Genomic DNA, 72089 nt, shown 5'->3' with positions numbered 1-72089 from the left:
AGGTGGTGAAGTGGTCAAAGAAGGTGGTGGCAGGCCCTGGGGGCCGGTAGATGACAGCCAGTTGGAGGTTGGAGGGGGAGTAGATGCGCACAGAGTGCACCTCAAAGGGAGGGAGGGTAACAGAGGGTGGCAGTGGGATTGGGGTGAAGGAGCAGGTATCTGACAGGAGAAGACCAACTCCTCCGCAATGTTTGCTGGTGGGGCGGGGTGTGTGAGAAAGGTGGAAGCCACCATATGAAAGTGCAGCAGGAGAGGCTGTGTCAGAAGGGGTGAGCCAGGTATCGGTGATGGCGAGGAAGGAAAGTTTGGTAGTAACAAAAAGATCATGGATGTAGGAAAGCTTGTTGCAGACAGAGCGAGCGTTCCACAGAGCTCCTGTTAGTGGGACTGGGAAAGCGGGGGCTGGGTGAATGGGTATAAGGTTGGAGTGGTTACGGAAGGTAGTGATAGAGTGTGGATGGGAGGTAGAAATGACTGTGGGAATGTGGTGAGGAGGACCAGGATTTGGAGAGATATCACCAGCAGTGAGAAGGAGCAGAGAAAGTGTTAGCAGGTGGGAGCAGGAGAGGGCATGAGGGGGCTGTCTGTGTTTGGAGACAGAGGATTGTATGTTAAGGAACAGTTTTGAGGAGGAAGCGAGGTGGATGGGGAGGATGGAAGAAGAGATGAACAGTTCCTTACTAGGAGTAGGGATTAGGGGAATTAGCAGAAAGTGAAGGATTATTGGGGTGTAAGTGAAAACAAACAGAAACATTGTTTACAGTGACTGTGTAGAGTTACCTTCAGTTCCCTTCTGGTTCAATTCTGGTTTTAATTCTAAAATTTATCTTCACACTTCTAGGACACACTTATAGGAATCACTGCAGACTGACGTCTATGCAGACTTGAGCTATGCAATATATGTACAACTAAGTGCAGTCAGGTGTGAAGCAGAGAGGAGTGGTCTCTGCTCATCTTGGTCGCACCATTAAGAGTGGACCAGATGCATATGATCAAGCCAGAGTAAACAAGGTCATAAATAACTCTGGGGTAAGCTGGGGTTAGCTGAAAGGCATACCATGTGAATGCTAGGTGCAGAGGCAAGTCTATGTGCAAAGCTGGGTGATGGACTATGTGCTCTTCATAGACAGACAGCAGGAGAGCAGGAGAGCTGGGTGGATGAACATACCTGTCGGAAGAATAGAGATGCTTGTTAGAGTGCGGTGGTGGCAGGTAGCAGGGCACAGTCTGCAATGTTTTAAAAACATTTAAAATACACAACAAACCAATAGCCCAAAACTCCCCAAAAGGCCCATAAGCCTTAAATACAACCCATGTAATGGGTGAATGGCAGCCCCCCAGCATATGCAGAAAGAAAATACATGTGTCATACGGTGATAATGATAAATGAACCTATAACTACAAATATAGACAGAATGGGTGATGGTACATGCAGGATGCGACTAATCAACATCAATTGCCATTGCACAGGTATAAACAGTCAAAAAATAGAGACTCCCACATATACCAAAGCATGTATGCAAAGAAGTCACCCTAAAATAGTTGTGACAATACAGATGACGTCAAAAAATGGGCATAACTGACAGAATGCTATAATGAAATAAAAGTATGATCACCCAAAATGAGAAAGCCAGACACTGACATGGGGGCGGCAAGAAGTCCGGAGGGGGACAAGAAGGGAGAGTGGGAAGAGGCCCCACGCGTATCGCCGCTTCGTCAGTCAGTTATGACTAAATCCAGTAACTGTTGATAGATACATAAGAAAAGAAAGAAGCGCATCACAGAAGAATATAAAATAAAATTCAAGTCACCTTTATTCCATCCAGGTTAAAAATTAGAACGTTCGTGGTACAAGGTTATTTTACAACTAAGGTCTTCAGCCAGAAACGCGTCAGAATGAACATGTTTTTAATCTTGTACCATGGATGTTCTAATATTTAATCTGGAAGGAATAACTACTTGAATTCACATTCTGCTCTGCCCTCCAGTTCTTTAGAAGGAACATGAAGCAATTTGACAGCCTTTTAGGCAGATAGGTCCAAGTTGCCATCTCCTAGTCTGTGGTTAGGCTAGCTCTGCCCCGTAGGCACCACTAGGGACTGCGGTGCCAAGAGATCTATTCTGTACAAGAACCGTCAGGGTCAGTTGCAGCTATTTAGTGTATAACCTATTTCCCAAGTGAGTTACCACACAGGCATAACACCCCGATTTGCCTGAGCTACTTGTGAAGGAACGCCTCGTGTGCGCACATTTCCACAAGACAGCTACAGCTGCCGCTGATCTAGCAGTGCTTCAGCAGCTCTTGCAAGTGCCAGTTCACACACTGGTGTGCGACGTGACCATACTCTGGAACCCCACATTACATATGTTGGCAAGTGTTTGTGAGCAGCAGAGGGCAGTAGTTAAATACGAGCTACAACATGCCCATCAGTATTCCGAACAGTCTCCGCACATAACAACTGACAAGTTGGCATTACCAATTACTGTCAGCGCCGGGATTTTTTCTCTAATCACCAACCTCGGGTAAAGCTCATTTAGAGCTTCTCTTACCTAGGATCCTAGGAATGGAGACGTAAAAAAAAAAACACAGGAGGCTTGTCTTTCAAGTTAATCTCTCCCCTTTATTAAGATGGGTACTTCTTTTATAGGATCACAAAAGAGGAAATAGACAAATATAGACAATTTCCGTAATATTATGTAACAATTTCGAAATGGTGGATAGTTGGCAAAAACAATAGTTATATAACAGATATGACAAAATGATATATTATGTGTCTAATTGGGGATGACGGGAGTATGGCACTTCCTCGATATCAATTTAACAATTTGTGGAACTGCATCCGGTAATACTAACAGGCCAAAATACTTGGCCTTGACATTTTAGACATTATTCTAAGAAAAGAGAGAATTTTGGAACTGACCACTTGGCAGAATCTCCTAACCACGTAGACAGATGATAACAATTACAATAGTGTCATGGGTTACAAGTTGTTTTTCAGTTATTTTTCTGGCCTATAGAAACTAAGATTAACCATTTCTTTGACAACTCCCCTCTTTTTATCATTCTGTCTACCTACCTCTATCTATCCTTGCCTTTATCCGAGGCCTGCAAGATAACCCTACTTCACAAAATACACGGCTTGTCCTATGTATATCATGGGATACCAGTCCTGCTGCGTATCCATTCAGGTTATACCTGAAAATCAGACCTTCTTTCCCTACCTCTGTTCTACTTATTGCCCTATCTCAGAGGAGTACAGATTTTATTGAGGGAAGTTATGTCTATTTTGTGAGTAACGTGTTAACGAGACATAATAAATTCATAATTATGGTAATATATTGTAACATATATTTTGATATATTGATATGTATATATATTTTATATCTTTATTCATTAGTAATTGTTAATCATTTAATCATTTGAAGTCCATAATGCATGTAATCTTTGTAGTTCTTCCTGAAGTTCTTCTCTTTATCTTTGTTCAGACCAGTGGTTTTCCACAATGCAGACAATCAGCCAAGTCCACTGACGTTTGCTTGTTGCAGAATATACATTTACGCTGAACGGTGGTTATAAAGGTTGTCATCACTTGTGTCTGATTGATTCCTGAATTGGCCTCAATTTTGGCACTACCTTTACCTGGAAAACATTTACAATTAGAACCAAGAATTTTCCTTATGAGCAGAACAAATAGTCTTATCATCACTGCAATAACCAATATCACAAAAACTGCTTGAATTAAAAAATGAATTATTCCTGATATCCATCCGCCTATCCCCTTAAACAGATTTAAAGGATTTAACCATGCGAGCCATTCAGGAAAGGGCAAATCTTCTAAGGCATTAACCTTTCGTATTCCTTCCTTGATCAGCCTGGCTTGTTCTATATCATGAGTAACTCTCATCAATCCAGATGGATCGATATAGTGACAGCATGCGGGTCCCACTACCTGACAGAATCCCCCTTGAGATGCCGTAAGATAGTCAAGCACCATAGAATGTTGATTAGTTATAACAATGAGCTGTCTCATATAAGCAGATTCTACATTAATGGCATCAAATAGATACTCTGTCACATTATCAAAAATATCACCCAATTCTTCTATCATCTGAGCATTTCTTAAAGTTCCGAACATAACTCCCAAAGGACCAGTAAGAACCATCCCTGTCTTAAGGTACCATGGGGTGTGCATTAGATGCTTAGGTGGCTGGGGTGAGGGTGCACTGCGTTTCGCTGTCATGTGACCAGGAACATTTTTATAAGGAAAGTCATTCTCATTCCATACCCAGGTGGCTGGCTCTAATTTAGCTAGTGTACATGCACCTTCAGCTCCTTTAGGAATCCATCTATATGCATTACTTCCACAGACTACATAAACTCCTTTTGGTAATTCAAACTGAAATTCATTAAGGAAAGCTATCGCTATTGAAACCAACCGGGTAGTGTCAGTATAAAGGCACCAGGAATCATCTAAATCTGTAGTAACTGCCCTATAATATCGTAATGGTTGGCATTCCGGTTCTGTATTGAGGCTTATAGACATTTCAGCTGCTCCATCTCCATACTGACCTTCTCTGGTTTCTTCATCTACATGAACCGCCTCTCTTGCCGTGCACTGTGTTGTATTGCCATAAAGGAATGAATGATTCCTTGTCCAATTAGTATCATGTAGATATCGTTCCAAACACACCTGGTCACTGCAAATTTGTTTATCTCCCAGAGAAAAGGGAGTTTTTACTGCAAAGCTAAGTTTTAGCTCCTGATCTGTCACCTTTCCTATATAATTTTTATCAGTAGCCTTGTTTCCCCAGTTTCCATCATATTCCTTAAATTCGAATAGATTGATCGGTCGTTTATCTACAGGTTCCTGTCTCCTAGTGAGATTTATTTGAAACCACGGCTGCTTTGTCCAACCTGTAATAGGCAAGGCAGCAGAGGTCTGACTCTGTTGTTCAGCCAGATTAAGGGCCCACATTTCCCAACACCCTCCCCTGAACAGCTCCTCCTCTGTTAGTGGAGTTACGAAATATGGCATAGTTTTTGCAGCAATGGGGGCATGAGAACAAATCCAACAATTGGATAAATTTCGGACCTGGGCAATATAGCTATGGTACTGGACAAATTTATTAGCCCACTGTTTTGATACATCACTATCCCATGGTTCAAAAACATCATTATCTTTTTTACATTGCATAGACGACATCACAGTGAGAAGCAAGAATGGATAGTACTTCCCAAATTCCATCCTTCTTAGTTTCTGTGGAACTTCTTGCAGTGAGAAGCGTGAATCCAGGTGGTTTTTCCCTCCAGCTTAACAGATGTAGGCGTGGTCAGCTGGACCTGGTAGGGTCCTTCAAAGCGAGGATCCAGACTTTTCCTTAGATGCTTTCGCGTCACCACCCAATCTCCAGGCTTAAGATCATGTGAGCCTGATAAGGAGGACGGATCTGGAAGGGAACTGAAAACACGCGCATGAATTTGCTGTAACACCTGTTGTAACGCGCCTACATAGGCCGTCATATTTGAATGAGAGGCCTGCATCTGCTGGGGAAAGTACAATCCTGTCTTGGGAGGGCTCCCAAACAACACTTCATATGGACTTAAACTTGTCTTTCTGTTGGGAGTTACCCTAACAGTGTACAATGCAATGGGAAGACACTCAGTCCATGGTTTACCTGTCTCTGCCATTGCCTTTTGAATTTTCAATTTCAGTGTACCATTTAACCCTTCCACCCTGCCACTACTCTGAGGATGATAGGGAGTATGAAAAGATTGTTCTATCCCCAAGGCTCGAGTGATTCCTTGGCACACCTGTGAAGTAAAGTGACTACCTCAGTCACTTTCGATTACCTCTGGTACTCCAAATCTGCAAACAACTTCTGACATTAGCTTTTTAACCACAGTACGTGCATTTGCATGAGCACAAGGCCATGCTTCTGGCCAATTTGAGAAAAGATCCACACATACCAGCACATATTCATAGTTGCCTACCCTTGGAAGCTGAATGAAATCAATCTGCAGTCGCTGAAAAGGGTACAATGGCCTCGGGGTGCACTTTAGTGGCACCTTTACTGTTTTTCCCACATTGTGGCATGCGCAGATTACACATCCCTGTACGAATTTTGCAGCAGCATAATGGAACCCTGGTGCAACCCAACTTGCTTTTACCTGACTTACCATTCCATCCTTGGATTGATGGGTTATTCCGTGGGAGAGGGAGCACACCATAGGGTACAATGCCCTGGGCAAACAATACCTATCATCCGCTCTCCACAATCCATCTTCTTCCTTCGCACCTGAGTGCCTTTGCCATCCCTCCTTTTCTGGTGCAGAGGCCTGATCTTGCAGGTTCTGAAGTAATTGTAGATCCACCTCCCCCGACACCTGTACAGTGTATGTTCCTGCGGGAAGAGGGAATACAGCAGCAGCCTTGGCTGCAATATCAGCTCGGTTATTACCTTCAGCTTCCTTAGTGCGCTCCTTTGTGTGAGCTTGCACTTTTACTACAGCAACTTTCTTAGGCAGCTCCAATGCTGTAAGGAGCTGGGCTACCAATTCTGCATTTTTAATGGGTTTACCAGAGGAACCAACAAACTTTCTGCTCTTCCATATGGGACCATAATCATGGCATATGCCAAATACATAGCGGCTATCTGTGAAGATATTTGCTGTCAAATGTTCAGCGATTACACACGCCTGAGCGAGCGCTTTCAATTCAGCTTCCTGTGCAGACATTTCGGCTGGCAGTGCTTCACTCTTTACAACCTCAGGCTGATCTACAATTGCATACCCTGTATAAGGTACACCATTTTGATAATACCGTGATCCATCTACATACAACTCCAAGTCTGCATTAGAAATTGGTGTCTCCTGCACATTGGCAAGTGGTTGTGTTTCTGCCTCCATAAGCTCAAAGCAGTCATGCTGAGCTTCAATTAATTCTGAATCCTCAGTGTCTGGTAACACAGTAGCGGGGTTCAGAACTGTACACCTTTTTATAGTCACATTTGGGGGTGTAAGCAGAGCCACTTCGTACTTTGTTAACCTATTCATGGACAAATGTTTTGTCCTTGCCTGGAGCAGTAGCTCCTGCACAGAGTGTGGTACCAGAATTTCCAAGGGATTATCTAGCACCAAGTCTGCAACTTTTTCCTTCAGTATTGCACAAGCTGCGACTGCTCTGATGCATGTTGGTGCTCCTTGTGCCACTGTGTCAAGTTTGGCTGAATAATATCCTAGTGGGCGATGCTTCCCTCCATGTTGTTGTGTAAGCACCCCTTTAGCATGTCCCCCTGATTCATGACAGTACAAACGGAAAGGCAGGCCATAGTTTGGGATTCCTAGGGCCGGTGCAGAGACGATGGCTTCCTTCAGATTTTGGAACCCCTCTTTGGTTTCCGAGGTCAGCTGGTACGGCTGCCCTTTATTACATGCGGATAACACGTCAAAGAGAGGCTGCATCATTTGTGATGCAGCAGGAATCCATTCTCTGCAGTAACCAATCAATCCCAAAAATGTTCTCAGTGCAGTATTTGAGGTAGGCTCAATGGCTTGGCTTATGGCCTTTTTCCTCTGTAAAGTTATATGTTTTAATTGGAATGAAATGCAATGTCCCAAGAAAATGACCTTTTCCTTCGCTATCTGTAATTTGTCTTTTGACACCTTGCATCCTTCATGATACAAGAATATCAGTAATGAAGCAGTTTCCTTTAGACACACTTGCCTATCTGGGGTACAAAGAAGCAAATCATCCACGTACTGTATCAACTGCACATCTTCCCTTTCAGGGTGCCAAGAAAGAAGGATTCCTGCCATTGCCTCGGAAAATACAGAAGGGGAAGTAGCTCCCCCTTGAGGCAGTCGTGTCCAACAGTACTGATTGCCAGCATGTGTAAAAGCAAACAGCATTTGGCTTTCTTCGTCAATTGGCACCAAAAAAAAGGCATTGCTGAGGTCAATAACAGTAAAACATTTTGCATTACTTGGAATCTGATTCAACAAGGTATGAGGATTTGGCACAATAGGTATGTCCACTATCATTAGTTTGTTAATTTCCCTTGAATCATGTACCATCCGGTACACCGCAGGTTGCCCTGCCACAGTCTGCTTCTTCTTTATCAGAAAAAGAGGTGTATTAAAAATGGATTTTTTCTCCTTTAGTATACCTGCCTTCAGATAGGTGGATACAGAAATAGCCTCAGTTTGTTCTTTACTCAGCGGGTATTGTCGGATCCGTACTGGTACAGCTCCTGGTTTCAACTTAATAGAAAGAGGTGTTATTTTTAACAAACCCACATCTGTTTTATCTTTTACCCATAGTGCAGCTGGTGTCTGCTCAAGCATCTGCAGTATCTCCTCATCTTGCTCAACCTGTTGTTTTTCCTGTTCTTCTAACCACATCATGGACATCACCAGGGATAGTGCTTCTTCCGATAAAGGGCCTGAAACAGTAATTCCCTTTTTTCCAAATTTAATGATTGCATTGACAGCATTTAAAATATCAGCTCCTATCAAATTCAGGGGGCATTTTTCTGATACTAACAATTGGGCACATAAGTCAGTAGTCTGAGCTATTCGTACATTCATAGGTTCTGTCTCATACAAAGGATGAACCACTCCCTCTGCTCCTATTCCCTTCACCGTTTTCCCTGTCATGAATCGTTGTGGCATGTCTTGTTTTCTTATAATAGTACGGCTCGCCCCCGTATCAATTAAACATTTCAATTGCTTCCCATTGGGAAGTTGTAATTGGGTTGTGGCCCTTGGACCATCCCTAGGGGGAACCACTATTACAGAATCATATTGGGGGCTGCCAAGTTCCTAATCTGACAAATTTCCTGCCTCGTCAATTGCTACCGGTGAAACACGAGTCTGCTCTGGTTTGGTTGTTCTTCTCTTGGGACAATTCCTTTTGAGGTGCCCTCTCTGGCCACATCCATAGCAAAGCCCTTTCTGTCTGCACTCCTCGGGGTCTATTACCCCATCTCTGTCTCCTCCCGCAGCTCTGTTATGTATGCCTGATGCTTGTACCGCAGCTCTGACAGCATTATTAAAGGCATCAGGAGGTATATTTACCATGACAGGCACCGGCTTCTGCTGTTTTTTTACTTTACGATTATTATTTTGGGCTTCTATCCCCCAGAATACGGGAAGAGAATTTTCCAAGGTAGCAAATACACATTCAGGTCTTACTTTCATCTCTTCAGCTCTCAGGTCTTCTCTTAATCCTGTTATGAACATGTTTTTTAGAAACCTAGCTTCCCTAGGATTTTTCAGGTCATAGTCATGGTCTGTGAACACTGCTGCACACCTGGCATGGAACTTGTCAATAGGCTCATCTGATTCCTGAAATACTTCAGGTAACCCTGAAGTCAACTCTTCTGTTAGCTTCTTGGCTACTACGTGTAACCTTGCTATGAACTGTCTCCCTGATTCTATAGTTTTCTTATCCTCTGGTACTTCCTGAATTATGTTAGTATCTGCAGGGACTGCCCTTATTTTCTCAAGCAAAGGCACTCCAGCAGATATTCGGCACAATGTTTCCAAATCATTCCAAGCTGCGTCATAATTATCAGCGACCCCTTCCACTGCTCTATGGAATCCTAATGGATTCTTATAGGGATCAGGGAAGCTAATTGCCATGGCTAGCTGTTCAGATCTACTCCATGGCTTATACCAAGTAGTGGTATCGACTTTTGCCTCATTCTTCCCATCCTCCAGTGGTCTGCTCGTAGTTTGAGTTATCACAGGGAAGCTGCTGACTGTAGTATTTCTCTCAGCCCTACTGCAAAAATCACATTCCTTCTTTCCCTTCTCCTGCGGGTTATTGCATTTACTACAGATCCAAGTAACAGATCTCATAGCTCTGTTCGAATAACCCTGAGTATCCTCACTCTGCTGGTGATTTTCCTCACATCTCCACTCATTATTTCTCCTAGTTAACTTCAGCTTCGCTACCTGGGGGCTACTCTGGGAGGGGCTGGGTGTCATCTGTAAATTAAAATCATCCTCACTTCCCCCTGCAACCTCCAGTCCCCCCATGTTCAGAACTCCTTATTGGGGTAGAAAGACTATCTGGGGACCCCTTTGGAAGCGCAGGGTATTGACTTGTAGTCGAGTATGTAGGAGGAGAAGACTCATAGGTAAGGGGGTCAAACGCATCGGCATTGGAGATGCCTGAGAAATCATTCTCTCCCCCACATACTGAATGTATGGGGCTCCTGGTGTCTGATAAATCACCGGTACCTGGCCAGAACGGGGTCCTGACATGTGTAGGTCTGGTGGAGACAAAAATGATGGTGAAGAAAAATAAGGCACAGTACTAGCCATTGGAGTTGAAGCTACTACCTCAGTGGACATAGAATCTATCTCTTTCCCACTGGTGATTCTCTTTTATAGGACTGCAACTACTGGTAATATTTGGGTCGCTTAGAGCGATTTCCCCACTCTCACTCAAAGGGGCGGAGGGAGCAGCTAACACAGACTGTTGCTGTAAGGGAGGGGCCCCTCGTGCCTGCATTGTCTGCACTCTCCCTCTCCTACTTTGGGCTAACTGCCCCTCGTCATCATCATCTGTATTAAAATATGGATCATGCTGCTCAGCTGTTCTCATCCGTGCAGCCACCTGCTCCTCATAACCATTTTTCTCAATCCATTTCTCATGCTCTCTGCTAAATTGCTTCCATCTTTCAACATCCAAACACCCATTCTTCGGCATTCCTGCTCGCTCTAAAATTTTTGTAGCATTTTTCACGGCTTTTTGCCCATGCTCCAAGCGCACCAGATCCTTCATTTTATATCTTGGATCCATTTTCCGTCCTGGCCTGGTAAATTTAATACCCATAGCAAAAAGCTGTCAGAAGCTGTCAAGGTTAGCTACTCATATCTTCAGCTCTGGCTATCTGTATCAGAAGCTGTCAAGGTTAGCTACTCCTATCTTCAGCTCTGGCTATCTGTATCAGAAGCTGTCAAGGTTACCTACTCCTATCTTCAGCTCTATCTGTATCGGAAGCTGTCAAGGTTAGCTACTCCTATCTTCAGCTCCGATATCTATACTTAGCAGGATCCCACTGGACGATTATGATGCCCAGCAATCTCTGCTTCCAGAGTAACAAGCTGAACTTTTACTCTCTGTTCTGTCCTGATTCTACTACACACCTTGTAGAACAGGTAACTATATATCGCTACAAACAATACTATTCCAAAAGCAAGCCCTACATATTCCTCATACATCAGAATCTGAATTCTCGCTAGACTCCGAGCATGCCAAGTCTATTCCTGAGTCTGTTCCAGAGAAATCAAAATAATATTCATGCGAGACTATATCTTGCCACCTTGGCATATACCATCTAGTCTCTAAGATGTATGACCAACTTTTCAGTAATGCATGTGGGTGTGGTACCACGTAACAAGAGAACACTCTATACAATTTGTTTTCTCTTCTATACTGATGGGGAACAACTGGCGTCAAATGTATTCTTTCCAAAAACCAATCGGACCTTAATCTTCTCACTCTTTTTTCAACTATAGTAACCGAGCACAAGCAGTTTTCACACGGCATGTAATACGTATGTTTCACAGATTTATACTCATCTCAAAGTGTCTTAATGCTACTGGACAATAACCACCTCCTTCAATTCCAGCTCTTTGCAATACCTCTGTTAACTCACATCCAACCGCAAAAATATTTCGAGGTACTCTAAAATGAATGTTGATAGCCAGAAGATACACTTTCACAGGTCCACGCCACGTTATAGCTGCCCACCAACCAACACCTCCAGTGATTTTTTTCATCAGACTGCCAGTAACGTGGGGTCAAATCTGTCTGCAAACTTTTTATAACTATACTTTGAACACACTGAGCACAGGACATTTATCAAATCTCCCTGGGTAATACTTCTTCAATGTTATTTCTCGCAGATTCACACCAAACAACCAACCAACTCTTATCCCTTTTACAACCTAGCAACTAGCCCAACAACAAAAACATGTGCCAAAGAAAAAACAAAATAGCAATCAAAGTGAGAAAGGAGGAACATGTGTAACACAACATTACCTTCTATTTTCAGTTCTACATACTACATACAACATACCACTCTCATACAATCGTTTCAGTAACCAGACATACCAGGCACACAATTTCAGCAGTCAGTCCTTTAAGACTATCAAAGAAAAATTTTTAGCAGCACTTATAGTCTTTGCTTTGCAATAACAATTATAAGCAAACAAAAAAATTAGGATGTTAGGATGGTTAGTATTTTTAGACAGATAAACAAATACAAATATGCAACAATAAACAAAAACACAAAACAAAATAGATTTAAAGCAAAGAGATAAAATTTAGGTTTATTTCTATTTCCTGAGGGGATTCCCATTCAAAAATCCAGACAGACTGACCTACCTACCTTGTCTGAGGGAGACAAGAAAGGATGCGAGCAAAAATGCTCTCTTACCCGGGTGTCCTCTTTCTCATCTCCCTCCGACAGAAGCAAGGCAATCTTTTTCAGTCCAAATTGATAGTTAAAGGGGAATACAATCCCGCTGTGGGCCTCCAAGTTGTCAGCATCGGGATTTTTTCTCTAGTCACCAACCTCGGGTAGAGCTCAGGTTGAGCTTCTCTTTCCTAGGATCCTAGGGGTGGAGAAATAAAACGAGAGACACAGGTTGCTTGTCTGTCAAGTTAATCTCATCATTTATTAAGGTGGGGGCTTGATCTTTTATAGGAAAACAGAAGAGGAAATGAACAAATATGGATACTTCCATAACACTGTGTAACAATTGAAAAAATGGTGGATAGCTTACACAATAATTGGCAAGAATGATAGTTATATAACAAGATGTCAACTATATCATGTGTTACAAGATATATTTAATTGAGGGTGACGGGAGTATGTGGGGTTTTTGGCATTTCCCTTATGTCAATTTAACAATTCGTGGAAACCATATCCTGTTAGTACTTTTTGGCCAAATAGATATTTGGCCTTGACATTTTTAGACATTATTCAAGGGAATGAGAGGGAAATTTGGAACTGACCACTGGCAGAATTATCTAACCACGTAGACAGATGATAACAATTAAAATGGTGTCATGGGTTACAAGTTGTTTTTCAGTTATTTTCTAGATTTTAGAGAACTAAGATTAACCATTTCTTTGACACGTCCTGTTGTCCCAAAACATCTACAGGTTGAGTTCACAAAATACAATTATGAAAGTTTGGGTCATTTGGGCCAACAAAAATTATTAGGCATTCTCAGAGAGAAATTTTACTGGGAAAAGATGGAGGAGACAGTGCAAAGTATTGTTCAATCATGTCTCATTTGTGCCCAAATTAATCCAAGACCAAAAGGACAGAAACCGCCACTACTACTAATCGCACCTGCAGATGGTCCATGGTCTACGTTACAAATCGACTACATTGGACCGTTACCATCAGGTAAAAATGGTCTCAGGTATGCATTGGTTGTAGTAGATGTTTTTTCTAAGTGGGTTGAAATTTTACCTGTCAGGAAAGATGATGCTTTGCGAACAGCTAGAGCATTAGTGAATCATGTCTTTTGTACTTGGGGGATCCCAAGAATGATCACCTCAGATCGAGGAAGTCACTTTACTGGAAAAATCATGCAAGCCGTTTGTGCTATTCTAGGGGTACGGCAGCAGTTTCATGTACCCTACCATCCACAGTCTGCTGGTATTGTGGAAAGGATGAATAGAACAATAAAATCCAGAATTGCCAAGATGTTATTGGACAAAGGCAATACTTGGGTTGATGCAGTACCTTTTGTACTGTTGAGTGTAAGAGGAACAACTTCTGCCACAACTCAGTTTACTCCTTTTGAACTGATGACAGGAAGAAAAATGCCATTGATTTTTCCTTATGAACCATTTTTGTCTACACCACAAAAAGATGCTGTTGCAAGGTCCAAATGGTTGCAATTGTTGCAGGAAAATTTGAAAACAATTCTTCCACATGCTGCATCAAGAATGCAGAGAATGGAGCCACCATATGTATCCAAATTCAAGAAAGGGGCTCTAAATGTAGTGATGATTAAACTTTCAGGAAGAATGGACCTTGGGAAAGTAATTGGGAAGGTCCCTTTGAAATCATCGAAACCATGGGACAAGTGATGATACTTGTGCAACGAGCATCTAAGGTGGTTAAAAATACCCGCAGACAACAAAGATTGTGGGTACATGTTGATCAATGCAAATTGTATATTGCAAAATAATGATACTGCATTTCTTTTAGGAAGAAATGGATTCCAATAAGAACTGGAATACGAAACTCCACGTCCTTGATGGAAGGGATTCAACACCAATCCTTCAGGAGAAAAAAATTTCCCAGGAAAAGTTACTATCTGATGGGAATCACATTTCTGCTGTTTTGTACTATTTCAACTGTGATCTACGCTGAAGATATTTCACACCATGGAACAAATACTAGTGAAGTGAATGAACTTTTCAAAGGAACTTTACATCCAAGGAAACCAAGAGGAACTAATCTACAAAACTTAATAGATGAAGACATACCGGACGATTCAGTAGATATTACTGGAAACATTTGCATGGGTTTTGGTGCAAAATGCTGTATTGAGCTACACTTCATACATGACACTGACATAATATTACACGCAGCCACAGGACCTAAGACGAAGTTCACACAGTTACAAGGAGATTATATCCACAATAATAAGACAGGCACATGGGAATGTAGTCCTACAGATGTGTTATTCTGGAATATAGAGATAAGAGGTGAAGAGAAAGCTGTGTGGTCAGGAGATATTACAAATGATATGATCGCAAAAGGGAAAGTTGAAACATCCAAAACAGATGCTTGGTTAAGGACACAACTTTTTGGGAAAGTTTTAGATCCTGCATTTCTTTATATTACAGAAGGAGATGAGGATTGGGTAAAAACATGGAACTTTCAGATAACCAGAGAACCAGTACAAGTACAGGTATCTGTAGTTTTTACAGTTTCCAATACTATAGCTCCAGAAGTAAGGGCTACACCACAAGCAGTATATAGTCAAGAAAATATGTCTCCTTTATTATTAAAATGCAACACGAGGTTAGAGCTACCTTCAGAATCTCTGTTAACATGGACCAAAGAAAAATCACTTTTGGGAAGTTTTTTAAATGGTCCAACAAATGTTATCCACAGAGGTCAATCCAGTAACGTGAGGTGGTTGGATAAGGATTTTATTTTTTCTGTAGATAACCCATCTTCTAAAGATTCTGGACTTTACCAATGTTGCGTATTAACGAAAAATAACTACAAACAATGTAAAGATGTAAATGTAAGTATATGGTCAGCAGTAGATAATGTATGCACACAGACAAGATTTCAGCCATCTACTCCTTTCCAAATCAATCAATTCCAATCTAAACCTCTATTACGAGATGGAGTGTTTCTGACCATGGTATGGACTTTTAACATGTCTAACTGGAAAATCTCTTCTAGATATCCCCAGTGTCAGGCTAAGTTCACACGTACCGGAACTCTCGCGAAAATTACCACGAGAATTCTGGAATTCCATTCTGCGGGAAAATCGCATTTTAAATTCCCGCGATTTTCCCGTGGAAAAACTAGCCTTTTGCAAGCGTATTTAGCTTGCAAAATGCTAGCGTTTTCCAAGCGATCTGTAGCATCGCTTGGAGAACTGATTGACAGGTTGGTCACACTCGTCAAACATAGTGTTTGACAAGTGTTACCAACTTTTTACTACTGAGGCCGCCTATGCAGCATCAGTAGTAAAAGATAAAATGCAAAAAAAATAAAAAATGGTGTTCTTCTTACCTTCCGATGTCCCGCGCAGACGTTCCCAGTAATCCTTTGCGAAAATGCCCGCGATGACGTCTGTTCTCGCGGGATCGCGATGTCTCGCGGTAATTTGCGATGACGTCGCGCGAATGACCGCGAGACATCGCGATCCCGCGAGAACGGACGCAATCGCAGGCATTTTCGCAAAGGATTACTGGGAACAAGAGCGTGGAGAGAAGCGGGAAGGCTGTGCAGGACGTCGGAGGGTGAGAATAACAATATTTTTTATTTTAAATTCTATTTTTTACAGGGATATGGTGCCCAAAGCCCGGAGGACAGTCTCCTCTCCTCCGGACAGTGGGTACCATCCGCAAATGTTCTGCTTACTTTCCGCATGGTGTGCACAGCCACATGCGGGAAGTAAGCGGAACAATGCATTCCTATTGGTGCGGGATCGCCGCGATTCCGCAAAATTAATGAGCATGCTGCGGTTTTTACCGCGAAGCGATTCCGCCGCAGCATTAGCACAGCATTGCGGAATCCCATAGGAATGCATGGGATGCTTATTTTTCGCTGCAAAATCGCGCAGTTAAAACCGCCGCGGAAACGCGAAAAAAATGTCACGTGTGAACTCAGCCTCAGTCACATCTCACTAACATGGAGATGGGAATAGAACAATGGTTTGTGAAAAGAACTTCAACACAGGTTAGGAGTAAGAGGGGAGTGTTAGAAGGTATTCTGGGGGGATTAGGAACAGTAGGAAGTTTAATTAACACTATGGACATTCATACACTTAAATCAGATCTGGAAAATATTGGGTATATTGGAGGAAAAGGGGTAAAGATTCAGAAAAGCTTGAATCAAGTCCTTGAAAAGATGGTTTTGAACACTGCTGCTGTATTGGGATCTTCTGTATCACATCTACAAGATGCTACTTTAGCTTTAATGGAAAGTGAACAGGAATCTCAAGTGGCCAAAACATGTCTAGAAATTCAGATTGAATATTCCACCAATCTGAAAATGATTGCACAAGCCTTACAAAGTGGAATTACCCCTTTAGGACTAATGAGAAATTTGCCTATAGAATATAACTTTGCATTAAACCATACAGATTTGTGGGTAAATAAGTGGTTAGGATGTGAACAGAACATTTGTGTAGGAACATCATTGATTCCAGTGTCAGGAAGAGAAGAAACCCTGGTTCCTATAAGTGTTCTGGGAATTCCTGTCAGTCCTACACAATTGCTATATTATCAATTACACTACACAGAGTTTGCATTTGATGGTATAAACACTGAACAATTAGACATTTCGTCATGCTTAAATTTTGTTTCCAAGGTAATGTGTCTACCTGGACAGGATAAAGTCATTTATCATTCATGTTTCCATAGTCATACCTCATGTCATGCCAGAGTTGAGACTGTCCACACGATACATGACCCGGTGACACCAGTAAGCGCTAACAGGATTTGTCTCCAAGTCATGTCAGGAAGAGAAGCGGTTTCTGCATTCTTCTCATCTTGTGTATATGTCGAAAATCTGACAGTAGGTTTATATTGTATTGAGGGAAATGTTAAAGCTCTCACAAAGAAGGAAGGAAGTATTAATATTACGTCAATAGGCTCAAGACGTCTGAAAATCCTTCCGATCCAGTTCAATTTGTCACAAGTCAATAAATTTCCTTGGGATTTGTGGACAAATGAGATAAAGAAAGACAAGGGTTTATTAAATCTGCTGACAAAACAATTAAAAGAAGCTGAAATTGTATTTAGACATGAACAAGGTAATCTAAATGATATTGACCATGAATGGACGAGTATGTCAGGGTCATCTTGGTGGAGGAATTTAGGAAAATCCGTAACGAGTTGGTCACAGTCTTCAGCGAAAATGGCAGCAGGAAATGTATCATCTAATCCGATTGTTATCATATTTATTATAGTTTTGCTGTGTGTAATATATCAAATAGTTATTATGTGTAAAATTAGGAGAATTTATAAAAATAAAAAGATAGAAATGAAAAAGGAAGAGGATATTTTAAGAGAGATGTTAAAACGGAAAAATATAACTCTGATTTAATTTGTGTTTTTACAATAGGTTTGAGAATTCAGATGACATTCAGGGCAGATGGTGATACAAGGTTTTCAGAATAAAGAATGAATGTGATACGAATGGTGAGAGAATGAGTTAGGATTGATTATGATATTTCTCAAATCATAATCAGGGAGGACTGTAAAATATCAGCATTTCTATAAAAAAATTACTTAACATAGATGCAGAGTCTAGGAAGCAGAGATTCTGTTTAGTGCGTGAGAGAGCTATTCTGGGGACTTTGGCTCATACATCTGTTCCCTGTCAGAACTATAGAGCATTTGTCAGAACTGTCCATATGTGGCTATTTGGAGGTTGCAAATGGTTCCAAAGGTCGAAGGCCATAAGCTTAAGTTTTTCAAAGGTAATGCATAAAAACTAATATGCATATTCCATAAGATACAAGAGTTCTAATATGGAAGAAGCTACGAACATAGCGGCAGATAACCATATGTGGTTATGAGACAGGAAAAATAGACACTAATGCAAGTCTATGGGTCAAAATAGTATAAAAGCCGACCTAACTCCTGTACAGGGAGATCTCTCATCCCTTGAGAATCTTGGAACACAGACCACATCGTGCCTTAATACCACATGTAAGAACCAATAAATGCTTGTTTTCTCTTCTTTTAATTTATTTCTGTGTGCTATGAACTCACTTTTCTTCATTTTTTGTAATCACTTTTTGAATGAACATTAAACAAGATTTAATTTTATCCACACAATTCAATATTGTTTTTCCTTTTTATCCTCACCCTGCTCTTACTTAGAAAAAAGTAAGAAAGAGATATTTTTTTCTACAGTGCCTCAACTAGCTCTAGGTTCCAGGAGGCTGGCTATAAGATTTTGTCCAGATGGTACAGAGTGCCCTCGAGGTTGCACACCATATTTCCGGAAATTGACCCCAACTGCTGGAGGTGTGGAAGGGCAGAGGGCACGATTTTTCATATTTTCTGGCAATGTGATGTTTTGCAATCTTTTTGGACAGGGGTGTGGGAAATTATTTGTCGGGTTATGGGCTGTTCCGAAAAGTTGACTCCGGCTCTGATACTACTCCAACATAATGAAATCCCTCTCCGGATCTATAAATCCTCTTTGTTGAAATTTTTGATCATGGCTGCGAGGGCTTGCATCAAGGAGAGATGGAAGAGTCCCGCTCCTCCAACCATAACTCAGTGGATCACAAAAGTCAATGAAATTATGTATGTGGAGGACCTCACCTCATCCATACATGAATCATACCCAAAGTTTTGGGCTACTTGGCTTGGATGGATGGATTTTCGAAGCTCTAGTGAGTATTGTGATCTAAAGCTGGAGGCAAACCCCCTGGGGTTAACTGAAAACATCAGGCTGAGTGGTGGACTTGGTCGTGTGGGTACTCCTTCCCCCTCCCTTGTTTTTTCCTTCCCTCCCTCCCTCCCTCCCTTTTTTTGCCTCTCTTGGCTTCGCCTTATTGAACCACAACACCCAGTAGCAAACAGAACAATTCCAGCAATTTCCCCAAGATGGTGCACATTACAAGGTCTCAGCCCTCCGCTGACTCACCGGGATGCTAGTGGATGTTATGTCAGAGCTCCCAGGGTCGCTATTCCACCTGTGATAACACACAGAGGAGGTCACGACAAGCATATGGAGATAACCAAGAGCAGTCCTGTGTTCTTTCAGCCGGGTCTGACATACCCTCAGCTGGGATCCTGAACAGTTTCTTGTCCATTGGGTGTTTAGCAGAATGTCCAGCTAGTAGCTGTGCGTGATGAGATGAGACCCCATCTCTCTGTCTCAGGGTCTTTTTATACCTGAGGCAGGTAAGCTATTTTTAGAATTACCCAGTGTCCTTCAGTACACCCTCACAGCCTTCCCTATCTGCATTCAAAGTCAACAAACTGATTCCAAAATATAAACAAACATCAGATAAGCTCACACTATGTTACATGGTATATCATTGTGCAAGTCAGTCTTCTTGACCCACCAGAATCCACACTTAAATCCACAAGCCAAATATACAGACAAAAAGTCAATTCCTCCAGGCCTGCAAAACATAGCCGTCTGCGCAATTAAGATATACTCTGGTTTCTTCACACCCCATATTAGAGTTACTAAAACCAAATGTTAAGAAGGAAGATACCCAACATGTCCGATTCATCTCGCAGTATATCACCAATTGGAAAATGATGAGAGATGCAATGGGAAAATTCTGGCCTCTTCTCTCCTCAGATCCTGACCTCAAAGGATATATTACGCAGGCATCATCGATCACCTATAGAAGATCTAGGAATCTCAAGGATAACCTGGTAAGAAGCCATTATGAGAATGACAAGACACCTAACTGGCACGAAGGGTTCTAAATGGGGATTTTTTTCCTTGTCGTAAATGTATAGCTTGCCCAAATATGGAGGGGAGATTGACATTTAGCTTGAGTAATGGAAGTGTCAATTACGACATTATCCATCACAGAACATGTGACACAGAGTTTGTCATCTACTTTGCCACTTGTTCTTGCAAGCTAATATATAGGACTCACGTCAAGGAAACTTAGAGTCAGAGTAAGTGACCATGTCCTGGACATCAACAATTCTAAAAAGATTGAAGGCCTGACTTAACTAAAACCCTTGCCGTGACATTTCAAGACGGAACATAGTTGTGATTCCAGCTTACTCTGTGTGTCTGGCATCGATAGGGTCCTGGTTACCAATAGGGGGCGACTGGAAAAAGATCTGGTCACAATTAGAGACTAAATGGATCCGGCAATTAAATCCCTTACATCCCAATGGTGTAGATGAAGTTCTCCGCTTCTCCCCTTTCCTATAGGGGGTTTGGTGGAATTCGTTCTCTACACTCTTTATTACATAAAACAGTTTTCTCTGATCTCAATGTGTCTTATTTGTTTCTTATTTCCCCATAATACAACGGTCACAAGATCGCCGATCTGCACTTTACTCTCCGATGGTGACGATCCTCTAGACATCCGGACAGTCAGGAGCATTGGACACCATCTGTGTCTCCCCACTATTCTAACAATGGACGCTCTCTCCGCGATCATTTCCTCCTCTATACGGTTATTACGGGGAATGACGCTGTGATGACTTCTCTTCTGGGAGAGACACAGATCACAGGTGACTAATATTGCAGTGTGAAGAGAAACTTATATTTCCGGTATTTTTCTGCCCTTACATTGTGGGTTATGAGGTGTTTGGGGCTTGTTTTTTGTTCCGCCCTTTTCCCTTTGTTGTTATCTTTCCAGTTGGTAATTGGGATTCTAATATAAGCCCATATATCCCGGGAAGTGTCAGGTGCTGGGATCTCATTATATTATTAATAACAATTTCATTCCCGATTATTCCCGTCATTTATTGCTCATTACATTTTCTCTATATAATAACAGATTCCTCTTTGTTACACGTCCTAATACTGATCATTTATATCTCTATATTGTAGAGGAAACATTTCTAGGAGTGTATACACTTCACCACAAACACTTCCCATAGATTTTATTATCATCACTGTTATTAAGCTGCTTTTCTCTTTATATCTTTACCATATCACTTTTATTCTCTTTTCTTACCCGTTGCACAGTTGCACTCTCACTGGTCACTTGGTGGGGTCACATTTGGCTCTTTTCACCTGCATTGTTCTGTTTCCGGACCCCCTCACTATCACTTTACCTGGTTGGTCGCTACCAGATGGCTCTATGCAGCATTATTCATCTTGGTCTTACCAACAGGTTTTCATCCTGAACCTCCTGCTTCACTGGGGAAGATGTGACCGGGGAACAGCCCCAATTCCTTTAGGAACACCCCCACTTTACCCCAGAGTTACTCCCCTTGCCTGGATTAGTGCAGGACCTTGGTGTGTTGGAAACACCTATCCGTACCCTCTGAGGAAGCTGACGGGGCGAAACGCCCGTAAGAGGGAATAGTGGTGAATCTGCCATCTTTCTCTGTACACTCCCGGCATGTCGTCTGTAGGATCTGTAATCCCCATCTCTTGTTAGGATGGTTCCTCCTTTACACTAAATGGGCTGTGCTGTATTCCTGGGATATCCCATATAGCACTGGCTGCACTTTATATCTCCTCTCTGTATCCCAGGGATGTAATGCGCTGTCAGCTCTTTATTCTCTCACTATTTATACCCTTTGCTCTGTGTCCTCTCATTTGTATAAGCTATTCATCTATAAGTGCACAGGATCTATTCCCCTTATACACTGATATCCAGTGATAGATCTACAATCCGGTTACATATATCTATGTATGGATTTATCTTACACTCAGTAAATACGGTGCACTTATCTCATCTCCACCTTGATAGTGACACTCTCTTAGGATACATGTTACAAAACCAGGGGAAGAGTCTTGAGGAGATTATTTGCATATTCCCAGTGCCTTCTGGGATAAGTGAAGAGTCTCCGCGAGCTCAACGATCACTGGGTTTTGGCTGTTGCAGCTGAAAAGAGGAAATCGGAAAACCAGGGGAAGAGTCTTGAGGAGATTATTTGCATATTCCCAGTGCCTTCTGGGATAAGAGAAGAGTCTCCGCGAGCTCAACGATCACTGGGTTTTGGCTGTTGCAGCTGAAAAGAGGAAATCGGAAAGCCGCGTGCCTATCGGCGCTCGAATTTTGACTCATCTTTCATCGTTTTTAAGAAATCTCAAGATGGAAGAGGCCAGGAGCCATTTGGTGAGCTGCATTTCTTGCTACATGTTCACAGATTTACCAGTGGAAAAGCCAAACTTCACATGCCACAAATGCAAGCTTGTGTCCCTGTTGGAGGAAAAGTTGCAAAGTCTCGAAGAGAGGTTAGCTACGTTGAAGATCATTAAGGAAGAGTTCTTGGACAGAGCAGAATTATCTCTTCATGTTACAGAAAGAGAAGAAATTCGAAGTGCATCTGAAGAAACAGAGGAATGGAGACATGTAACCCAGAGAAGCAGGAGGATCAGGAGGCAGTCAGCACCCATACTGCTCAGGAACCAGTACCAGGCTCTCACGCAGGAAAACGATGAAGATATACATCAGGATAAGACTTTGCCCACAAACAGCAACCTTGTACGCCTTCAGAGTCCTCCTGGATGGAGAAAGAAAAATGTTGTGAAGAAGAAACGGAGAGTGGTGGTCATGGGGGATTCCCTGCTGAGAGGAACAGAGGCCGCTATCTGCAGACCGGATATAACTTCAAGAGAAATGTGCTGTCTTCCAGGTGCAAAAATTAAAGATGTGTCTGACAGGATATCAGGACTCTTCAGACCTACAGATGACTACCCATTCCTGCTACTACATGTGGGGACAAATGACACCGCAAGAAACGACCTGGAAACCATCTGCAGAGACTTTGAAGACTTAGGCAAGAAAGTGAAAGAACTGGGAGCGCAGGTGGTCTTCTCTTCCATCCTCCCAGTGGATGGCCATGGAACACGGAGGTGGAATAAGATTCTGCAGGTGAACAACTGGCTACGTCGATGGTGCCGTCAGCAACGATTTGGATTTCTGGATCACGGAGTGAGTTACCTTTACGATGGACTACTTGCTAGAGATGGGGTGCACCTTACGAAGACTGGAAAACATGTATTTGGAAGTCGCCTTGCTACACTTGTAAGGAGAGCTTTAAACTAGAACAACATGGGAAGGGAAGCAAAAGACCAGAAAAAGCCATACACCTGACAAATGCTATTGAGAACTCTGCTATTAGAAGTGGAAAGGAAGAACAAAGACAAAAGAATCTAATTAATAAAAATATTGGAGAAAGAGAAACCAATCACAAACTAAAATGTTTCTATACTAATGCACAAAGCATGGGCAACAAACAAGGAGAATTGGAACTACTAATGCAGGAGAAGAAATATGATGTCATTGGAATCACTGAAACTTGGTGGGACAATACACATGATTGGAATACAAGACTAGAAGGATACAACTTATTTGCAAGAAACAGACTTGATAAACGAGGAGGAGGTGTCGCATTGTATGTTAGAAACGCTTATATCTGCACAGAGATTGAAGCTTCAGAGACTGGGAGTTCTGTGGAAACTGTTTGGGTAAGAATACAAGGACAGAACAATGGAAAGGACACCATTGTAGGCATTTACTACAGGCCGCCTGTGCAAGCTGAAGATATGGATGAACTCTTTATGCATCAAATGGCCAAGTTCTCCCAAAAATATGACATAGTTGTCATGGGAGATTTCAACTATCCAGACATTTGTTGGGAATCTCTCTCAGGCAAAACTAACAGGTCAAGGAAATTCTTATCCTCTCTGGCTGACAACTTTATCTTCCAAAAGGTAGGGGAGAAAACAAGGGGAACTGCTACCTTGGATCTAATCCTTATAAACAGGGAGGAAATGGTTGAGGAGGTAAAAGTGGCTGGGACCCTAGGAGGTAGCGACCATGCTATTTTAGAATTTTGGATAACTAGAGGCGGAAGACCTGTGAAGACTCAGACGTCAAGGTTAGATTTCAGAAAGGCAGATTTTAAGGGATTCAAAAAGAGAATTGGAGGGATCCAATGGCTGGATATCCTTAAAGACAAAAATGTCCAGGAAGGATGGGAAATCTTGAAAAATGAAATTCTCAAAGCACAATTGTTAACAATTCCAAAAAGAGGGAAGAATAGGAAGCATTTAAGGAAGCCAGGATGGATGAACACAGAACTTAAGCACATGCTAAAAAGGAAGAAAAAAATGTTTATAAAATGGAAAGAGGGAGGCATATCTAAAGAAGAATATAATGCTGTCTGCAGAACCTGCAGGGCACAAATCAGATTATCTAAAGCTGACAATGAATTGAGGCTTGCAAGAGATGTTAAAAGCAATAATAAAGGATTTTGGGGATATGTCAAAAGTAAAAGAAAAGTCAAAGATGCTATAGGATTTTTACAGGATGAAAATGATGAAATGGTAAGACAGGATGTTGAGAAGGCCGAACTTTTAAATTCCTATTTTGCATCTGTCTTCTCTCAGAAAGGAAATGTGACATCAACTGTTCTTCACTGTCCTATTAAGGGAATAGAAGAATCCAGGATATATATAAACAGAAAGATAGTGAGGAAACACTTAGCTAACCTAAATGAATTCAAGTCTCCAGGTCCAGATGAATTACACCCCAGAGTACTGAAGGAGATAGCAGAAGAAATTTTTGAACCCCTCTCCATAATCTTTGAAAATTCTTGGAAAACAGGAGAAGTCCCAGAAGACTGGAGAAGAGCAAATGTTGTTCCTATCTTCAAAAAGGGGAAGAAGGTGGACCCAGGCAACTATAGGCCGGTGAGTCTGACTTCTATACCAGGAAAGATCTTTGAACAAATTATTAAACAACATGTATGTCAATACCTGGATAAGAATGAAGTGATTAAACAGAGTCAGCATGGGTTTGTAACTAGTAAGTCATGTCAGACTAACTTAATTTCCTTCTATGACGGAATCACTGATTGGGTGGATCAAGGAAATGCTGTAGATATAGTATATCTTGACTTCAGCAAAGCATTTGACAAAGTATCTCATACAATCCTTATTGAAAAAATGACTAAGTATGGAATGGACAAGGCAACTGTTAGGTGGATTCATAACTGGCTTAGTGATCGGACCCAAAGAGTGGTCGTAAATGGCTGCACATCCAGTTGGAAGAATGTCTCAAGTGGGGTACCACAGGGCTCTGTCCTGGGCCCTGTATTGTTCAACATCTTTATCAACGATTTAGATGAAGGAATTGAGGGTAAACTGATTAAATTTGCTGATGACACAAAGCTAGGAGGGATAGCTAATACTAGAGAAGAGAGAGAGGATTCAAAAAGATATAAATAAACTGGAGAAGTGGGCAGCAACTAACAGAATGGTTTTTAACAGGGAAAAATGCAAAGTACTACATCTGGGCAATAAAAATGAAAAAAGCATATACAGAATGGGAGGAATAGGCCTAAGCAACAGCACATGTGAAAAAGACTTGGGTATACTAATAGATCACAGACTGAATATGAGTCAACAGTGTGATGCAGCAGCAAAAAAAGCAAATGCAATTCTAGGATGTATTAACAGAAGCATACAGTCTAGATCACGTGAAGTCATTATTTCCCTCTACTCCTCTTTGGTCAGACCTCATCTGGAATATTGTGTCCAGTTTTGGGCACCACATTTTAAAAAAGACATCAACAAACTGGAGCAAGTTCAGAAAAGAGCAACCAGAATGGTGACCGGTCTGCAAACCCTGTCTTATGAGGAAAGGTTGCAGGATTTGGGATTGTTTAGTTTGCAAAAGAGAAGACTGAGAGGAGACTTAATAGCTGTCTACAAATATCTAAAGGGCTGTCACATTGTAGAAGGATCAACTTTATTCTCATTTGCACAAGGAAAGACTAGAAGCAATGGGATGAAACTGAATGGGAGGAGACACAGATTAGATATTAGAAAAAACTTTTTGACAGTTAGGGTGATCAATGAGTGGAACAGGCTGCCACGAGAAGTGGTGAGTTCTCCTTCAATGGATGTCTTCAAACAGAGGCTGGACAGACATCTGACTGGGATGGTTTAGCGAATCCTGCTTTGAGCAGGGGGTTGGACCAGATGGCCCAGGAGGTCCTTTCCAACTCTATGATTCTATGATTCTATGATGGCACTTCTGCACATGGCCACTAGATGGCGCTACAACATTTGACATTTGCCTGAATTTTTATATCTACACATGGTTTACACAAATTATATTTTCTTGTGGTAACTCTATACTATTTACCATTAGAAGCTGTGTATTTTTGTAATTATTTGTATGTATACATGATTAATTACTTCTGTCTCTGTAAAAACAATCCCCTTTAACCCCTTTCTGACATTGGGCATAAATGTACTTCCTCCCTTTGATGTGGACTCTGGCGCTGAGCCAACATCTTTTCCGGCACATGTCCGCTGTTTTGAACATCTGCCATTTACCCCTAACAGCCTCTGACAGCGACATTTAATGCACATTTCCAGCAAGATTGCCGGAAATCCACCCAACAGTGACCTTGTCACAGGATCATGGGTCACCGATGGGTTGGCATGACAACCAGAGGTCTCCATGCTTGTCACTGCCGGAATGCTATGAGTGCAACCCGCTAGCCAAAACCGCATGGACCCGGGATCATCCTGCCGAACTCCCGCTCTCCTATTAGCATGGGCAAAATGCTACTCAGACAACACAGGGTGAGGGTAAAACAGTGTGGGCAATGCTTTATTGTACCACAAAACAGGCAGATAACACATAGAACAGTCCCAGCACAGCACCCAAGATGGGGCACATTACAGAGTCTCACCCTTCCACTGACCCACCAGGATAATAGCTGCTGTGACTTCAGATCTTCCAGGGTCACTACCCCAGCTGTGGCACGCACACAGAGAGGAGGTAACGACAAGTGTAGGAAGATGACAGTCCATACAAGGCCAGTTGATCCGAGGATCACAACCTGGCTTCATCTTCCAGTGTCGACTTCTCCACCTGTGGCATGCACAGAGAGGAGGTATGACAAGTATAGGAAGATGACAGTCCATTGAGTCCATACAAGGTACAAGGCCAATTGATCTGAGGATCACAACCTGGCTTCTCCAAACGTATCCATGGTTTAGCAATGGTCAATTGGGCAGGTCTGTATTCTTCCAACCGATGCTGAAAACCCCTAGTTTGTTTCCTATAGAATCATAGATCCGTGTTTCTCGTAATGGAGCCATGATGTAAAATGACTGCTGTCCTGTCTCTGGTCCTTTTGAGATGTAAGGATGTCTTGGCAGAATCTCTTGGGCTGTTTCTCTCTCAGTCTCTTTATACAGAGGCATGTAACCTATTTTTAGACTTAACAAGTGTCCCTCATTCAGTATTTACATGAAGGGTAAGAATGGAGATGAGATTAATTAGCATTACTTGATTATTTAAACCAGGGGTCTCAAAAAGCAGAGTAAATGGGCCACACATAAATAAAAATTTGAGCTGGGGGGGCCGCATTCCTTTCAAACTTAATACACCCCGTACACACGGCTCCGCTCCGTACACCTCGTACACACAGGGCTCCGCTCCGTACACCTCGTACACACAGGGCTCCGCTCCGTACACCTCGTACACACATGGCTCCGCTCCATACACCTCGTACACACACGGCTCCGCTCCGTACACCTCATACACATGGCTCCACTCTGTACACCTCGTACACACAGGGCTCCGCTCCGTACACCTCGTACACACAGGGCTCCGCTCCGTACACCTCGTACACACACGGCTCTGCTCCATACACCTCGTACACACATGGCTCTGCTCCGTACACCTCGTACACACACGGCTCCGCACATCTCGTACACACACGGCTCCGCTCCGTACACCTCGTACACACAGGGTTCCGCTCTGTACACCTCGTACACACATGGCTCTGCTCCGTACACCTCGTACACACACGGCTCCGCTCCTTACACCTCATACACATGGCTCCACTCTGTACACCTCGTACACACAGGGCTCCGCTCCGTACACCTCGTACACACAGGGTTCCACTCTGTACACCTCGTACACACACGGCTCTGCTCCATACACCTCGCACACACACGGCTCCGCTCCATACACCTCATACACACACGGCTCCGCTCCTTACACCTCATACACATGGCTCCACTCTGTACACCTCGTACACACAGGGCTCCGCTCCGTACACCTCGTACACACACGGCTCCGCTCCGTACACCTCGTACACACACGGCTCCACTCCGTACACCTCGTACACACACGGCTCCGCTCCGTACACCTCGTACACACACGGCTCTGCTCCATACACCTCGTACACACACGACTCCGCTCCATACACCTCGTACACACAGGGCTCCGCTCCGTACATCTCGTACACACAGGGCTCCACTCCGTACACCTCGAGCACACAGATCTCTGCTCCATCCACCCTGTAAACTCCTCCTGAACCCACGCATAAACTTACCTTCATCCAGTACCATGACAACCACCACACAGACAGCAGTGACCATCCTGCACACACACTGAGGCCCCTGATCATGTGATCCCTGACTCCTCCCCCTCCTGTGACCTCATCACAGGTCCTGTGCAGTGTGTGCACACAGAATAGCCAATGCCATCGCCGCTCCTGAATGCTTGCCTTCCCCTTGCCACAGGGAGTGAGACATGTGGTGCACCACAAGCAGCGTGTTTGAGACCACTGATTTAAACTATTTGCATAGTTTTTCCCTCTCTGTTTTAGAAGTCAACAAACTGGCTCCATAACACAATGTATAATTAGCATATCAGCAAACATCACCAGTGATGAAGGATAAGCGCACAATAAAAGTCAATATTACCGGCTTACACAAACAAAAGTCTGTTTTCTTGACCAACCAGAAATCTACACTAAAATTTGAAAGCCAACATACAGGTAACATTCTATTATTCTTCCTTTGCTAAAAATAGTCATCTGGTTAATTAAGATACAATTCTGTATGTCTTCACAATGCCAATAGTAGAAAAAAAATGTTTTTAAAAATATATAAAAAATATATAAAAGTTCAAATCACCCCCTTTCATCTTATTCAAAATAAAACAATACCAAGAAAATAAAATAGACAATAAAATTTTTGGTATGGCCGTGTTCAGAATCGCTTGATCTATTAATATAAAAAAAGAATTAAACGGATCGCTAAACGGTGTAACGAGAAAAATCCAAAATGCCAGAATTGTTTTTGTGATCGCCGCAACATTGTATTAAAATGCAATAACGGGAGATCAAAAGATCGTATCTGCACCAAAATGGTATTCATTAAAAGCATCAGCTCGGCACACAAAAAATAAGCCTTCACCCAACCCAAGATCATGAAAAATGTGATGTGACAAGTATCGGAAAATGGCGCAATTCTTTTACACTTTACCTAATGAAGAGGAGTTATTTTACTGATATATGTTTGTTTTGGGTCATTTATTTTCTGTTGGTATTTGGTTTATCCTATAAAACTCCCATATAATATTCTCACCTTGAATTTATCCTATAAATCTCCCATATAATATTCTCACCTTGAATTTATTCTATAAAACTCCCATATAATATTCTGACCTTGAACTTATCCTATAAAACTCCCATATAATATTCTCACCTTGAATTTATTCTATAAAACTCCCGTATAATATTCTCACCTTGAATTTATCCTATAAAACTCCCATATAATATTCTCACCTTGAATTTATCCTATAAAACTCCCATATAATATTCTCACCTTGAATTTATTCTATAAAACTCCCAAATAATATTTTCACCTTGAATTTATTCTATAAAGCTCCCATATAATATTCTCACCTTGAATTTATTCTATAAAACTCCCATATAATATTCTCACCTTGAATTTATCCTATAAAACTCCCATAATATTCTCACCTTGAATTTATCCTATAAATCTCGCATATAATATTCTCACCTTGAATTTATCCTATAAAACTTCCATATAATATTCTCAACTTGAATTTATCCTGTAAAACTCCCATATAATATTCTCACCTTGAATTTATCCTATAAATCTCCCATATAATTTTCTCACCTTGAATTTATCCTATAAAACTCCCAAATAATATTCTCACCTTGAATTTATCCTATAAAACTCCCATATAATATTCTCACCTTGAATTTATTCTATAAAACTCCCATATAATATTCTCACCTTGAATTTATTCTATAAAACTCGCATATAATATTCTCACCTTGAATTTATCCTATAAAACTCCCATATAATATTCTCACCTTGAATTTATTCTATAAAACTCCCATATAATATTCTCACCTTGAATTTATTCTATAAAACGCCCATATAATATTCTCACCTTGAATTTATTCTATAAAACTCCCGTATAATATTCTCACCTTGAATTTATCCTATAAAACTCCTATATAATATTCTCACCTTGAATTTATCCTATAAAACTCCCATATAATATTCTCACCTTGAATTTATCCTATAAATCTCCCATATAATTTTCTCACCTTGAATTTATCCTATAAAACTCCCATATAATATTCTCACCTTGAATTTATTCTATAAAACTCCCATATAATATTCTCACCTTGAATTTATTCTATAAAACTCCCATATAATATTCTCACCTTGAATTTATTCTATAAAACTCCCATATAATATTCTCACCTTGAATTTATTCTATAAAACTCCCATATAATAATCTCACCTTGAATTTATCCTATAAAACTCCCATATAATATTCTCACCTTGAATTTATTCTATAAAACTCCCATATAATAATCTCACCTTGAATTTATCCTATAAAACTCCCATATAATATTCTCACCTTGAATTTATCCTATAAAACTCCCATATAATATTCTCACCTTGAATTTATCCTATAAAACTCCCATATAATATTCTCACCTTGAATTTATTCTATAAATCTCCCATATAATATTCTCACCTTGAATTTATCCTGTAAAACTCCCATATAATATTCTCACCTTGAATTTATCCTATAAAACTCCCATATAATATTCTCACCTTGAATTTATCCTATAAAACTCCCATATAATATTCTCACCTTGAATTTATCCTATAAAACTCCCATATAATATTCTCACCTTGAATTTATTCTATAAATCTCCCATATAATATTCTCACCTTGAATTTATCCTGTAAAACTCCCATATAATATTCTCACCTTGAATTTATCCTATAAAACTCCCATATAATATTCTCACCTTGAATTTATCCTATAAAACTCCCATATAATATTCTCACCTTGAATTTATTCTATAAAACTCCCATATAATATTCTCACCTTGAATTTATCCTATAAAACTCCCATATAATATTCTCACCTTGAATTTATCCTATAAATCTCCCATATAATATTCTCAGCTTGAATTTATCCTATAAAACTTCCATATAATATTCTCACCTTGAATTTATCCTATAAAACTCCCATATAATATTCTCAACTTGAATTTATCCTGTAAAACTCCCATATAATATTCTCACCTTGAATTTATCCTATAAATCTCCCATATAATATTCTCACCTTGAATTTATCCTATAAAACTCCCAAATAATATTCTCACCTTGAATTTATCCTATAAAACTCCCATATAATATTCTCACCTTGAATTTATCCTATAAAACTCCCATATAATATTCTCACCTTGAATTTATCCTATAAAACTCCCATATAATATTCTCACCTTGAATTTATCCTATAAAACTCCCATATAATATTCTCACCTTGAATTTATCCTATAAAACTCCCATATAATATTCTCACCTTGAATTTATCCTATAAAACTCCCATATAATATTCTTACCCAGAATTTATCCTATAAAACTCCCATATAATATTCTCACCTTGAATTTATCCTATAAAACTCCCATATAATATTCCATCCTTGAATTTATCCTGTAAAACTTCCATATAATACTCTCACCTTGAATTTATTCTATAAAACGCCCATATAATATTCTCACCTTGAATTTATCCTATAAAACTCCCATATAATATTCTCACCTTGAATTTATTCTATAAAACTCCCATATAATATTCTCACCTTGAATTTATCCTATAAAACTCCCATATAATATTCCATCCTTGAATTTATCCTGTAAAACTCCCATATAATATTCTCACCTTGAATTTATTCTATAAAACGCCCATATAATATTCTCACCTTGAATTTATTCTATAAAACTCCCATATAATATTCTCACCTTGAATTTATCCTATAAAACTCCTATATAATATTCTCACCTTGAATTTATCCTATAAAACTCCCATATAATATTCTCACCTTGAATTTATCCTATAAATCTCCCATATAATTTTCTCACCTTGAATTTATCCTATAAAACTCCCATATAATATTCTCACCTTGAATTTATTCTATAAAACTCCCATATAATAATCTCACCTTGAATTTATCCTATAAAACTCCCATATAATATTCTCACCTTGAATTTATTCTATAAAACTCCCATATAATAATCTCACCTTGAATTTATCCTATAAAACTCCCATATAATATTCTCACCTTGAATTTATCCTATAAAACTCCCATATAATATTCTCACCTTGAATTTATTCTATAAAACTCCCATATAATATTCTCACCTTGAATTTATCCTATAAAACTCCCATATAATATTCCATCCTTGAATTTATCCTGTAAAACTCCCATATAATATTCTCACCTTGAATTTATTCTATAAAACGCCCATATAATATTCTCACCTTGAATTTATTCTATAAAACTCCCATATAATATTCTCACCTTGAATTTATCCTATAAAACTCCTATATAATATTCTCACCTTGAATTTATCCTATAAAACTCCCATATAATATTCTCACCTTGAATTTATCCTATAAATCTCCCATATAATTTTCTCACCTTGAATTTATCCTATAAAACTCCCATATAATATTCTCACCTTGAATTTATCCTATAAAACTCCCATATAATATTCTCACCTTGAATTTATCCTATAAAACTCCCATATAATATTCTCACCTTGAATTTATCCTATAAAACTCCCATATAATATTCTCACCCTGAATTTATCCTATAAAACTCCCATATAATATTCTCACCTTGAATTTATTCTATAAAACTCCCATATAATATTCTCACCTTGAATTTATCCTATAAAACTCCCATATAATATTCCATCTTGAACACACGCCGCGTGCATCATGTTTTTGTACAATTTCTGAATAATATATATAGGTTCTCCTCGTCTGAGTTATTTTAGAAGGTCAACAAAATACGATTTTCCTGTAATTCATTTCTCACACTCTCGGTATAATAATGACTTTTCCCTGTGTGGGATTTTTGATAAAAAGGTTGACAACTAGTTGGACAACCCCTTCTCATTCCTCATGTTTGGTCCTGTTACAATAAAAACACTTACACAAACCTCCCATGCTGGCACCGTTTCAGTGGTGTCGGCACTTGCGTTCTTGGGGTTCTTTTGAGGTTGTTACGCCATGTGAGCCCTGTGCCCAATCAGCGCTGACGTCACTGTCCTCACCTTCAGACAAATCAAGCATCATGAGGCCGTCAGAGAGCAGCCGCAGCCCTGGCTTCCTGTTCATGTTCAATATGTCCGAAGGAAGGAGCAGTGAAGCTGCCGCTGATTGGGTGCAGGGCTCGTGTGTTGTGAGAACCTCACATAAGCCCCGGGACAGTGAGTCTCAACACCGCTGAAGTGGAGCCGGCACGCCAGCGGAGTATGAGTGTTTTTATTTTAATGAGGCCAAACATGAGGAATGAGTTCACTGAGAAAAAAATATATATATTTATCCCTTGATTAGAAGATTCATTGACAAAAGGATAAAACTAAACTTTATTAATCCCAAATGTAAAACTATACTCACAATTCACCCCCTGAAGGTTAGTGCCATTTGGATGTTTTGGGCTGTCATTATGATTTAAAAAGAGAAAACACAGTAGTTTGACAATAAATGGCTTCACCCAACCACTGACCATGAGTGGAGAAAACGTTTTGGTGTTATTATTCATATTCTCTGAAAAAAAGGCCAAGAAAGCAAAAATTCTGCCGGGGTATGTAAACTTTTGAGCACAACTGTATATTCAAGCAAGACTAGACAAAGAAAACCCTAAAATAATGTATCATGTTATCCGAAACAGTCAGAAAACTAGCCCCATATTGTCAGATCGCAGACTTCAAACTATATACTGTGTAAGTTTATAAGCCCCTCCAGTGTCAGGAATAGATAGTATGTGACAATACCGTATATACCGCTCAGGGAACACTTACCTTTCAGAGATAATTTCCATATTCATACTAAATAATGGCACAGATCCCCCAGACATTATGACTGCACATATCCCTAGTCTGTATAACGATATTGCACTCATTCCCTGACAGACCGCAGCATGGCCATTAGTTAGAAGCTGCTAATGATACCACCGATCCACCAAACCGCTGCGCGACCAGCTCTACCCTCGCCTACTGTATCCTCACCCATCCCATTGTAGATTGTGAGCCCTCGCGGGCAGGGTCCTCTCTCATCCTGTACCAGTCGTGACTTGTATTGTTTAAGATTACTGTACTTGTATGTATTATGTATACCCCTCCTCACATGTAAAGCGCCATGGAATAAATGGCACTATAATAATAAATAATAATAAATAATAATGATCTTTGGAGCAGGTAAGTTTTCCCTGAGTGGTACATATTGGGCCGTCTGAAGACTGAGTTTAGTCTAGGACAATTTGTCTGCACTACTAATTAACAGCAGTTACATTACCAAACTAGGGCAGTCCCTATAGGAGAAAAACACAAGAATTATACTGTATTGTCACATACTATCTATTCCTGACACTGGAGGGGCTTATAAACTTACACAGTATATAGTCTGAGGTCTGGGATCTGCCAATATGGGGCTAGTTTTCTGACTGTTTCGGATAACATGATACATGATTTTAGTTTTTATTTTCGTCTAGTCTCGCTTGAATATAGGTCAATATTAAATAAAGTCTCTTGATGAGTCGTCTTTGGTGAGGATGATGAAACCCATAGAAATGAGAGGCTTGGAGAGTGAGTGTGTATACGTCACCTCACCCTATATAGAGATGTGAGATATGTTTTTTCTATTAGTCACCTTCTGACTAACCTTCAGGGAGTGAATTATGGATATAGATTTACATTTGGAAGTAATAAAGTTTAGTTTTATCCTTTTGTCAGCAAAGAGGAATGACAAGAGATAACCCCTTTAAGAAGATCCAATTTTGGTTAAAACGATTCTAACAATCTAAACAAAAAAAGGGGTCTCCCCTATGTGACATTGCTGATATTTATTAACAATTGATTTCCAAGTAAAATATTTCTCACATTAAGAAAATGAAAAAGGCTTCTCCTCTGTGTGACTGCACTGATGTCTAACAAGATTCTCTTTCTGGTTAAAACATTTCCCACATTCTGAACATGAAAAACGCCTCTCCTCTGTGTGGGTTCTCTTGTGCCTAACCAAATTTGAGTAATGAGTAAAACATTTCCCACATTCTGAACATGAAAAAGGCTTCTCCCCTGTGTGAGTTCTCTGGTGCCTTATCAAATATGAGTTAAGATTAAAACATTTCCCACATTCTGAACATGAAAAAAGCTCCCCTGTGTGAATTCTCTGGTGAATAACAAGGTCTGATTTCTGTTTAAAACATTTCCCACATTCTGAACAGGAAAAAGGCTTCTCCCCTGTGTGAGTTCTATGGTGAATAACCAATTCTGATTTCTGGTTAAAACATTTCCCACAGTCTGAACAGGAAAATGGCTTCTCCCCTGTGTGAGTCATCTGGTGCCTAACCAAGTTTGAGTTTTGATTAAACCATTTCCCACATTCTGAACATGAAAAAGGCTTCTCCCCTGTGTGAGTTCTCTGGTGAGTAACAAGCTCTGATTTCTGTTTAAAACATTTCTCACATTCTGAGCAGGAAAAAGGCTTCTCCCCTGTGTGAGTCCTCTGGTGCCTAACCAATTTTGAGTTACACATAAAACATTTCCCACATTCTGAACAGGAAAAAGGCTTCTCCCCTGTGTGAGTTCTATGGTGAATAACCAATTCTGATTTCTGGTTAAAACATTTCTCACATTCTGAACATGAAAAAGGCTTCTCCCCTGTGTGAGTTCTCTGGTGAGTAACAAGCTCTGATTTCTGTTTAAAACATTTCTCACATTCTGAGCAGGAAAAAGGCTTCTCCCCTGTGTGAGTCCTCTGGTGCCTAGCCAATTTTGAGTTACACTTAAAACATTTCCCACATTCTGAACATGAAAAAGGCTTCTCCCCTGTGTGAATTCTCTGGTGAATAATAAGGTCTGATTTCTGTTTAAAACATTTCCCACATTCTGAACATGAAAAAGGCTTCTCTCCTGTGTGAATTCTCTGGTGAGCAACAAGGTCCGATTTCTGAGTAAAATATTTCTCACACTCTGAACAGGAAAAGGGCTTCTCCCTCGTGTGAGTCCTCTGGTGCCTAACCAATTTTGAGTTATGATTAAAACATTTCCCACATTCTGAACATGAAAAAAGCTCCCCTGTGTGAATTCTCTGGTGAATAACAAGGTCTGATTTCTGTTTAAAACTTTTCCCACATTCTGAACAGGAAAAAGGCTTCTCCCCTGTGTGAGTTCTATGGTGAATAACCAATTCTGATTTCTGGTTAAAACATTTCCCACAGTCTGAACAGGAAAAGGGCTTCTCCCCTGTGTGAGTCCTCTGGTGCCTAACCAATTTTGAGTTATGATTAAAACATTTCCCACATTCTGAACATGAAAATGACTTCTTTGCTTTAGGAGCAGTTTGTTTTTTATTGCCTCTTTTGTGACTTTGATTTTCATTAGTAGTCAGTAATGAATCAGAAGATGGGACCTGTTTCATAGGATCAGATGACAGATCTTTGCTGTGAATGGATGATGGTATATCTGGAGTAATAGCAGTCACTTCAGCTGTATCTTGTAGGATCTCAAGATCATCAGATTTAAAAATTGAAGATGTCAGCTGTCCCTCTGATCTCCTGGTACAGTCATCTAAGATAAAAAAAAATTAATAAAATATCCTTGAGTTTTATAATTTTGAACATTTCTACTTAAACTGTCCATAAAAATGGCAAGCTATGTAAAAAACTTTAATTATTTACCAAGACAATGACAGTTCACAGTCTAATAGAAAACCTTGTTGGATGAACCAGTAGTGTGCGGTGTTCAACTGTTTGTTCATTCTGCCTCCCAAATATCAAATAAAAAGAAACCAATCAATGTTATGTAGGCGAAAATAATACCAATTCTCATCTCACAAAAAACAAGTCCCCACTCAGGTCCATCATCTGTCAATGGAGAAACAGAGGTTCCCGCACTATTAGTGGCTCAAAGGCTGTTGAAAAGCAACAAGGTTTCCATAAACCAATCCAACAAAATCCGCTCTCACTTCGGAGTCTTGCAGTGTGCGCAAACAACATTTAGGATCCCTGTATTTAGCAATATTATAGTGAGAAGAATCCACTTAATTTGCGGTGTGTGTCTCCTGGAGCACAATCTGGGCACTATGTGCTGGGGAATAAAATGGCAAATGTGTAATTTCCACTCCAACATCCACTGCGTGTTAATTTCTGGAAAGTGGCTGTGGAGTCAAAATATTCACTCCTCCTAAGGATTATAACCCTCAGTGAATTAATTTATAACATGGAATCACTTTATGGGGATTTCGACTATTCTGGTTTTCTGTCATTTAGTTATATTAGGGCTTCTGCATATGGTGTGTCCAATCTCATCTGGGATCTGTTCCTGCTGTCCAGCTGGAGTAATCTGCTCCCTACTTCAGCCAATTGGAAAGTACCACACCCTACTAAAGCGCAAAGCACATGGCCGGAATCTGCCAGATACAGCGCTGTTCTCCTCTGGTTCAGTCCTCTGTGCTCAGCTTGTGGCTTGTGTATTTGTTTCCTGCTGTGACCGTGGCCCGGTTACTGACTACTCTTGTGTCTTTGCACAAGAACCGGATCTTATTGTTACGAATATTTCTGCACATAATGAATATAATGGTCCCAATTTCTCTGAGCAGATAGCATTAAAGAATTTGAATGAGTTACATTCCACTAATACCATTGTTTCTAGGGATGTTTTTCAAGCAGAAAATTTGTGCATAAAAAATCCGAGTTTTTATCCCATCCAGTCCAGAGCTGAGTGCATGGACAAGTTTCAAAATGTCATGAAGCAGGAACTCAAGAGCTGGACGTAACAATTAAAGCACAGAGGCAAAAAAGTAATTTGAGTCACAAACAGCAGAGAGCCATTGATGAAATTAAAAAAACAACTGAAATAACAATTAAAAAAGCAGATAAAGGTGGTCTGATCGTGATCATGGATACCGCCCAATACAGGGATCAAATGAACGCTTTATTAAGTGACAGTTCTACATACAGAAAATTGCCTCATGATCCCACAAAGGATTTTCAAAGAAAGGTGTTTAAACTCATTGAGGAGGGGGCAGCAGTGGGTGCTCTAACGAAAGCACAGCTAGATTTTTTGAAAGTTGATTTCCCTATTATTCCTACAATATATGGGTTACCTAAAGTGCATAAAAGTGCATCACCACCCCCCATGCGCCCCATTGTATCGGGCATTGGGTCTCTCACTGAACACCTCAGCCAGTGGGCAGATTCTTATTACAACCACTGGTTACACGAGTTCTGGGGTTGTTGAGAGACTCAAAAGACGTACTACATCAATTTTCAAATGTGGTTTGGAACGGTGATTGTCATTGGATTGGCTGCGATGTCACTGCCCTTTACACCTCTATCCCCCAAGACATTGCAATTACAGCACTAGAATTTCACTTGTACAAACACAGTAATTATACTAATGAATTATGTCATTATATTGTGCAGGTTATTCATTTTCTGATGCTTCATAATTATTTCTTCTTTGATGGGGATTTTTTCTGCAATGCAGAGGAGTATCAATGGGTGGCAAACACTCGCCATCGGTGGCTAATCTTGTCATGTCGCATTGGGAGGAGGTAATTCTATATTCTGACAACAATCCGCTTTTGTCCAGCATTTTCTGGTATGGCAGATACATCGATGATACACTCCTTATTTGGAGTGGCGATGTGTCTGCTATACCAGAATTAGTGGAGTATTTTAATTCTAATGATTTCAATCTAAAATTTACATTTGTGACTGACCCACATGTGATTTCATTCTTGGACCTCACACTGAAGGGTGTTGCAGGTGCTGTTATCAGCACTGCTACATTCTGTAAACCACGTTCTGGTAATAGTATACTACATGCTTCTAGTAACCACCCCAGGCATACTATTAAATCTATACCAGTGGGGGAGCTTACTAGAATTACCAGAAATTGTAATGATGACAATATCTTGAAAAAGGAAATTAATTCATGTTGTGACAAGTTGGGAAAAGGAGGTTATTCTAATTGGTGTCTTGATAGAGCAAAGAAAATTGTGCACAAAAAGAAAAGACATGATATGTTGTTACCTAGGGCACAAAATAATGATAAAAATCAAGATACAATTGTTTGCTCTGTTCAGTACAGTTCTCAGTTCAATACCATTAAGACACTTATTCTAAAACATTGACCCGTTCTATTTGAAGATGACGTTTTATCTAATATTTTGCCCAAAGGTTGTCAAGTGGTTGCAAAAAAAGCCAACACTTTATCGGATATGTTGTCTCGGACATGATTGCATTGCTGCGGTTTTTATCGTTGTGGCACATCTAAATGCAGAACATTCCGACATTGTCCACTCTTTTTTGATAGCACCAATTGCAATGAACATAAAATAAAACAATATATTAATTGTAATAGTAAGAACGTAATATATTTGTCTGTTCAGAGTGTAATCTGAGATATGTGGGCTGCACACCTCGCACGCTCAAGACTCGCATATCTGAGCACATAACCGATATTTCATCTCCTTCTAGTGCTAATCGATCTATTTCATCTGTGTCCAGACATCTCATTAATGAACATCAAAGAAGTACTGAATCTTTTCGTGTTATGGGTATCGAGAAAATAATGCCACACACAAGAGGTGGAAATTTAAAGAAACGTCTTCTAACACGAGAAGCATACTGGATTTTTTATCTGAACACGTTTTCCCAATGGATGGAATGCCAGAAGAGAAATGATGTTCCATTATTGATGCTATTAATGTAATTGTAATCTATATGCATGTTTTTTTCGTTTTTTCTCTTTTTTTATATAAATGCCTGCCTTTTCTTTTTATATGGATTTCATAATTCTTTCCCTTTTTTATGTATATATAATTATTTGTGCACTATAGTTAAATTGTTTCCTTTTTTTTCTTTTTTTCCTTTTCACATCATGTGTTTTAAATTTGACTTTATTGGGTGAAATGAGTATAAATTGTAGTAACAGCCAGGGGAAGTAGCTTTGAGAAAGAACAAGCTATTGTTCGAAACACGTAACCCACCATCTGTTACTCATGTGAATGTATTTCTTCTTTTTTGTTCTGGACTTATTTTTAAACTATAAATTGGACTTTTTTTGTGAAGCTGGACCCTTTCTCATCTTTATTATGTGTATTTATCTCCTGTTGTGACCGTGGCCCGATTACTGACTTCTCTTGTGTCTTCTGATTCTGTATTCTGTCCTTCTGGTTCTGACCCAGCTACCTGACTATTCTTCTTGCCATCTAACACCACAGAATAGCAGGTAACACCATGGTCCAAGCCTAGGGGTCCCTCTGTAAGTCCAGATTCCATGTGAGGTTGTTAAAGGGCGATGAGCAAGGCAATCCTTGGGATATGGAAAGCAGAGAAGATAGAGCCAAGCATGTTCATGGTGGACATCTTTTGAGCTGCCAGTTGACCATGAACAGTGCTCCGAATACATTGTGTCTGCAAACTATTCCAGCTAGATCTGCATTCAAATAGCTAAATGGCGCTCCTTCCCTTCTGAACACTTCCGTGTGCCCAGACAGTAGCGTACAACCGTATGTAGGGCATAGTGCGAAGCTGGAAAATAATTTGTAAGATCCATTTGTTTTCTATTATCCTTTGTGAATAATTCCAAACTTACCACCACATAAAGTGACACACGTCAGATATTAATAATGGGGCCTGATTAGGAACTACTGAAATGATCAAACTCCACAGTCTCCATCAGTAATAAATGAGTAACTAGTGGTGAAACCTCTCTGGTGTAATTAGAGTATGGGGCTCGGTGACGTCACAATCTATACTATCCTAAGCTCCAATATTTTCTGTCAGATGAGTTTCAAGAAGAAATATTAGGCATTTAAAGAGAACTGTGTATAAGGCCGGTTTCACACGGCCTGATATTTCCGGTACCAGAGATGTCCATTGTGTGTAATACTGGTGGCACACGTGTGACAACCATGTGCAGCATCAGTACCACATGGATGGCCGACAGGAAAGAAGCGCTACAGTACGCGCTGTTCCATGGCGGCGGGTGCTGAAGACGCTCTCATCATTCTCCTCTGCTCTGCTGGCGGGGAGAATGATGAGAGTTATATAAAAGCCAGAATGATGACAGCAGGTGGGGGCTTTTGGGACTATTACTCCCATCAACCTACACCTGCTGCTAAAAACAGTGACAGCAGGAGCGGATGATGGGAGTATTCCTCACCCGTCGCCTGCACTATAACTAAATAAATTAATGAAAAAAACGGCGTGGGTTCCCTTGTATTTTCTATAACCAGTCTGGCAAAACTCACAACTGGGGGCTGCAACCCTCAGCTGTCAGCTTCAGCAAGGCTGATTATCAAAAATAGAGGGGTCCCAAAACATTTAAATAATTAAAAAAACTAATTAAAAAGCCGCGTGGGGTCCCCCCCATTTTTGACATCCAGCCTTGCTAAAGCTGACAACTGGGGGCTGGTATTCTCAGGCTTGTAAGGGTCCATGGATATTGACCCCCTGCCTAAAAATAGCAGCCCGCAGCTGCCCAGAAAAGGCACATCTAGTAGATGCGCCAATTCTGGTGCTTTGCCCGGTTCTTCCCACTTGCCCTGTAGTGATGGCAATTGGGGTTCATATTTGTGGGGTTGATGTCACCCTTGTATTGTCAGGTGACATCAAGCCCATGGTTTAGTAATAGAGAGGCGTCTATAAGACACCTATCCATTACTAATCCTATAGTTATATGGTAAATAAAGACACAGCCAGAATAAAGTCTTTTATTAGAAATAAAACAAAACACAGGGCAAGTGGGAAGAGCATGGCAAAGCGTTGGAATTGGCGCATCTAATAGGTGTGCCTTTTCTGGACAGCTGCGGGCTAGTAATTGTTTAATCTGTATTTGTAGCTTTCAATTAATGAGATTCTCATGCTTTGGGGTGGGGTTGTGGGAGTGGCTGTATGCGGGGACTTATGTGGTGCTCTGCGTACATATTCATCTGTATTGGCTTATGACACTGATCCTTCAGTGACCTGCCCCCTATTTTCGATAAAAAATTACATCCAGAAAAATGTCACCGGTGATGGAGGGGCCTGCACAGTACCATCTATAAGTAAGAGATAGATGCTACTGGATAGGCGCCGCCAGTGTCATTTGTAAAAAAAATTTTCTAAGCCTCAAAATAGCCACAATATTATAGGCTGTTGTGAATTCGCTTCCTGGTCTCCCTCTGGTTATTACTGAAGGTAGTGGAGCTAGGCAGATCGACAGAGGGGTTGCGAGTTCTCTTTCTGGGCTCCCTCTGGTGGTTACTGGAGGTAATGGAGCTGATCTGATTGACAGAGGTTTGCCAACTGATATTGATGATGACGATTGGAGATCTGGGGTTTCAGATTGTGATTTAAGACAGCCGACTCCCTCTATCCCTGCTGGTGATTTGCTTCCTGTTCCTCCTAAGGTCTGATTTCTCCAGCTCTGTCCCTGCATTTTCAGCTAAGTGGTTTATTTGCTATTCTGTTTGCATTTGATCTGGTTTTGTCTATCTCTTCTTGTTGTGGGTCAGCCAGCTCCGGCTGGGGCTGTGCTGAATCACCGCCCATATGTTACTGCTTGTGCCAGTTTGTTTTATCCCCTGTTAGATTGGTCTCTTTTTGCTCTGCTTTCAGAATATACCAGAGTGCTGATATAGTGGGGGGCGAAGTAGTGTGACTTCAATGTTTTTTGCATCAGACGTGTTGGACTTTTTGCAGGGTTTTTTTGCGTGATTGCAGACAGTGCCTTTCCTGTCGTATCCTGTCTGGTCAGTTTGGGACCCATCATTTGCTCAGTCTATTTTCCTGCCTGTGTTTGTGTTTTCATCTTGTCTCACTGACAATATACTGTATGTTTGGGGGCTATCTATTCCTTTGGGGTCTGCTCTGGGGCAGTTTAGATTTCCCCTTTCTTGCTTTAGGCTTAGTTAGCTCTACGGATGTGCCGAGGTGTCTAGGATCATCGTAGGTACGCTCCATGGCTACTGCTAGCTGTGTGGATAGGATCAGGGGTCTGCAATCCGCTTAGGTACCAACCTCTCTGGTTTTCTGTGGCTTAGCCTGGACCTGCTCTCCTCCTCAGTGACCCATTCATAACAGAATCACAAGCCCAACTGTAGACTCTAGTGTACTCCAAAGAAGGAAGGAATTAAATTTTCTGGGGCTGCATGAGATTTTTTTTTCTCTAAATGGAGACTAAGCAATTGTCTGATTGTGTTGAGCAGCTCGCTGCTGAAGTGCGAGTAATTTCTGCCTATCTCGCTCATTCATCTGCTGTTGAACCAAAAATCCCTACTCCTGATGTGTTTTTTGGGGATCGGTCTAAATAACTCATCGGGGAGCTCGATGCAGCAGGTTAAAATTGTCATTTCCCTGCTGCGCGGCGATCCCCAGGATTGGGCCTTTTCTTTGACACCGGAGATCTTATTCTGGCTAATGTGGACGCACTTTTTCAAGCCTTGTGGTTGTTGTAAGATGAACCTAATGCTATTGATCAAGCTGAGAAAACCCTATTGGCATTGAACCAGGGTCAGGATTCTGCAGAGTTATATTGTCAAAAATTCAGAAAGTGGGCGGTCCTTATTAAATTGAATGATGATGCCCTAGCAGCTCTCTTTCGGAAGGGTTTGGCAGAAACCGTAAAAGATGTTATGGTGGGATTTCCTGTTCCCTCTGGTCTAGACGATTCTATGTCATCGGCCAATCAAATTGATCGACATTTACGTGAACGTAAAACTACATGAGAGGCATTGCCGCCTTTCGAACGAACATCTGAACCCATGCAATGTGATAGGGTTTTGTCTAGGGCGCAACTTCAGGAGTTTAGAAGGCACAATAAGCTGTGTTTTTTCTGTGGAGACACCTCTCATACTATTTCTGTCCGCCCTAAATGAGAAAAGCGTTTTGCTCACTCATTTGCGGTGGGAAGTGTACAGCCTAAGTTTCTTTTGGCGATTACCCTGATCTGCTCCTTGTCTACATTTTCTGCTAAGGCTTTTGTAGATTCAGGAGCAGCTTTGAATCTGATGGATTTTGACTTTGCTAAACGTTATGGTTTTCCCATGATACCCCTGCGGACTCCTATCCCTTTGAGGGGTATTGATACTACTCCTTTAGCTGAGAATAAACCCCAGTTTTAGACCCAGGTGATAATGCGGGTCGCCCCGGACCACCAAGAAAATTGTACATTTTTGGTGCTACACAATTTGCATGAAACTAATGTTCTGGGTTTTCCTTGGTTGCAAACTCATAATCCTGTTTTAGCTTGGAAATCTGTGTCTGTGGTGAGTTGGGCTTGTCAATGTGTTCTTAGGGACACTCCTGTTTTCTCGACCTCTCTCCAGTCTCATGATATTCCTGACTATTTGGCTGATTTTTCTGATGTATTTAGTGAGAGTAAGTCTGCGTCTTTGCCTCCTCATAGGAGTTATGACTGTGCAATTGAGTTAATGCCCAGGTGTAAATTTCCCAAGGGTCGGCTTTTCAATTTATCGGTACCAGAACATGATGCTATGCGATCTTATATCAAGGAGTCGTTAGAGAAGGGTCATATTAGACCATCCTCTTCACCTTTAGGTGCTGGGTTTTTTTTGTGGCCAAGAAAGATGGTTCATTAAGGCCATGTATTGACTATCGTTCCCTTAACAAAATCACTGTTAAATATCAGTACCCTAGATGTACGGTACACTCTGATATCAAATCAGTACCCGTTACCCCTGATTTCTGATTTATTTTCCAGAGTTAAAAGTGTCTGTTGGTTTACCAAGCTTGACCTCAGGGGAGCTTATAATCTTATTCTCATCAAGCACGGGGATGAATGAAAGATGGCGTTTAATACTCCGAAGGGACATTTTGAGTACCTGGTGATGCCTTTTGGGCTCACTAATGCCCCTTCTGTCTTTCAATCTTTTATGAACTATATTTTCCGGGACTTTGTGGATAAGTTTTTGATAATTAATCTTGATGATATTTTGATCTTTTCCAGTGATTGGGATTCTCAAAATCCGGAAGACAGTGTGGAACATATCCGGACTGTGTTCCGGATTTTGAGGGAAAATTTTCTGTATGTTAAGGGATCGAAGTGTCTTTTTGGTGTACAGAGGATTTCATTTTTGGGATTCATTTTGTCCCCGTCTGCTATTGAAATGGACCCGGCCAAGATACAGGCCATTTATGATTGGGTTCAGCCCACTTCTTTGAAGGCTCTCCAGAAGTTTTTGGGTGTTGCTAATTTCTACCGTAAATTTATAAGTAATTTTTCTGGTATTGTTAAGCCACTGACTGATTTGACCAAAAAGGGCGCTGATGTGGTGAATTGGTCTCCAGAGGCACTCAGCATTTCAGGAGCTTAAGCGGAGATTCACTTCTGCTCCGGTTCTACAGCAACCTGATGTCTCACTCCCATTTCAGGTGGAGGTAGATGCTTCTGAGTTTGGTGCAGGAGCCGTTTTGTCCCAAAAAGATCTGGTGACTTCTAAGGTGTCTTCTTTTCTCAAAAATTCTCCCCATCTGTACGCAACTATGACGTGGGGAATCGGAAATTGTTGGCCATGAAATGGGCATTTGAAGAGTGGAGAGATTCGTTGGAGGGAGCTAGACATCAAGTTGTGGTTTTCACCAACCACAAGAATTTGATTTATATTGAATCAGCCAAATGCTTGAATCCTAGACAGGCTAGGTGGGCCTTGTTTTTCATGCATTTTAATTTTGGGGTCTCTTTTCTTCCGGGCACTAAGAATGTTAAGGCGGACGCCCTTTCTAGGAGTTTCTTTGCGGATTCTCTTGATGTGACCGAGCCTACTACCATTCTAAATGAGGGTGTAATTCTTTCCGCTATTTCACCTTGTTTGAGACGTGCCCTGGAGGAATTTCAGGAGGACAAACCTGAACATTGCCCTAAGGGAAAATTGTATGTCCCTGACCAGTGGAGGAAAAGAGTAATGTCTGAAATTCATTGCTCCGCGTTGGCTGGTCATCCAGGTATTTTTTGTACCAGAGATTTGGTGAGTCAGTCTATTCGGAGGCCTGCCTTATCTCATAATGTCAGGAATTTTGTGCAGTCCTTTGGGACTTGTTCTCGGTCCAAGCCCTGTTCTCGTTCTAGTGGGTTGTTGATGCCCTTGCCGGTGCCCAGGAGGCCATGGACCCATATCTCAATGGATTTTATTTCCGATCTTCCTGTCTCTCAGAGAATGACTGTTATCTGGGTGATTTGTGATAGATTTTCTAAGATGGTCCATCTTGTACCACTCCCAAATTTGCCATCTTCTTCTGAGTTGGTGCCCTTGACTTTAGAACAGGTGGTTCGGTTGCACGGGATTCCTGATAACATTGTGTCAGACAGAGGAGTCCAGTTTGTTTCCAGATTTTGGAGAGCTTTTTGTTCCAAAGTGGGAATTCAGTTATCTTTCTCCTCTGCATTTCATCCTCAGACCAATGGGCAGACTGAGAGAACAAACCAGACTTTGAAGTCCTATTTGAGATGTTTCATATCTGCTGATCAGGATGACTGGGTCTCATTTTTGCCCTTGGCCAAATTCGCACTAAACAATAGAGCTAGTTCTGCCATTTTGATGTCGCCGTTTTTCTGTAACTTTGGGTTTCATCTTCGATTTTCTTCAGGGCAAGTGGAATCTTCGGCCTGCCCAAGTGTGGACACTGTGGTAGAGAGAATGCAGCAGATTTGGGACCAAGTGGTGGATAAGTTGTCCCACTCTCAGGAAAGAGCCCAACGGTTTCCAACCAGCATAGGACCATTGGTCCCCGGTTTAAAGTGGGGGATATGGTTTGTTTGTCTTCAAAGAATATTCCTATGAAGGTTGCGCCTCCAAAATTCAAGCCAAGATTAATTGGACCTTATAAGATTTTGGAGATCCTTAATCCCGTTTCTTTCCGATTGGCTCTTCCAGGTACGTTTAAGATCCATAACGTGTTTCATAAATCTTTGTTGAAGAGGTTTGTGGAGCCAGTAGTTGGCGGTGCCTCCTGACCCTGTATTGGTTAAAGGCAATTTGGAGTATGAGGTAGAGAAAATATTGGATTCTCGTTTGGCTAGACGGAGACTCCAGTACTTGGTCAAATGGAAGAGCTATGGCCAGGAGGATAATTCTTGGGTCTCTGCTTCTGACATTCATGCCGAAAGATTGGTTCGTGCTTTTCACCGTGCCCATCCTGATGGGCCTGGTGGTGTAGATGAGGGTTCGGTGACCCCTCCTTAAGGGGGGGTACTGTTGTGAAGTCGCTTTCTGGCTTCCTTCTGGTTATTACTGAAGGTAGTGGAGTTGATCTGATTGACAGAGGCTTGCCACCTGATAATGATGATGACGATTGAAGATCTGGGGTTTCAGATTGGGATTTAAGACAGCCGACTCCCTCTATCCCTGCTGGTGATTTGCTTCCTGTTCCTCCTGAGGTCTGATTTCTCCAGCTCTGTCCCTGCATTTTCAGCTAAGTGGTTTATTTGCTATTCTGTTTGCATTTGATCTGGTTTTGTCTATCTCTTCTTGGTGCGGGTCAGCCAGTTCCGGCTGGGGCTGTGCTGAATCACCGCCCATATGTTACTGCTTGTGCCAGTTTGTTTTATCCCATTAGATTGGTATATTCTGAAAGCAGAGCAAAAAGAGACCAGAGTGCTGATATAGTGGAGGGCGAAGTAGTGTGACTTCAGTATTTTTTGCATCAGACGTTTTGCAGGGTTTTTTGCATGATTGCAGACAGTGTCTTTCCTTTCCTGTCCTGTCTGGTTAGTTTGGGCTCCATCGTTTGCTCAGTCTATTTTTCATACCTGCGTTTGTGTTTTTATCTTGTCTCACTGACAATATATGTTTGGGGGCTATCTATTCCTTTGGGGTCTGCTCTGGGGCAGTTTAGATTTTCCCTTTCTTGCTTTAGGCTTATTTAGCTCTTCGGCTGTGCCGAGGCGTCTAGGATCATCGTAGGTACGCTCCACGGCTACTGCTAGTTGTGTGGATAGGATCAGGGGTCTGCAATCTGCTTAGTTACCAACCTCTCTGGTTTTCTGTGGCTTAGCCTGGACCTGCTCTCCTCCTCGGTGACCCATTCATAACAGTAGGCATTATCAACAATAATATCAACACTATTATTGTATCAGGTACAAAGTGCTGCAGTGCAAAAGTAAAGAAGGATAAAGTGCATGGGTTTGTATCACCGAGATACACAGCGTGCTGCCAGGGTCCCATGGACCTGATACTTATTACAGGCACATTGTAGTTATATGCCCCATGATGTGTCTGCACTATTAGCACTTTATCACACAGTGATTGTGGCGCTGGTTTCTGTATAGCACCTTTGGCACTAGAGCACTTTGGTTATAACACTCTTCACATTTGCACAATGCAGCACTTTCCGTTTTTGTGATTTCATATATATTTTTTTTATATTTGATTCCCTCCATATTAACAATGATAGGGGCAGTTTATATAATGTGCTTTTATACTGACAGTGTGTATTAGGATTTTTCTATTCTATTGTGAATATTGTGGCTTTATTTACTGTAATACATTTTTCAGATATTTTCCAAACGTGCTCCAGTTTGATTCAGCTGCATATTAATTCAGTTTTTATTTATTATAATTCAATAACAATTATTTTAATATTATCATTTTGTTTTTCCTGTAGTTTCCTGTAGTTTATCACAATCCTCCTTGAAATTACCGTATTTTTTGGACCATAAGACGCACCTAGGTTTTAGAGGAAGAAATTAGGAAAAAAAATTGAAGCAAAAATTTGGTCAATTCTGTACTTAATATCCCCTATCCTGGTATATATGGTCCCCTCAGCCTCATCCTGATACACATGGCCCCCTCATCCCTATCCTGGCATGCATGGCCACCTCATCCCTATCCTGGTATGCATGGATCCCTCATCCCTATCCTGGTATGCATGGATCCCTCATCCCTACCCTGGTATGCATGACCCCCTCATCCCTATCCTGGTATGCTTGGATCCCTCATCTCTACCCTGGCATGCATGACCCCCTCATCCCTATCCTGGTATGCATGGATCCCTCATCCCTACCCTGGTATGCATGCCACCTCATCCCTATACTGGTATGCATGGTCCCATCTCATCCTGGTATGCAGGGCCCCCTCATCCCCATCCTGGTATGCAGGGCCCCCCATTTCATCCTAGTATGCATGCCGCCTCATCCCTATCCTGGTTCGCAGGGCCCCCATGTCGTCCTAGTAAGCATGGTCCATCCCTATCCTGGTATGCAGGGATCCATCTCATCCTGGTATGCAGGGCACCATCTCGTCCTGGCATGCAGGGCCCCATCCTTATAAGTGGCCCCCACCACCATTCCTATCCTGGTATGCAGGGCCCCATCCATATCCTGGTATGCAGGGTCCCGTCCCTATCCTGGTATGCATGGTCCCATGTCGTCCTCGTATGCAGGGCCCCATCCTTATAAGTGGCCCCCACCCCCATTCCTATCCTGGTATGAATGATCCCATCCCTATCCTGGTATGCAGGGTCCCGTCCCTATCATGGTATGCATGGTCCCATCTCGTCCTGGTATGCAGGGCCCCATCCTTATAAGTGGCCCCCACCCCTATTCCTATCCTGGTATGAATGATCCCACCCCTATCCTGGTATGCAGGGCCCCCATCTCGTCCTAGTATGCAGGCCCCCACCCCCATTCTTATCCTGGTAGACATGGCCCCATCATTAAAAAAAAAAAAAACCATTACACTTACCTACCCGGCGCTCCCTTGCAGCCTCCTGCTCCGGTGCCAGCAACTGCTATTTGCTTGTAAGCAGCACTGAGAACAGTAAGTATTCATGAATATTCATTTCTCTTAAGTAGCGGCACACGTGAGCGCCAGTAGCAGCAGGAAGCCGGTGGCTGACACTGCGCGCTACTGAAGAGAAAAGAATACTCACTGCCCTTTGTGTGCACAGTCCTGGCAACTGTGCTCTGCTTGTGAGCAGTGCGTGACGTCCCTGCCATGTGCTGCTTACAAGCATAAAGCAGTTGCTGGCACCGGAGCAGGACGCTGAGAGGGAGCGCGGGGTAGGTAAGTGTACTGGTTTGTTTTTTAATGTTTTCTGATGCGGCCATGCATACCAGGATGTGGATGGGGATGGGGGTGTGGGCCAATTATAAGGATGGGGCCATGCATACCAGGACCGGGGTTGGAGGCTAATCATATCAAGATACTATTATTAAAGAGAAATTAATATTCATTGCCCTCCAAGCCCATGGGCGTGGAATACAGTGAATATTCATTTCTCTTTAGCAGCGGGAACAGGAGTTAGCCGCAGTCACCGGCTCCAGCCTCGTGTGACCCGCTGCTCCGCGGATGCCATTCCCCCACCTCCCCACCACAGCCAGAGCTGGTACATCCGGATAATAAGATGCACCCCCCCATTTTCCTCCATATTTTTGAAGGAAAAAAGTGCGTCTTATAGTCCAAAAAATACAATAGTTTTAACACAAATTGAAAAGTCAGGATAAAGGAAAACTCTGTTATTGTACAGAAATTCACACTTGGCCTCACTGCACATTTACTGTTGTCGATCATAAAAGGGAAGTTTGGCCAGAAAGACTGGACCTGGTCTTGTAGGGACCATGAGACATTCAGCAGCACAGACGGGAGAGAAGATTCATCTGACAAGATCACAGGGATCTAGGAAGCCAACAGCATCATTACCCTCCGCTTTCTCTTACAGACCCGTCATACTTTTCTTCAAGTGATTTTCTATCTTGTCAGCTCATTCTACGTACGCTGTCATTTGGCTTTATAGTTACAGATCTGGGCAGGTAACGGTCAGCGTCTCCTAATCCAGGTCGTATGTTCTATAGAAAAGGGCTTTCAATGCCCAAAGTCATTTGAACAGTTTGGGGTGGAGGAGAATGTTGTGGTCTAGAGGCAAAATGGTGTTCATGGTAATACGGCCGGACTACACCACCGATAAAGCAGCCACAGCCGGTGACTGAGAAGAATCTGTGACTTCTCTGCATTCAGTGGTTACTACTCACCTGGGTAGTCATATGTAGGAATCTCCTCTTTACACCACTCATCATCTCTCACATATGTCTCTGTAGTATTAATATGGGTCAGATCTTCACCCTGAAACAAATATTGTAAGAGTCACAGACAGATGGAGAAGTCCCATCTATGATCAGCTCTAATCCTGCCATCTCCACCGCTCTCATTACACAAGTATAAAACATATAATACTGGTGGATAAAACAAGACTGAGCACAAGACCTTCACAGCCGTCTACACATCATAGGGGAGATCTCCTGACACCTTCTCTCCATCTACCTGATGATCCTGAGGAGCACTGGGATCTTCTAGGTTACAGTCCTGTGGAAGAAGAGGACGGGGACATCTCTCTGGTGTTGTCCTCTTACTGGATAGATCTGGAGGAAACACATACAGGGACTGAATTCATTCTCTACATACAGATAATTATAGGCCGTGTGTATTTAGTCCTGTCTATTACCTGGTGATGTGAGGGGCTGTGGAACCTCCATTATGACGTCCTTGTACAGATCTCTGTGTCCTTCTAAATACTCCCACTCCTCCATGGAGAAATAGACAGCGACATCCTGACACCTTATAGGAACCTGACACATACAATGACACCGTCATCCCCCCGATCCCTTCATAGTGTTACTGTATAAGGTCCCAGCATTCCCAGCAGTGTCACCTCTCCAGTCAGCAGCTCAATCATCTTGTAGATGAGTTCTAGGATCTTCTGGTCATTGATGTCCTCATGGATCAGGGGATGAGGTGGAGGCCTCGTGATTGGGCTCAGGGGTCTTCCACATCCCTCAGACACAGGGTCCTGACAGCGATCATTAGAGGTCTTCTTCACCACTGTGTAATCCTGGTAATGGAGAGACACATTAATAAATCTCACTACAGACATTTCCAGAGTCCTCACCTCTCCAGTTCTGTCCATCTGTTATTCCCATAGATAAGAATGATGTAATGTGACGTCATCAGAATCTCTCACCTCTCCAGTGAGACGGAAGAGGATCTCTAGGGTGAGGTGTAACATCCTCTCCGCCATCTTGTCTCTGTCCATATCCATCCTTGATGGGTAAATCAGGAAAATTCTCTTCTGTAGAAGATCTTCACTGAGAGGATCCGATATTGTAGAGACCTGAATGAGAAGAAGATGATCCGATGTAACATCATAAGAATCCTGCGTAATAATACAATTACTGGAGATAATAAGGGAAACATATGAGGAGATTTATTATCTTACAGGGTTTAGTTTTCTTCCCTGACATCTACTAATAAAACCTATATATTTAGGCCACAGACAACAAGCAGTTTCCTCCTCGGAGTCGGCAGCTGAACACGTTCCTCATAGACTCATCTTCCATAACGCTAATTCTCGTCTCATTACCGACACTGGAATCGGCATCAGCAATACTGCAGGAGATATTCATTACACGCGACATGAGAAATAACTCCTTCATGATGAGGACGACATCTTCATCTTCTACTATGGCTCTAGAGACAGATGTGGCCAGAGTCGGTCACTGCCTCCATCCCCACCGGCCGTCTATATGAAGGTTTCCCGTCTTCCCCGCACTGGAATCTTCTATCACGTTAGATCTCAGCTCTGAGTCACACACAGAAGTTTGAGGCTTTTAGGCTATGTGCACACGCTAGCGTTTTTAAACGCTCAGGAAAAGGATCCCCTTCCCAGAAATCGCGCGTCTTTTTCAGCGCGTTTTTTTGCGCGATTTTTGACGCGATTTTGACGCGTTTTTGACGCGTTTTTTGACACGCGATTTCTGGGATCATTGGGGATGGCTAAAAATGCTCAGCAATGCGGAAATTAATGAGCATGCTGCGTTTTTAGCCGCTAAGCGATTCCTGAGCAGTTAAAAACGCATGCATTGGCACAGAAAGCCAAAAACGCATGCTAATTAATTTGATGCATCTTTTAAGCGTTTCTGCAGCGTCTGAGCCAGCTCAAACGCTGCGGAAACGCTTAAAAAAACGCATCGTGTGCACACAGCCTTAGAGAAGATTTTTTGTTCCCACAAACACAACGGACAGAAATGATCTGATCCCAAAGTCTCCATGTACAGTGATTTATGGGGATTATTTCTGGCCTTAGGCTTTCCTATATTACAAGAAAACTCCAGAAAAAGCCGATATTAAAATGATTCTAAAGAAAATTGTCTCCAACAATTCTTGTAAGAAGAAAAAAATATGTAAAAAGCAGAAGACACATTTTATAAATTTTAACGTGAAACATTTATTAAAAAGAAATGAATCTTTTTGTGCCCCAGAACATAGATGTACACCGCAGGGACGGCACAGATGAGGCTTCAACAAAAACCCTGAAAAGCAAACATGGCAACTAAAAAGGTGTGACAGAGTTTGGCTGAATGCCCCCCGGCTCCAAGTACTCGATAGTATGGGGCGGCCTAGTTACTCCGATACTTACATGCCTAATAATGGTGTCTGGGCTGCAATGTATGAAGGTCTATTAGGCCGGGCCAGAGGCAGCATCCAATAAGTTACCTTATAACGCCCCCATACACATTACACTAAAGTTCCATGAAAGCACTGATTTCGGGGGGTTTGGCCGACCATATAATGTATTTGGGGGCCTCCCGACAGATGATGTCAGGGCAGAGAAGGATCCGGCATCCTGAATTTCAGAGGATAATCCGTTTGTTCTTCCTGTAGATAATCCTCCGCTAGAGGAGTCTGGAGGCGACTCTCTCATACAGACCACAGGAAAGCTGGAATATTTGTGTGTATGGGGGAGTTGGGAGAGATCGCCGTCTGCCAAATGACCGATCAGCCAACTCTGATCTCATGTGTATGGGGCCGTTAGTATTACACTGACAGGCAGTGATGATACACGGCACTACAGTAGTACAGGGCATCACCGGAGCCATCAGAGGCTTGTATGTTGTATGATCGCACTGATCAGAGGGGTTTAAAAAAGGTTTAAAGGGGAAAAAAAATCACAGTTTCAGCAACAAGAAATATCCATCACTATATGGAAAGCAGAGTCACTGCACAATGTTAGTTACGTCTCGTCCATAACTACTTTATTATACTCTATTATCCTGTACACAGTGGAGTAGATAGAAATCACAGATCACACAGCAATAGCTGGAATTGGACCCTCCAACGTAAAGAAAAAAAAATCTATCTATATACACTGTTCAAAAAAATAAAGGAAACACTTAAACAACAGAATATAACTCCAAGTAAATCAAACTTCTGTGAAATCAAACTGTCCACTTAGGAAGCAACACTGATCGACAATCAATGTCACATGCTGTTGTGCAAATGGAATAGACAACAGATGGAAATTATTGGCAATTGTCAAGACACCCTCAATAAAGGAGTGGTTCTGCAGGTGGGGACCACAGACCACATCTCAGTACCAATGCTTCTGGCTGATGTTTTGGTCACTTTCGAATGTTGGTTGTGCTTTCACACTCGTGGTAGCATGAGACGGACTCTACAACCCACACAAGTGGCTCAGGTAGTGCAGCTCATCCAGGATGGCACATCAATGCGAGCTGTGGCAAGAAGGTTTGCTGTGTCTGTCAGCGTAGTGTCCAGAGGCTGGAGGCGCTACCAGGAGACAGGCCAGTACACTAGGAGATGTGGAGGGGGCCGTATAAGGGTGACAACCCAGCAGCAGGACCACTACCTCCAACTTTCTGCAAGGAGGAACAGGAGGAGCACTGCCAGAGCCCTGCAAAATGATCTTCAGCAGGCCACAAATGTGCATGCATCTGCACAAACAGTTAGAAACTGACTCCATGAGGATGGTCTGAGGGCCCGACGTCCACAGATGGGGGTTGTGCTCACAGCCCAACACCGTACAGGACGCTTGGCATTTGCCACAGAACACCAGGATTGGCAAATTCACCACTGGCGCCCTGTGCTCTTCACAGATGGAAGCAGGTTCACACTGAGCACATGTGACAGACGTGACAGAGTCTGGAGACGCCGTGGAGAGCGATCTGCTGTCTGCAACATCCTTCAGCATGACCGGTTTGGCAGTGGTCAGTAATGGTGTGGGGTGGCATTTCTTTGGAGGGTCACACGATGGTGGGCTGTGAGCACAACCCCCATGGAGACACAATTGTGCCTTTACCTGGAGATAAATTCCCAGTGGGGGCAATTTCCAAAATGCAATAACTTAAGTGGGGAATTCAGCTCTTTTCGCACTTAAGGGATCTGTATATGGAGTCTACAAACTACAGTGGGGGAATAAGGATTTGTTACGCTGCCAATTTTGGAGCTAAAGTCACATTTTTGTGAGGAAAAAAGTAAAACTGTCATTTTTTCCTTCCACATTGCTTAAATTCCTGTCACATTGTCCGAATTCAGATATTGTCCTGTCAGAAATGAGAATACAGGGAGCGAAAGGGTTAATAGGACTCACAGGAGGAACCGGCCCAGAAAGCAGAAGATCCAGGAGTGTCTGCCACATATATGACTGCTCTGTGCACAGGACCTGTGATGAGGTCACAGGAGGGGAGGAGTCAGGGGTCACATGATCAGGGGCCTCAGTGTGTGCAGGACTCAGTGTGCTGGAGCGCTCCCGATAATCAGCTGCGTGTGTCGCGCTGTGTGATAGTCACAGCACCTGCATGGAGGGCGACACGTGCAGCTGATTATCGGGAGCGCTCCAGGGATCTGGGGTCCCGATGCAGCTATTCGGTAAGTGATATTAGCCAATAACAACTTCTCCGACGATATTCGCTCATCTCTAGTAATAACAGCTCAAAGAAATTCACCGAACTTTTCATTAAGTTTAATAGTAAGACCCTATTAAATATTGAGCACCAGCGGGATGAAGCATTGACAGCGGCATGTAAAAGTGTGGGCGCCCCTGGTCAAAATGACCGTTATTGTGAGCAGTAGTAAGATGAAGATGAAATGATCTCTAAAAGGCCGAACCTCTAAGATGACACATGGCCTTTGTATTTTAGGCAAAAATAATAATAAAAAATAAATATATAGACTTTTTTACAATTTCATAATTGTAAAAAGGAAAAAGGGGCGATGCAAAACTTTGGGCACCCTTGGAGATTTGTGTACTGAGATAATTATGATCAAGATTTCACACCATAATTAGCTTGTTAGGGTTATGGTGAGATCACATGGTGACCAGGAGCTACAGTCTGAGGAAAGGGCTAAAAACCCTTCACTAGACCCCTGTACAGCTGTATAATGAGGCCCAGGCTTTATAGTGAGGGGACAGGAGTGAGGGCCTGTGCCCAGGAGCTACAGTCTGAGGAAAGGGCTAAAAAGCCTTCACTAGACCCCTGTACTGCTGTATAATGAGGCCCAGGCTTTATAGTGAAGGGACAGGAGTGAGGGCCTGTTCCCAGGAGCTACAGACTGAGGAAAGGGCTAAAAAGCCTTCACTAGACCCCTGTACAGCTGTATAATGAGGCTCAGGCTTTATAGTGAAGGGACAGGAGTGAGGGCCTGTTCCCATGAGTTACAGACTGAGGAAAGGGCTAAAAAACCTTCACTAGACCCCTGTACAGCTGTATAATGAGGCCCAGGCTTTATAGTGAAGGGACAGGAGTGAGGGCCTGTACCCAGGAGCTACAGTCTGAGGAAAGGGCTAAAAAGCCTTCACTAGACCCCTGTACAGCTGTATAATGAGGCCCAGGCTTTATACTGAAGGGACAGGAGTGAGGGCCTGTTCCTAGGATCTACAGACTGAGGAAAGGGCTAAAAAGCCTTCACTAGACCCCTGTACAGCTGTATAATGAGGCCCAGGCTTTATAGTGAAGGGACAGGAGTGAGGGCCTGTGCCCAGGAGCTACAGACTGAGGAAAGGGCTAAAAAGCCTTCACTAGACCCCTGTACAGCTGTATAATGAGGCCCAGGCTTTATAGTGAAGGGACAGGAGTGAGGGCCTGTTCCCAGGAGCTACAGTCTGAGGAAAGGGCTAAAAAGCCTTCACTAGACCCCTGTACAGCAGTATAATGAGGCCCAGGCTTTATAGTGAGGGGACAGGAGTGAGGGCCTGTTCCCAGGAGCTACAGACTGAGGAAAGGGCTAAAAGGCCTTCACTAGACCCCTGTACAGCTGTATAATGAGGCCCAGGCTTTATAGTGAGGGGACAGGAGTGAGGGCCTGATCCCAGGAGCTACAGTCTGAGGAAAGAGCTAAAAAGCCTTCACTAGACCCCTGTACAGCTGTATAATGAGGCCCAGGCTTTATAGTGAGGGGACAGGAGTGAGTGCCTGATCCCAGGAGCTACAGTCTGAGGAAAGGGCTAAAAAGCCTTCACTAGACCCCTGTACAGCTGTATAATGAGGCCCGGGCTTTATAGTGAAGGGACAGGAGTGAGGGCCTGTGCCCAGGAGCTACAGTCTGAGGAACGGGCTAAAAAGCCTTCACTAGACCCCTGTACAGCTGTATAATGAGGTCCAGGCTTTATAGTGAAGGGACAGGAGTGAGGGCCTGTTCCCAGGAGCTACAGTCTGAGGAAAGGGCTAAAAAGCCTTCACTAGACCCCTGTACAGCAGTATAATGAGGCCCAGGCTTTATAGTGAGGGGACAGGAGTGAGGGCCTGTTCCCAGGAGCTACAGACTGAGGAAAGGGCTAAAAAGCCTTCACTAGACCCCTGTACAGCTGTATAATGAGGCCCAGGCTTTATAGTGAAGGGACAGGAGTGAGGGCCTGTTCCCAGGAGCTACAGTGAGGAAAGGGCTAAAAAGCCTTCACTAGACCCCTGTACAGCTGTATAATGAGGCCCAGGCTTTATAGTGAAGGGACAGGAGTGAGGGCCTGATCCCAGGAGCTACAGTCTGAGGAAAGGGCTAAAAAGCCTTCACTAGACCCTTGTACAGCTGTATAATGAGGCCCGGGCTTTATAGTGAAGGGACAGGAGTGAGGGCCTGTGCCCAGGAGCTACAGTCTGAGGAATGGGCTAAAAAGCCTTCACTAGACCCCTGTACAGCTGTATAATGAGGCCCAGGCTTTATAGTGAAGGGACCGGAGTGAGGGCCTGATCCCAGGAGCTACAGTCTGAGGAAAGGGCTAAAAAGCCTTCACTAGACCCTTGTACAGCTGTATAATGAGGCCCGGGCTTTATAGTGAAGGGACAGGAGTGAGGGCCTGTGCCCAGGAGCTACAGTCTGAGGAATGGGCTAAAAAGCCTTCACTAGACCCCTGTACAGCTGTATAATGAGGTCCAGGCTTTATAGTGAAGGGACAGGAGTGAGGGCCTGTGCCCAGGAGCTACAGTCTGAGGAAAGGGCTAAAAAGCCTTCACTAGACCCCTGTACAGCTGTATAATGAGGCCCAGGCTTTATAGTGAGGGGACAGGAGTGAGGGCCTGTGCCCAGGAGCTACAGACTGAGGAAAGGGCTAAAAAGCCTTCACTAGACCCCTGTACAGCTGTATAATGAGGCCCAGGCTTTATAGTGAAGGGACAGGAGTGAGGGCCTGTGCCCAGGAGCTACAGTCTGAGGAAAGGGCTAAAAAGCCTTCACTACACCCCTGTACAGCTGTATAATGAGGCCCAGGCTTTATAGTGAAGGGACAGGAGTGAGGGCCTGTGCCCAGGAGCTACAGTCTGAGGAACGGGCTAAAAAGCCTTCACTAGACCCCTGTACAGCTGTATAATGAGGCCCAGGCTTTATAGTGAAGGGACAGGAGTGAGGGCCTGTGCCCAGGAGCTACAGTCTGAGGAAAGGGCTAAAAAGCCTTCACTAGACCTCTGTACAGCTGTATAATGAGGCCCAGGCTTTATAGTGAAGGGACAGGAGTGAGGGCCTGTGCCCGGGAGCTACAGTCTGAGGAAAGGGCTAAAAAGCCTTCACTAGACCCCTGTACAGCTGTATAATGAGGCCCAGGCTTTATATTGAAGGGACAGGAGTGAGGGCCTGTTCCCAGGAGCTACAGTCTGAGGAAAGGGCTAAAAAGCTTTCACTAGACCCCTGTACAGCTGTATAATGAGGCCCAGGCTTTATAGTGAAGGGACAGGAGTGAGGGCCTGTGCCCGGGAGCTACAGTCTGAGGAAAGGGCTAAAAAGCCTTCACTAGACCCCTGTACAGCTGTATAATGAGGCCCAGGCTTTATATTGAAGGGACAGGAGTGAGGGTCTGTTCCCAGGAGCTACAGTCTGAGGAAAGGGCTAAAAAGCTTTCACTAGACCCCTGTACAGCTGTATAATGAGGCCCAGGCTTTATACTGAAAGGACAGGAGTGAGGGCCTGTTCCTAGGAGCTACAGACTGAGGAAAGGGCTAAAAAGCCTTCACTAGACCCCTGTACAGCTGTATAATGAGGCCCAGGCTTTATGTGAAGGGACAGGAGTGAGGGTCTGTTCCCAGGAGCTACAGTCTGAGGAAAGGGCTAAAAAGCCTTCACTAGACCCCTGTACAGCTGTATAATGAGGCCCAGGCTTTATAGTGAAGGGACAGGAGTGAGGGCCTGTTCCCAGGAGCTACAGTCTGAGGAAAGGGCTAAAAAGCCTTCACTAGACCCCTGTACAGCTGTATAATGAGGCCCAGGCTTTATGTGAAGGGACAGGAGTGAGGGTCTGTTCCCAGGAGCTACAGTCTGAGGAAAGGGCTAAAAAGCCTTCACTAGACCCCTGTACAGCTGTATAATGAGGCCCAGGCTTTATAGTGAAGGGACAGGAGTGAGGGTCTGTGCCCAGGAGCTACAGTCTGAGGAAAGGGCTAAAAAGCCTTCACTAGACCCCTGTACAGCTGTATAAAGAGGCCCAGGCTTTATAGTGAAGGGACAGGAGGGAGAAAAGTGGGGAAAGGAGCCAGAAGAGCCGGACTGCCCATCACTAACCTGCAGAGCCGCACTCCACATATATGGCTGCTCTGTGCACAGGACCTGTGATGAGGTCACAGTAGGGGAGGAGTCAGGGGTCACATGATTTCCGGAGTGGAGACGCTCCATGGAGCCTTCTCCTCAGTCAGTGACATTCCCGCCATTATTCGCCCCTCACTACTGGCACAATTACCCCGCGCCGCCTTCTCTACACAGTGTTATGTGTGGAATGTAACGTGTGATTTCTCTGGAGGGAAATAGACCCCACACAGGAGGGAATTATCACCAGTTACCGGCCGTCTACTATATGGCGGCATATGATTGTGCTATCCACTCCACACCAGGAGCTAAAATGCCCAAATCTCGGTTATTTCCCCCTTCCAGAGTCCGGCTGAGGTCGGGGTCACACTTGGGAGAAACTCGCCCGAGTCTCGCACCTCAGGGCCCTTGTGGATTAGCCTCTGTAGGGGAAACGACACCGGCTGTCAGGGACAGGGGGCCCCAACATAAATCCAATATTCGCTGTAAGAAAACCCAACCTGATGCTGCCATTTGGGGTAACCAATGCTCCGGCAGTCTGTGACAATGTCAGTAATTATATTTTTTCTCACTGATTGGTAGATTTGTGGTAATTTTCCTGGATGATATAGTGAGTTACTCGCGTCCTCTGGAGGAGCATGCTGAGCATGTCAGACAGGTTCTCCAGGTTCTACGTGACAACTATGTATTTGGTAACCTGGAGAAATGACAATTTGTGGTCCAGCAGGTCCAGTTCTCAGGACATTTGTCTTCTGCATTGGGGTCTCAGATGGACCCGTTACGGTCCTAGCAGTCCCTTCATTGGTTTTATCCAAGTAACCTGAAAGTGTTACAGAGATTTCTTGTAGTCGAGATACTGAGGAACAAACAAGCGAAAAATGGGGTCTCACCTGATAACCAGATATATTGAGAGTAGGGGAGTATTACACTCACCTGATGGAGTGGCGCCTTTACACCATGCTCAATGCATAAACCAGCTGCTGCAGGACCCGGGGCCAAAGACCGAGCAGAAGAGCTGATCCGGGTATAATGTGTCTGTACCTGCGCTGCTGATGGAGACGATCGGAGATGGAGATTTTCACTAAGAACGTTTATTCAAATAGGTTTTCAAAGTCAACGCGTTTCACAGTCACGCAGGACGTCTTCCTCAGGACGAAACCTGAGAGCGGATAAACATGTCAAGCCTGGAACGTTTTATATGCAGTCTTTATAATATTAATAATAATAATCTTTTTATTTATATAGCGCCAACATATTCCGCCGCGCTTTACAGGTTGCACACATTATCATCGCTGTCCCCGATGGGGCTCACAATCTAAATTCCCTATCAGTATATCCTTGGAATGAAAAAAAACCAACAAAGCACAAAATGTCAAAGTTCATGAGAAAGTCCGTCACACAAAGATAAATTATAGATCATGAGAAAACAGAACACACTTACATATAATAATTATATTATAAAGAGCCTATGAATGAAGTGAGGTCACCTAAAAGAATGAATAAAGATATACTGTGTCTTCGGACTATAAGCCGCACCGGGCCATAAGACGCACCCCAAATATTCAGAAGGAAAATAGGGAAAAAGTTAATGTGTCTAATGGGGGTCTGTCCCACAGTCTGAATTCAGTAAACCCGGGGGGGGGATCGGCAGCGCTGGTGGAGCCGGGTCACAGGAGGTGTTCGGGGATCCGGCGATGATCTGACTTATCCCAGGCTGGTGCAGCAGGAGGCTCTGTAACATCTGTGATCTCACTGAGGCCATTTGGAGTAAGGGGGCTTAGTTTATAAATCCAGAAGATTTCTTCCCGATGTAGTTGTCCAATGCGATTCTGACCCTGTGGGGGAATCTCCTCTGTGGGGAATATTCTCAGTTGTGTGGAATCTTTCTTGTGTTTGATGGTTCAGTGACGTGAAAGCCCATGTTGGAGAAAACCCTATGGAGTATTGGAGCGGTGTGAGTTCAGCCTTTTGTGGAGGGGTTGGGTCGTCCTTCCCACATATAATTTCTGGTATGAGCATATAATCACGTGTGTGACATAACTGGTGGAACATGACATGGGAGTTTTGGTCGGGAAAATTTCACCAGTAGAAATAAGGGTGAATTCAGAGAGACCATGGCAGATCGAGCCACAACAGAGGCAAGTTTTCAGATTGCATGTAATGAGTTTATTCGGGAGACAGGCGACTTTTAGCAAATCTTCCTTCTTCTCTTTTATGTTTCTTGGTGCTAGGACATTTTTCAATTATGGAAGTCTTCAAAATGTCAAAAAGGGATTGCTGGGTAATGCTTTTCCCACTCCAGCTGTCTGACATGCTCATGATGCTCCTGCAGAGGACGTGAGTAACTCAATATATCATCCAGGTAAACTACCGCAAATCTACCCATCGGGGAGAAAAAAATGACATTTTTAAAGACTGCCGGAGCATTGTTTAATCTGAATGGCATCACCAAATTTTCACTATGCCCCTCCGGTTTAATAATAATAATAATCTTTATTTATATAGCGCCAATATATTCCGCAGCGCTTTACAGTTTAACAGTTTCAAAACACAAGTCATAAGTAACAACGTTAACAATACAATAATTAAAGCAAAATAAGACGCCCCTGCTCATGAGAGCTTACAATCTACAATATAATGCGGTCTTCCATTCGTCACCATTGTGTATAAATGTAAGAGTAATCATAAGGAATTGAAAGAATTGTCACCCAGATCCTTCTTGCAATTTTATTCCATGGTGAAACGTGACATCAAACCATATTAGAGTGCGGTGTGCAAGTAGCAGGGAGCTATACAGATGAGAGAGCCTGACGGACTATGGCCGTTTCGCACTTGCTTAGCGCTTCTACCGGTCCATGCTTGTCAGGGGGTTACACTACTTCCTTTTAACAAGGGTTAGGGAATGGTTAACTGAGAAGTGCAAAACATTTAAAGTGAGTACAGTGAGATGATTAATATAAAAAATGTAAAGAAATATAACATAGATCATAGCCACACAGACATATTCAATGTATCACTGAGGCCAAGGGGAACTTGTGCATCGCAATCCACAATCCATGCTGCTTCTCTTGTTAGTAGTAATCTATTCTGGTCACCGCCTTGTACAGGATAATCAGCGGGCTCAATTCCTGCAGATCTCAGCACATTGGGGTCCGCATTATGGACCTCTCTTATATCATTAATGTCACAGATCCTTCTCCTGTGTAACTGAATGGAAATGTTCTCTGAGCCTGATGTGCCGCGGTCTAATAGTCGGGGCAATATAATAATCATCCTGGGCAGTATATGACATAAAGCACTTGCTCTGTGCGGCCTGTGATTAGTTTATCTACCGTCATCGCCCTGATCCTCAGATTTCTCCTGTAAGATGGAGATGACAGAAGGAGCGATCCCCACAATGGAAATGGCCTCTTGGACGTCTTCCATGTAACCAGGTGACTTTATTGTTCTTCTCCTGGAATCTTTCCTGTAGCGATAAGTCATCTAAGTCACCGCTTCTTCTAGAAGCAATCGAGGGTTGTTCTTTGCTGCTACGGCTAAATCTTTATCTCCTCACAAATGCCAATTCCTGTTTATCGCTGATTTTATTACATTCATATTGGGATTAGGTGTAAAAGTAACAATAAACCTTTTATTATCTCGTCCTTCTTTCTGCTCTTCCTCCTGGATCTTGTAACTAGACCCACATGGGTTCCTCCATAGCTCTAGCACAGTGTAATAATGTTGGCGGATAACCTCTGTGTAATAAGTCGTCTGTCAGGTCATTCGCTTGTTGTATGAAACCTTCTTCTCTACTATTCATTGCTCTCAGCCTCAGATACCGGCTGTATGGTCGGCCTCTGTTAGTATGTTCCAGGTGCGCATTATTAGAATGGAGGGACATATTGGTGGCTGCAGGTTTTTATAGGTGCTGGTTATTATTCTACCATCCACTATTTTATTATTCACATCTGAGAAAAAAGTTATTCCATCCAAATTGTGAATAAATCTCATATTAACCTTATTCTCCTCGTTCATATATTTAATGAAATCATTAACCCCTTTCTGTACCCCTTTCTGTCCCAGCCCACACCAGAAACACATCATCCACGTACCGGTGGTCCACACGGAGGTGTCAGGTGGGGGTTTTACACTATAAATATATTTATTTTCAAAGTCTGGCAAGAACAAATTAGTGAAACTCCAGCATCTGGCGCCCCCATCGCTGTCCCCGTCATCTGGGTGGACCAGCTGCCCCCAAAAGAGAAGGCCTTATGGGACAATATAACATTCAGGCTTTCCAGGATGAATCCAATATAGTCATCTGTTTCAGCAGTTTTTTCCATAGATTTTTTATTGCTTCCAGTCCTGTGATTTGTGGAATTCGTGCGTACAAGCTCCCGACGTCGATCAAAGCCAATTTATAACCCTCCTGCCAATCTATATCGGACACAATTCTCTATAAATGTCATGGGAAGCCTAGGTGACTTTAGGCTAAAACCCCGGGGCCCCTGCGGTGTCCCTCAGACTAGGGGAAACCCTGTCTGTCCCTCAACCCAGGGTTTACACTGAAGGTGTGCCTGCCTGGGCCTCCACCCTGTCCTTGTCTCCTGTCCAGCCCTAAGCTGAACCCACCACCCTCCACCCAGAGAGGAGACCAAACACCAGACCCCACAAATAAGTATGGACAGGGATAACGGAAAAGCACCACACCGCGTACACACAGGGGAATACAGTAATGTGCAAGGGCAACCAAATAATACAACACAGGGAGGCAAAATGGCAACAATGGAATATACTACACCAGCAACCGTATGCTCCTTAGACCACCACTCCAGACCAGTATCGCTTAGCACAAGGCAAGAGCTATAGTCGGCGACGCCCATAGTCACGCAGGACAATTTAAAGACAGTGGGCGTGGCTAAGACCTCAGCCAGAATGACAACGTGGTTAACCCAATCCAAGCCGGATCAGAGGAACAACCAGCGCCGCTGAGAACAAAGTGGTAGGATGGGGTATTACCGCTGTCTGCCGGACACCCTGGTGCGAACAGTGTCCGACATGACAGTACCCCGCCTTCTACGAGGGACCCCAGGAACCTCACAATGTCGAGGACCCGGCTTGTCCGGATGGCGGTGATGAAACATTGTAACCAGTCGGTCCGCATGTATGTCCGAAGCCGGCACCCAAGTCCTCTCCTCCGGACCATAGCCACACCAGTGGACCAGGTACTGTAGAGTGCGACGCACTACCCGAGAGTCAACCACCTTGGACACCTCAAACTCCAATGTGCCATCCACCAAGACGGGAGGTGGTGGCACGGGCGAAACATCAACCGCACCCACGGCCTTCTTAAGTAACGCCCTGTGAAACACATTATGTATCTTGTATACGGCAGGTAACTCCAAATGAAATGCCACAGGGTTGATAATTGCGGAGATCCTAAATGGACCTATGAACCTGGGACCCAACTTAAGCGATGGTATTTTGAGTTTGATGTTCCTTGTAGACAACCACACCCAATCACTCACACACAGGTCCGGACCTGGCACACGTCTACCGTCAGCCACACGTTTGTACCTAGAACCTACATTCAGCAAGCGCTGCTTTACTCTCCTCCAAACGGATGACAATTGTGCTCCCAACTGGTCCTCCTCAGGGACGCCTGCCGAGCACCCTTGGCGCAAGGTACAGAATTGGGGATGTTGACCATAAACACAAAAGAAGGGAGATTCCCCAGACGATTCCTGACAATGATTGTTTATCGTGAATTCAGCCAGAGGAAGAAACGCCGACCACTCCTCCTGATTGTCAGACACAAAACAGCGTAAGTATTGTTCTAGGTTTTGGTTCATACGCTCAGTCTGCCCATTCGACTGCGGATGGAAAGCCGATGAATGAGACAATTTAATCCCTAAGCGTGAACAAAAAGCTCTCCAAAATTTTGCCACAAATTGTGTACCTCTATCAGATACAATGTCAGATGGGACACCATGAAGTCTGACCACCTCGCGAATAAATACCTGAGCAAGGGTCTTCGCATTGGGCAAAGATGGCAAAGCAACGAAATGCGACATTTTAGAGAACCGATCAACTAATACCAGAATGACCGTGTTCCCAGCCGAGGAGGGCAAATCAGTAATGAAATCCATGGAAATATCAGTCCATGGCTTACTGGGCACACAGAGAGGATGCAATGTGCCAGCAGGATGGGAACGTGGTGTCTTGGCCCGTGCGCACGTGGTACAGGCTGACACATATGAGGCCACTTCCTGCCGGATTTTGGGCCACCAAAAACGACGTGATACAAGTTCCAGAGTGCCCTTAACCCCTGGGTGGCCCGCCAGGACAGTATCGTGATGTTCCCCTAACACCTTTAAGCGTAGTTGTAGTGGCACAAACGATTTATTAGGAGGCAGATCCGGCGGTACCTCCTCCTGAGCCTCAGCAATCTCTGCCTCAACTTCTGTCGTGAGAGCCGAGACCACAACACCCTTTTGGAGGATAGGCACTGGATCCTCACGTGGCTCTCCACCCGGGAAACATCTGGACAAGGCGTCCGCCTTAATATTCTTAGAACCTGGTCGGTATGTCACAAAAAAATTGAACCGGGTGAAGAATAACGCCCAGCGAGCCTGTCTGGGGGACAGGCGTTTAGCAGACTCTAAATAAAGCAGATTTTTATGGTCTGTTATAACAGTAATCTGATGGACAGCCCCCTCCAAGAAGTGTCGCCACTCCTCAAATGCCAACTTGATGGCCAACAATTCCCTGTTACCAATATCGTAATTATGCTCGGCCGGCGACAGTTTCTTGGAGAAGTAGGCACACGGATGCAATTCGCCCAAGGATTGACCCTGAGACAGTACCGCCCCCACACCAACCTCTGATGCATCCACCTCCACGGTAAATGGTAGGGAGACATCAGGCTGAACCAGGATGGGAGCTGAAGCAAAACTGTTTTTCAGGAATTCAAGCGCGCACACAGCAGCCTCAGACCAATCAGAAAAATTGGTACCTTTTTTAGTCATGTTGGTGAGCGGTTTAGCAATCATAGAAAAATTCTTAATAAATTTCCTATAATAGTTTGAAAAGCCCAGGAATCGCTGAAGCACCTTGAGATTATCAGGCCGTTCCCACTGCAGCACCGCTTGCACCTTAGTGGTGTCCATTTTAAACCCTGCGGCGGAAATTACATAACCCAAAAAAGGTAATTCTTGGACGACAAATACACATTTCTCAAGCTTGGCATAGAGCTTGTTTTCCCTGAGTAACTGCAATACCTGCCTAACATGCTCTATGTGTGCATCACGGTTGCGTGAGTAAATAAGAATGTCATCAAGGTATATAATAACAAATTTCCCCAAGAGATGAGAAAAGACATCATTTATGAAATGTTGAAATACTGCTGGCGCGCTCGTCAACCCAAATGGCATCACCAAACTCTCAAAATGACCCTCAGGGGTATTAAATGCCGTCTTCCATTCATCCCCTTGACGGACACTTATGAGATTGTATGCCCCCCTGAGGTCAAGCTTGGAAAACCATTTGGCACCAGACACCTGGTTGAACAAATTGGGTATCAGTGGCATCGGGTATGGGTCACGAACCGTGATCTGGTTGAGTTCCCTGAAATCCAGACACGGACGTAATCCGCCATCTTTCTTCTTGATAAAGAAGAACCCAGCCGCCAATGGAGATGATGAGGGCCTGATGTGCCCTTTGCTTAGACTCTCTGCAATGTATTCCTTGAGCGCTTGCCTCTCAGGACCTGAGATATTAAACATCCTGGCTTTCGGTAACTTGGCCCCCGGTTTTAATCTAATAGCACAGTCATAGGGTCGGTGCGGTGGCAGCTCAGAACAACCTCTTTCAGAAAATACATCAGCAAAGTCCAGCAGTGGCTCCGGGATGCTGGGAGTCACAGCGGAGATACACGTGGCCAGACAACTCTCCTGGCAGTATCTGCTCCACTGAATTATGTCCTGGGTTTTCCAATCAATCACCGGATTGTGCATAGACAACCATGGAAACCCCAGAACTACCTGAGCAGATAAATTACTGAGCACCTTACATGTTACCCGCTCAGAGTGTAGGACCCCAATGTGGAGTTTTACATCAGCCACAAACTCTTTAATCTCCCCTTGTGAGAGAGGGGAGGCATTGATGGTAACCACCCGGATAGGATTAGGCAGCTCTTCCACCTTAAATCCCGCTGTACGCGCAAACTTTTCATCAATGAGATTAGCAGCTGAACCACTATCTACAAATACAGTAATTGACAGCTCTTGGCCCCCGATAACTACCTTGGCAGGGAGCATGCACTGGGAGACCACCACGGAGGATATGCAAAGGCTCAGACTAGACTCCTCCAAACCCTCTGAGTCTAGCAGTTTTTCTGCCGACGCGTCCTTCTTAGGTACCAGGGGGCATGCATTAATAAAATGTCCTTTTTTGCCACAAAAAAAACAGACCCCTTGCTTTCTGGGCAAGGGACATTTATGTTTGTTATTATGCGTATGAGATATACCAGTGATCTGCATAGGTTCCACGGATTCACCCGAAGCAAACTCACCAGAAACTGCCCCCCCCCCACAGGCAATGTCTCCTGCGACCTCTGACGAAAGTGGCGATCAATGCATACAACAAGTACCATAGCAGCCTCCAAAGAGGCGGGAGTCTCATACGTTAGCAGGGCTTGTTTAACCCTTCCAGAAACCCCATGCAAAAATTGACTTCTTAGAGCAGGGTCATTCCATTGAGTGTCCACAGCCCAGCAACGAAATTCAGTGCAGTAATCCTCCGCCAGTCGCTCACCCTGGAGCAGAGAGCGGATTTTAGACTCTGCTAACGCCAGTCTGTCTGGATCGTTATAGATTAAACCAAGAGCAGAAAAAAAAAGGTCTACGGACTCAAATGCATGTGAATCCGGAGGTAGTGAAAAGGCCCATGCTTGTGGATCACCACTCAGCAAAGAAATTACCAAGCCCACACGCTGAGCCTCATCTCCTGAGGAGAGTGGACGCATATGAAAATACAATTTGCAGGATTCACGAAATACAATGAACTTACATCGATCACCAGAAAATCGTTCAGGGAGAGGTAACTTGGGTTCAGCTGCCCTGGCTCCTGTCTCAGTTTGCACAGCAGGAACTGACAGGTCTTGTTGCTGGACCGCCCCCTCAGTTCAGTGACCTGTGTGGACAGAGCCTCCAGCTGCTTAGTAATGGAGACTATGGGATCCATGGTAAATAACCCCCTTTTTTTTTTGGGGGGGCCGACTATAATGTCATGGGAAGCCTAGGTGACTTTAGGCTAAAACCCCGGGGCCCCTGCGGTGTCCCTCAGACTAGGGGAAACCCTGTCTGTCCCTCAACCCAGGGTTTACACTGAAGGTGTGCCTGCCTGGGCCTCCACCCTGTCCTTGTCTCCTGTCCAGCCCTAAGCTGAACCCACCACCCTCCACCCAGTGAGGAGACCAAACACCAGACCCCACAAATAAGTATGGACAGGGATAACGGAAATGCACCACACCGCGTACACACAGGGGAATACAGTAATGTGCAAGGGCAACCAAATAATACAACACAGGGAGGCAAAATGGCAACAATGGAATATACTACACCAGCAACCGTATGCTCCTTAGACCACCACTCCAGACCGGTATCGCTTAGCACAAGGCAAGAGCTATAGTCGGCGACGCCCATAGTCACGCAGGACAATTTAAAGCCAGTGGGCGTGGCTAAGACCCCAGCCAGAATGACAACCTGGTTAACCCAATCCAAGCCAGATAAGAGGAACAACCAGCGCCGCTGAGAACAAAGTGGTAGGATGGGGTATTACCGCTGTCTGCCGGACACCCTGGTGCGAACAGTGTCCGACATGACAATAAATCTCCGGTGTCCTTGATGTGAGCAGGTGCTATTCTCAGTAATGGTCTCAGACACCGGTCTATAAATGTAGATAAAGATTCTGTTACTGATCCGACCCCGCACACTATCGGGTGACCTGGTGGGGGCGCTGCGTCTTTGTGGACTTTAGGAATATAATGCCAATGCGGCTTGTGTGGAAATTCAGGGAAGAGTTTCTCTGATATTTCTTAGACAATCGTCCCTTCTCTTTGTGAAATCTCAGAGAAGATCTTAGTTGTTCCTTCTCGTTATTTGTGGGATCAGCGCTTGTTTTTCTATGTGCTGCTATCTGATCGCTGTCTTTCTGCTTCCTTAATATATTGTCCATTGCTACTAAAGGTACTGTCACACTAAGCGATATCGCTAGCAATATCGCTATAACTTGTGACGTTATAGCGATATTGCTAGCGATATCGCTGTGTCTGATACTTACCTACGACCCGCTCCCCCGCTGGTTATCGCTGATCGTGCGAGAACGTCCAGGACTGTGAGCCTGATTATCAAGCACCTGAGCCTAGTGATGATGACTGGCTGAGTGGAGTGACTGACTGGATATATGGCCGCCGACGCCCTTCTGCCCTGCGGGTGATTTCTCTGTGGGATCCTTGGAGACCAGTCTGAATTCCTGCTCCTCTAAAGCTAAGTTTTCTGCTCTGCCTTTTGCATTTTGGCTTTGACTTTGTTTTGCTTTGTTTTTCTGGATTTCTGCCATTCCCTGCTGGGGTGAGCTGAATTCCTTTAGCTCTGTCTTCAGAAAGTACCTGAGTGCTGATATAGCTTTTGAAGCCTAGCTGCTTCAGGGTCTTTTTCCATATCAGCCTGTTGGCTTATGTCTTTGATAGGGTTTTGGCGGATTGCAGACAGCAACCTTCCTTTCCTGTCCTGTTTAGTTAGTTTGGGCCCCATCGTTTGCTCAGCCTATCTTTCTATCTGTGTGAGTGTTTTTTTCATCTTGCTTCACCGTCATTATATGTTGGGGGCTGCCTTTTACTTTGGGGTCTGCTCTGGGGCAGTTTAGATTTCCTTTTCTGTCTTTAGGCTATTTAGCTCTCCGGCTGTGATCGAGGGGTCTAGGGCACCGTAGGAACCCCCCACGGCTACTGCTAGTTGTGTTGATAGGTTCAGGGGTCTGCAATCTGATAGTTGCCAACTTCTCTGGTTTTCTGGACGTAGCTTCTATTTTTGTGTCTTCCTCCTACGGTGACTCTTTCATAACAGCCCAATATGTACCCAGCAAAGAGCAAACAGATGAACGGCATACTAGGGTGCAAAATCACCACATTACCAGAGGAAGCTATTTATCTGAAGTATTGCGGTATATAATTCAGTCAAAAAACGGAGGTGCTTGCATGAAAAAACATGAATATTTCAATGTGAAGCGAAAAAAGAAGAAATATGCAGCACTCACCGATGTAGCTGAAAAACTGTGCGTCTTTATTTCACATAAATTCCATCAGTATGATGTGTGGACATGCAGGACGTGGTGGAATGCTAGGGGAGGGAGGTGCCGGACAACGGCCGTTTCGCGATTACTCGCTTCTACGGGTCCAGGTGAGGGGATTAACTAAAGGTCATTCCCTATATAGGATCACAGA

General features: G+C 43.1%; 2 protein-coding genes across 2 annotated transcripts; both read right to left on the bottom strand.

Annotated features, from left to right (window-relative positions):
• Positions 1–35643: 35643 nt before the first annotated feature.
• Positions 35644–37336, bottom strand: LOC141076445 (uncharacterized). The gene has a single exon (XM_073563894.1). The coding sequence runs from the start codon at positions 37220–37222 to the stop codon at positions 35684–35686; it is 1539 nt and encodes a 512-aa protein (XP_073419995.1). The 5' UTR covers positions 37223–37336; the 3' UTR covers positions 35644–35683.
• Positions 37337–40157: 2821 nt separating this feature from the next.
• Positions 40158–53113, bottom strand: LOC141076421 (uncharacterized). The gene is made up of 7 exons (XM_073563873.1): positions 53022–53113; positions 52767–52916; positions 52458–52637; positions 52251–52374; positions 52070–52167; positions 51781–51871; positions 40158–40306 (listed from the first exon to the last, which is right to left on the bottom strand). The coding sequence occupies exons 2-7, from the start codon at positions 52842–52844 to the stop codon at positions 40158–40160; spliced, it is 720 nt and encodes a 239-aa protein (XP_073419974.1). The 5' UTR covers positions 52845–52916; positions 53022–53113.
• Between the last annotated feature and the right edge of the window lie 18976 nt (positions 53114–72089).

This window comes from Dendrobates tinctorius, unplaced genomic scaffold, assembly GCF_039654945.1.
Source record: "Dendrobates tinctorius isolate UK_male_01 unplaced genomic scaffold, ASM3965494v1 ptg000404l, whole genome shotgun sequence".
In the NCBI taxonomy this organism is placed as follows: domain Eukaryota; kingdom Metazoa; phylum Chordata; class Amphibia; order Anura; family Dendrobatidae; genus Dendrobates; species Dendrobates tinctorius.
This window is presented reverse-complemented; position numbering and strand designations above follow the sequence as displayed.

Bases quoted from the DNA above. Each gene is read 5' to 3' on its own strand.
- LOC141076445 (XM_073563894.1), bottom strand. From the start codon at position 37,222: ATGAAACAGGTCCCATCTTCTGATTCATTACTGACTACTAATGAAAAT.
- LOC141076421 (XM_073563873.1), bottom strand. From the start codon at position 52,844: ATGGATATGGACAGAGACAAGATGGCGGAGAGGATGTTACACCTCACC. The intron at 52,638-52,766 runs GTGAGAGATTCT...CTCCATTACCAG, and splicing joins TCTTCCGTCTCACTGGAGAG to GATTACACAGTGGTGAAGAA. The intron at 52,375-52,457 runs GTGACACTGCTG...TGTATGTGTCAG, and splicing joins TTGAGCTGCTGACTGGAGAG to GTTCCTATAAGGTGTCAGGA.